The sequence below is a fragment of the Panthera uncia genome, assembly GCF_023721935.1.
Source record: "Panthera uncia isolate 11264 chromosome C1 unlocalized genomic scaffold, Puncia_PCG_1.0 HiC_scaffold_4, whole genome shotgun sequence".
In the NCBI taxonomy this organism is placed as follows: domain Eukaryota; kingdom Metazoa; phylum Chordata; class Mammalia; order Carnivora; family Felidae; genus Panthera; species Panthera uncia.
In genome coordinates this window covers 13,605,857-13,666,804 of record NW_026057585.1, presented here as the reverse complement: position 1 = coordinate 13,666,804, position 60,948 = coordinate 13,605,857, and the positions used below count along the sequence as shown (strand labels likewise).

General features: G+C 40.4%; 1 protein-coding gene across 4 annotated transcripts; it reads right to left on the bottom strand.

Moving 5' to 3' along the window:
• Nucleotides 1–1,163: 1,163 nt before the first annotated feature.
• AKNAD1 (AKNA domain containing 1) lies at nucleotides 1,164–42,625 on the bottom strand. Of its 4 annotated transcripts, none has more exons than XM_049616664.1 (14): nucleotides 42,471–42,624; nucleotides 38,074–39,171; nucleotides 35,909–35,948; nucleotides 35,141–35,289; nucleotides 34,985–35,047; nucleotides 29,933–30,063; nucleotides 22,281–22,437; nucleotides 16,247–16,332; nucleotides 12,785–12,882; nucleotides 9,107–9,229; nucleotides 8,908–9,015; nucleotides 4,890–4,971; nucleotides 2,305–2,359; nucleotides 1,164–1,549 (listed from the first exon to the last, which is right to left on the bottom strand). In XM_049616664.1, the coding sequence occupies exons 2-14, from the start codon at nucleotides 39,061–39,063 to the stop codon at nucleotides 1,418–1,420; spliced, it is 2,214 nt and encodes a 737-aa protein (XP_049472621.1). In that variant the 5' UTR covers nucleotides 39,064–39,171; nucleotides 42,471–42,624; the 3' UTR covers nucleotides 1,164–1,417. The 4 variants fall into 4 exon arrangements, with proteins under 4 accessions (XP_049472621.1, XP_049472622.1, XP_049472624.1 ...); XM_049616665.1 differs by having other exon boundaries at nucleotides 38,074–39,166; XM_049616666.1 differs by lacking the exon at nucleotides 2,305–2,359 and having other exon boundaries at nucleotides 1,461–1,549; nucleotides 42,471–42,625.
• Nucleotides 42,626–60,948: the final 18,323 nt, after the last annotated feature.

The window sequence follows — 60,948 nt, the reverse complement described above, 5'->3', positions numbered from 1 at the left end:
TTGGCCACCGCAAAGATCTTCAAAGTGGGAATGGATTCAACTCTCTTTACCACTAAGCAAAGCTCTGGGGGTTAGGAAACCATTTGTTGACTGTTTTGAGTGAATACAGGCCTCAGGAAAGAGGGAAAGAGCTAATGATGTGCTCTGTCATTAAAGAGGTTCTAAATCAGCCTTAAAGAAGCAAATCAGGATCTTGTTCTGGCATTCTACATGAAATGTAGTTAATACCTAGTACATAGTCGTAATGAATTGTCTTTACTTTTGTCCCAAATTCATTAATACAGGACTAACGTGTTTGCGTATTTCTGACTTTAAGAGATCTTCACATAACTTATGATACAAACATAAGAATTTCGTATTATACAGAAAGTAAACGAAAAGTATACAGAAAGTATACAGAAAGATTCTTCCTTCCCTGGATGACTCCCATCTCCATTTCTTAGAGGTCCACAGAATATTTCTGTGTGTGTTTCCGGAAAATATGTATGCCCTTTGAAAAACATACACAAACGAAGTCACACTGCATGTATTATTACGTGTTTGCCTTTTTTCACTGTCTTCCCTACCCCCCCCCCCCCCCCACCCCCCCCCCCCCCCCCCCCCCCCGCCCAGTGGCTACATTTTTTTCAGTGGCCGCAGAGTACTGACTGATTGCAGGACTGTTGTTATTTATGATTCCTCATTTGGGTGTTTAGATTAGCTCTACTTGGGGGCTCTTCCCATCAGTGCTTCGGTGGCCATCCCATGTGTAATACCATGGCCTATTGTGGGAGTTACCTGTAAAGTCATTGCTAATAGTGGAATTGCTGCTCAGAATTTAAGTGCTTTGACATTTGTAGAATTTGGTACCAAGTTGCCTTCTTTCCACCAGGTTGCACCAATTTATACTTCCACCCTCAGTGTATGAGAGCACCTGTCATCCCCAGCCTCGCTGATGCTGGGTCTCCTAAACTTTACTTTTTGCCATACTAAAAGGCAAAAGTATAGTCTGTTTTGTTCTGTCCTTTTTTTAAGTGTTTGTTTTTGTTTTTTGTTTTGTTTTGTTTTTTAGTAATCTGTATACCTAACATGAGGCCTGAACTCATGACCCTGAGATCAAGAGTTAGATACTCTTCCAATTAAGCCAGCCAGGTACCCCTAGTTTATTGTTTTAATTTCTTCCATTATGAGTTAGGAATAACAGATTTATTTGAAAATAAATACTTGTTGATTTCAATTTAAGAATCAGGGTCCATTGTGTTTTTTTCCTTTTAAGCACTTGGTGCCCCCCATATTCTATGGTTTTGGTATTGTCTCTAGAAAGTCACCATCCTAAATTGTGTAATAAGATACTTTTTGAGGGAAGATAAAGTTTTCTTTGCATTTTTCTTTTCTTTTTCTTTTTTTTTTTTTAAGTCTTTGGTTGCCTTGGGTCAAACTAGTATTTCAGCCGATTCCTCCATCTCTGTACTTTGGCAAGATCTTCTGCAATAGTTCTAATCATTCGATCAGTAGTTTCTTTCAAAATGGTTGCTGTCCTTAGGGCATGATCCAAAGACGAGTTTAAAATCTACAGAGGAAAAATTCACATATTTAAAGTTACTGTTTCTGTTAATTGGGTTATCTCATTATTAAACATTGCAAGGTGGAATTTTTGGAGCATTCTTTTCCCACCCGGTCTATTCCTGTTTTTAACGGTTGGTTTCCTAGGAAACCAGTCTGAGATGGAATATATTTTTTAGAGAAAGGGACAGAAAAGAGACCCAACACGTGACTGATGAGTGTGAATCAGAGGGTGAGGTCAGCAACCTGCTGGGCTGTTGCCCTGGTGCAGAGGAACAAATCTGTGAGAAAGAAGGAAAGCTATTGGGGCTGATTGAAGAGGATTTAGGGGTCATAACCCCTGAGAGGGCACCCAGGGGCATTAGTGCTTGCATTCTAAAGCATTTGAAGGTGGCCTGGAATTTGATTTGAAAACAGGGAAGTGCTGGCAGCTCTAACCCCAGTGTCACTGGAACAGACTTGTGAGCAGCTGGAAACAGTCCACTACCTTCACTCCTGGGCCAGGGGGATCCTGTAGTGGAGGCACCACCCACAAAACACTTTCTCCAGGAAATTTCCCTTGGAACCAGTTTAGGAATAATACAAACCATGTGGCTGCTCAGGCTGTGTGTCTTTATGTTAGTGCTGAGCACAAAGTGTTTTTATTAGCAGAGCATTTCCTGGTGCCACCATACTGTAATAATTTAAAAGCCATCAGTTTTGTGACCAAGACCATACTTACAAGCTGCAAGGATTCTGGTATGGATTTTTCTAAGTCCTCACCTCAGATTCCGTTTCCATACTGCGCAAGTTGCTTAAGGATTTGCTTCCAGAAATCCTGCAGAAGTGGAAATGGGGTGTGGGTGTAGCAAGGTCTGAACTGTAGGTCATGAAAATCTTATTTTTTCTGGAAGGCAAAAGCACACTGATACTTGTGTAAAGCTCCCCTCTCTTCCCTAACTCTGTGGTTCAGTAATGGCTGTGTGCGTGTTGGGTGTTAGGACTTTGTGCACTCTCCGCTTTTTGTAGCTCTTATAGTCCCCGTGTGGCTGACCACAGATGAGCTTCAGAAAAAGATGGTTCCATGACCATGATCTGGGAAGTGTTTCCTCCCAGAATCTTTCCATTGTCACAGAAAGAGGCAACACTCCAGTTTATTCAGTTTTCATTCTTTAGGGGCCAACCTTCTACCTTGGCATATTTATAAAACAAATGCACACAAATCTGCCAATTGTAGGCACTTTGAGTTCGCTTCAGCACCAGGGAGCTTACATAGCAATTAGGCAGCAGCAATAGAAAAATAAAAGCTGGGGTGCCAGGGTGGCTCAGTCGGTTAGGTGTCCAACACTTGATTTCAGCTCAAGTCATGATCTCACGGTTCATGAGATCAAGCCCCACGTTGGGCTCTGCACCAGCTCTCCTTGGGATTTCTCCTTCTCTCCCTCTCTCTGCCCCTCCCCCACATGTGTGCACTCTGTGTCTCTCAAAATAAATTAAAAGAAGAAAAGCAGCACCTCTTTAAATAGGCACCTCTGGACTACTACACTAAGTATGACTGTCTCTGATGATGGTCTGGGTGAATAAGGAGAGCCAGGGTCACTATGTACAGTTGTTCGGTTGTGCACTGCATAGCTCTGGGAGGTTTCATTCACACATTCTCTGTGAAGTGCACTGCCTGGAGTTATGCCATGAATAGTGGCTGTAGGGGATGCCACAAGTCTTGCCTGTTGACAGGTGGGCCATGGAGCCATCTTCATATCTCCCCGACTTGAGAGTCCTTCTGTTAAGCATTACTTCTTTGGTACTTACAGCACTTGTAAGCAGTCATCTCCAGGAAGTCTGATTTCAAATGTTTGTGACTCTAAGCCTCCTTTCGTGTCTCTCCTCTACCACATTAACAGGAGTTGGTTCTTCAGGTCACTTTAACACTTTGGATCTATTATCCGGTTGAGAACATCAAAGACCATCAGCGGCCACTAGCTAATAAAAAAACTTCAGGCAAGGCAGGGCAGTGTGGTGCAGTGGGAAGGATATGGGCTTGAGAGTCCTCTCTCTCTTCACATCCAGTCTGTCATGATGATCAACAATAATCGCCATCACTTGCTGAGTGCCATGTACCTTTCCACGTGCTTTATATGTATTGACCCAATTCTTAGTTTGGTACTACTATTATTCCCATTTGGAGAATAATGAAGACGCACAGTGGGGAAAGGGAGGCACAAAGAGGTCAAGCAACCAGCCCAAGGACACGGAACCAAGATGCAAACCCAAGACCTGCCCAGAGGCCACATTCTTAAACACTGCACTGCATATGGTAGTAGCTAGTGAGTTCAGACTGAGTGCAGAACCTGAACTTTTAACCACTCTGCTACACTATTGATTTTGCCTCCTAAATAGCTCTTGAATACTAGACCTCTGTCTCTCCTTCTCTTTCACCCTTGGCCAAGCTACCATCACCTCACTTGGATTATTGCACTGGGCTCTTACTTGGCCTCCGTGCTCCAATTCTTGACATCTTTAATCCATTCCCATTCCTTTAGTAGTTAGAGTGATCTTTTAAAAACACTGGGAAACTTTTTAAGTTTATTTATTTTTAGAGAACACAAGCAGGGAAGGGCAGAGAGAAAGGGAGAGAGAAACCCAAGCAGGCTCTGCTCTGTCAGCGCAGAGCCTGATGGGGGCTCAATCTCACGAACCTTGAGATCATGACCTGAGCCAAAATCAAGAGTTGGATGCTTAACCAACTGAGTCACCCAGGTGCCCCAACACTAGGAAACTTTAAAAACAGCCTCGTTAAAAAACTTCATTGGCTTATTATACCCTTGAGTCTGAAATACTTCCTGTAGCTGACAAGCCCCTGCATGGTCTAGCCCTACCCATCCCTTCAGCTTCCCCTTGCCAGCCCCATCTTGCCCCACAGCCCCTCGCACTACACTGTTCCTGAACTTGCCAAGGGGCCTTTCGGCTCCAGGAAGCCTTCATAGACTAGATGCCCTCTTACCTCCACATCCCTTTGCTAGTTGATTCACACTTATCCTTTGGTGTTCAGCTTCCCTGAACCCCCAAATTAGGTAATAGCACTCTGTACACCCCCTTTGTGGCACTTAAAAGACTGGCTCTTCTACCAGAAAGGTAACTTCCATGAGGGTAGGGACAGTGGTTTAATTTTTCACTGTGTCCTCAGGACCTAGACCAAGACCCTGCTATTGACACTCAAAATACTTGTTGAATAAATAAATGAATGAAGTATTAGCCATACTTTGGTTTGAATCTTGGCTCTACGATTTATGATCTCAGTGACCTTGAGCCAGTAATTTAATGCACTAAGCACATTGCATGGTTATTATCATTAATAAAACCATACTTACTTTTCTGGTATGGGCTCATGTTCGTGTTGAGAGGATTTTGGATTCGATGTCTGGGAACAGATCCATTCTGGTTTTGAACAAGCTGAAAAATGTTAACTATGATTAAATTCAGAGTATCAAAAATGACCCCCAAATGGTGGACATATGGGTAGCATTTCCCAAACTTTTCTGTATGAATGTAATATTTCATGAAATCTTAATAAGAAAACTAGGGAACATAGAAAACAAAGAACTTTCTTTCTGAATTCAGGAAAAGAAATTCAGCTTATTTATTTATTTTAAGAAATTCAGCAATCCCTATCAAAATAACACCAGCATTCTTCACAAAGCTAAAACAGACAATCCTAAAATTTGTATAGAACCAGAAAAGACCTCAAATAGCCAAAGCAATCTTGAAAAAAAAAAAAAAAGCTGGAGGAATCACACTCCTGATATTCAAGATGTATTACAAAGTTGTAATCATCAAGACAGTATAGTACTGGCACAAAAACAGACACTCAGGTCAATGGAACAAAATAGAGAACCCAGAAATGGACCCACAAACATATGGTCAACTAATCTTTGACAAAGCAGGAAAGAATATCGAATGGAATAAAGACACTCTTCAGCAAATGGTGCTGGGAAAACTGGACAGCAACATGCAGAAAAATGATCCTGGACCACTTTCTTACACCATCCACACAAATAAACTCAAAATGGATGAAAGACCTAAATGTAAGACAGGAAGCCATCAAAATCCTCAAGGAGAAAGCAGGCAAAAACCACTTTTGACTTTGGCTGCAGCAACTTCTTAACTCAACACGTCTCCAGGGGCAAAGGAAACAAAAGCAAAAATGAACTATTGGGACCTCATCAAAATAAAAATTTCTGCACAGCAAAGGAAACACTCAGCAAAACTAAAAGGCAACTGACAGAATGCGAGAAGATATTTGCAAACAACATATCAGATAAAGGGTTAGTATCCAAACTTTATAAAGAACTTATCAAAGTCAACACCCAAAAAACAACCCAGTGAAGAAATGGGCAAAAGATATGAATAGACACTTTTCCAAAGAAGACTTCCAGATGGCCAACCAACACATGAAAAAATGCTCAACATCACTCATCATCAGGGAAATCCAAAACCACAAGATACCACCTCACACCTGTCAGAATGGCTAACATTAACAACTCAGGCAACAACAGATGTTGGTGAGGATGCGGAGAAAGAGGATCTCTTTTGCACTGCTGATGGGAATGCAAACTGGTGCAGCCACTCTGGAAAACAGTATGGAGGTTCCTCAGAAAATTAAAAATAGAACTACTCTACAACCCAGCAATTGCACTACTAGGTATTTGCCCAAGGGATACATGTGTATTGTTTCGAAGGGGCACATGCACCCCAATGTTTATAGCAGTGCTATCGACAATTGCCAAACTATGAAAGGAGCCCTAGTGTCCATTGATGGATGAATGGATAAAGAAGATGTGGTATATATCTACAAAGGAGTATTACTTGGCAATCAAAAAGAATGAAACCTTGCCATTTGCAACTATGTGGATGGAGCTGGAGGGTATTATGCTAAGCAAAATTAGAGAAAGACAAATATCATATGACTTCACTCATATGAGGAATTTTAAGATACTAAACAGATGAACATAAGGGAAGGGAAGCAAAAATAAAAACATGGAGACAAAACATAAGAGACTCTTAAATATAGAGAACAAACAGGGTTGCTGGAGGGGTTGTGGGAGGGGAGATGGGCTAAATGGGTAAGGGGCTTAAGGAATCTACTCCTGAAATTGTTGCACTATATGCTAACTAACTTGGATGTAAATTAAACAATATATAAATTTTAAAAAATAGATAAATATACTGAATTCTTTCTGCACTGAAAAAATAAAAACTAAAACTCTCAGAATTCTTACCTGCGGAGAGCAAAATGGTTATTGGGGGTAGTCTTTGCACTCCTTGATCATCTCTAAAATTCTGTGATTATGTTGAATCTATTAATTTATTTGGAAATAATTGACATCTTAGAATAGTCATTAAATTCTAAAAAAGAAAAAAAAATCGACTTTTTTTTTTTAAGTAGGCTCCACACCCAGCATGGTGCCCTATGTGGAGCCCGAGCTCACAACCCTGAGATCAAGAGTCAGACACTTAATTGACTGAACCACCCAGATGCCCCTTTAAAAGGAGTTTTTTCAGTAGACAAGAGACCAGGAGTCTGGATTTAGGTTCCCTGGGTGCTAACTCTGTGACACCTGGGCATGCTGTCCAACTTCTGTGGACTCAGCTACTTCATCTGACAAGTGAAGGGATAATCCCTTTCAAGAGCATAGACCAAATGGATTCCTGGAAGTCTTCAAATTCAGGTGCAAGGATTCTGGGGAGTCAAAAACTAAATTATGTTAGTAAGACAACTCCAGAAAATAGAGACTAAACAGAGAAGATCAATGTAAGAAAGTCACCATGGAAGACAATAATAAAGCCAGGGAAAGGAAAGGAGAAGAGTCAATGCCCAACAGCCAATAAATCTGCCTTCTCTGTTGCTGGGTCTCCTCCCACGTCTTCTATCTTATTCATCAGTCTCTGGTAGCTAGGTTTCACTCCCCCTCAGGAGGGTCCCATTTGACAAGCGATCTGGGAAATACTGTCCCTAAGACATGGAAGGTAGAAGATAGAAAGCCCAAATTAATCATGCTGACCACCCAAACGTAAGTCCTGATGAGCAGAGGCACAAATGAGTTCAGTCTTAATCCTTTGCTAGTCTCCAAATATAATTTTGGATTTTATTTGAAACATAGAAACTCAGAGTTGGGAAGGACCATAGTGTCATCAGTTCTGATTCTAGTCCAGTCCACAGATTTGCAACATCCTGACAAAGTACATTGGCTCTGGATGGGATCTGTAGAGACATCTCTACAGATGGGGCTCACGTCCTCCTACAACAGCTGAAAGGTTCTTTTCAACATTGAGCAGATATGCCTCCCTATGAATCTACCCTCTTAGCCACTATACATTTACTAATGTAGTTCAAGGTCACACTTCAGATGACATAGTTGATTCCCTCATGCCCTCATATATCAGAATAACAAGTCCCATGGGCTGTAGACTCAAAGGCCAGGGAGATGATAAAGAAATTAGCCCTGTTGCTTCTGCAGTTTTAGTGGCTGTCGTCTTGAGAGAATACATCCAGTTGGAGGATTTAGCAGCTGGGGGATGGCGGTGTAGGGGACTCACCAGCTGAGTTCAATCAGGTAAATGTCATTCTTTCGTCTTGGAAATTGGCAATTGTGAAAGATAAGAAACATTCTCCCTGACGCCTTGTCACTCAGGAGAGAAAGAGCTCTGGAGGTATGAATTTTCCCACAAGGAGAGGATGTCGAAGAACCAGATATGACTGTCATTCAGAAGTACAACAAGGAACAGGTCCTTCCCTCCTTTTTTGTACCCTTAGCACACTCTGACTTTGTTAATTCTAGCACCACGTTTTGCCATGAACTTTCCTTATTTGGGTATGAGTTCCTCTTAAGAGATTGTGAACTCCTTGGGTGGGGGGCATGTTTTATTCATCTTTATAAATAAACGTGGGATTTTAGTTTTTTCCAAATTGCTAATTGAAATTAGCAATATGATGTTTAAGGAGTGTAAAAATAGTCTATCATTTTACATGCTGACTTTCAGTAGGGATATATTTAAGGTTTTGACCACTCCTGAATAGCAATAATAGTGGCAATTATTTAGTTGGTCATTTGTTTAGCAAATATTTGCAATTTGTTACCAACTTACACTGAGTTAGCCCTTAAAAACTTTTAGAGTCCTTTATTGCTAGGATTTCTTATCTCCCAGCCCTGGCCCAGCCTTTTGCCATCCAGGATGTGGGAGCGTCAGATGAGTACTAGAGATCCAGACAGCACACTGGAGAGGGCAGGGCCTCCCCAAACAGAAGCAGTGGCTGGTGTGATGTGGGTCCCCCACGCCTGGGAGACCAGGTTGTTTACAAAGATGAGATCATGCAGCAGATGTACTTACAAGATGAAGAATTTTTATTTTCATTTAAAAAGCAGAGCTGGACAAAGTTGCTTCTTTCACTATGATATAAGTAATTCTCTCCTGGGGTGTTGTATCTATAATGAAATTCTAAAAAGAAAAGAGAAATACAGCTCAGTGCCTGGGAACAACAGCTGTCCCCACTTATGCCTTCCTTCTAAGGCCCCTAAGTCTCACTCACCTTCAGGTGGTTTTTTGCGACAGGTTCTTCCAGAATTATGACTCTTAGTGCCGCAGTTCTGACATTTATCACTCAGCAGTCCGGTCCCAGGAGCAGAATAGCAGCTGTGGCCTGTATCAGAACCTGAAAAATCCCAAGTTACACAAAGGACAGGTGAGTTTCTTCATTATAGTCATAGAGTGTGTGGAAAGTAGAGCTCTAACCACGGGAGGTATGCATTAGGTGCAGAAGTGTTCAACTTCCCCAGCTGCATTACCAAGGGGAGTCACCAGCCTCAGGATGGAATTTGGAATCCCCTTATGACAACTGAGAGATGTTTTCAGAAGTAGCAAATCTGATAGGAAAGTCTCAAGGTTTTCCTAGCACATGTAGGTGTTTAGTGAAGGCCTGCTGAACTGATGGGTCTGTGAGAATTTGACCCCCTGAATTAACTACAAACGCAAGATTGGTATTTTTCCAGATTTGCCCTGACACACCCACATTCTCTTCTCAGACCCTGTTTTGGCCAAGAACTTGTGTTTTGTCATCCAGACAATTGAAAAGATGGTTTTACTCTACATCAAATTCATGAGCTGATATGGGAAACTGAATTATAGCTTTGCCCTCATCTCTGCCAAAGAGGGGCTAGTAATAGAGAGTGTGTGTGTGTGGTACCGGTCTAGAACCTGGCAGGCTGTGGGCAGTGGAGACTTCCAGATAAGACCAGAACATGAGATCCTGGGCCGGATAGGTAAGCACACAGGCTTGGGTGTTCAAACAACATCTCAGTTCCAGGAGAGATGAGGCCGAGTGACAAAGCATCTGTCAGGGCTACCTGCCTTACTTCTCTCGTGATTACGCTCCTTTGTAACATTATCTTTCAAAGAGTAAGTCATAAATGGAATGAGCTCTAGGGATGGTTTTCCCACCCCACCCCCCCAAATCTCAGTCAGTCAATAGTCATTGAATTCCTTCTCAATCCAGAGCTCAAGGAAATTACAATAGCATGAGGTTCAGACAGACCTGAGTTTGCAGTCTGGGTCTACCGCTAGTTAGCTGTGATGGTTGAAAATATGTCCACAAATTCTTTTATATGTTCTTCAAAAGGTATAGCGTAATTCCACTCTCCTTGAGTGTGGACTGGACTTAGTGACTTGCTTCTCACAGATAAAGTGGTAGTGATGGTGTATAACTTCCAAAACTAGGTCATAAAAGACCTAGATCACTTGGCTGCCATGTCATAATGACACTCAAGCAACCTACTGGAAATGCCCACATGATGAGGAACTAAGACCTCCTGCCAATGGCCACGTGAGTGAACCATCTTAGAAGCAGATTCTCCAGTCCAGTCAAGCCTTCATATGATGGCAGTATTGGCCAACATCTTGACCATAGCCTCATGAGAGAACCTGAGCCTGATTCACCCAGCTAAGCTGCCCCCAAATTCCTGACCCATAGGAATTATGAGATAGAAAATGTTTTTTGTTTTGAACCATTAAGTTTTGGGATACTGCATTACACAGCAGTAGATAATACAACTGCTCTTTGACTGGCAAGTCATTAAATTTCTTTGAGTCTCCATTTCCTTATCTGTAAAATAAAAATCATAATTCCTACTTACAGGGGTATAAGGATAGCTAAATGTTATACACTATGTCAGCAGTTCTCAATTTTTTTTTCTTTCAGAACCCTTTTACACTCTTAAAATTGAGGACCTTAAAGAGCTTCTGCTTATTACAGTTTTTATCTATCATATATCATAATATGCACCCTTTTTTACACCTGTGGTGAAAAATCTCCCCCTGTATTGGAGAAGAGCTATTATACAACAGTCAGTTGATGATGGACTGGTATAGAGGTACCTATTTATAAATTTCAAGTCATTTTTGCTTGTGCAGAATCATTCAAATTTTCCCAAGACTGAATGGACAGTCCTAGGGCTTTAAGTTTTTTTTCTTTATTTATTTTTATTATTATTATTTTTTAAGTACGCTCCATGCTGGGTGTGAAGCTCAACACAGGGCTTGAACTCATGACCCTTAGATGAAGACCTGAACGGAGATAAAGAGTCAGATGCTTAACTGACTGAGCCACCCAGCCACCCCAAGGCTTTTTTTTTTTAATAGAATTTTAAACTGAGGCATTTAAAAATATTTTATTTATTATGTCATTTAAAACCAACAGTAATTCATTTTATGCTCACCAAATAACAGGTTTTTAATGCAAAGAGGTTATTTTTTTTTTTTTTTTTAATGAAGAGTATTAGAAGAGGCAGTATTTTATGTTTGGGCAAGTGTCTTGAATATCTGGCTTAATAGAAGGCGGCTGGATTACATAGCTGCACCTCCATTCAATCTCCTTCAGTATTGGCTTTGCACAGATATGTAGCTGGGAAAGAGAGGACCTTGTGGTCCCCTGAAAGGGTCTCAGGGACCCCCAAGGGCCTTCTGATCACATTCTGAAAGCTCTGTGACAGCATCTGATATAGTAGGTGTTCAGTCAATGAAACATTACTATTACCATCAGAAAATGAATCATCTGGGCGCCTTGGTGGCTCAGTCGGTTAAGTGGCCAACTTTGGCTCAGGTCATGATCTCTCGATTCATGATTTTGAGCCCGGGTGTCGAGCTCTGTGTTGACAGCTCAGAACATGGAGCCTGCTTCATATTCCATGTCTCCCTCTCTCTCTCTGCCCATCCCCCACTCATGCTCTCGCTCTCTCTCTCTCTCTCAAAAATAAGTAAACATTTAAAAAATTTTAAAAAGGGAGGTGGGAGCCTGGGTGGCTCAGTCAGTTAAGCGTCTGACTTTGGCTCAGGTCATCTCATGGTTCATGGGTTCAGGCCCAGCATCGGCTCTGTGCTAACAGCTTAGAGCCTAAAGCCTGCTTTGGATTCTGTGTCTCCCTCTCTCTCCGCCCCTCTCCTGCTCACTCTCTGTCTCTCTGTCTCTCAAAAATAAACATTTAAAAAGTAAAAAAAAATGAGTCGTCTGCAGAGAAGAAGTAGAACTCCATGTGACATAGCAAAAAAATACTGACTTGAAGGAAAGGCTCTTGACTAACAGCTTGTATGAATGTAAACAAGCCTCCTTAGCTCTCCGGACCTGGTTTCTCACGTAGAAACAGGGTAGACTAGGCTCAGGTGGTGATTTTCATGCTCAGGAGCTGCCTGAACAGGCAGGCCTTGGCCTCACCTCTTCCTCACCCAGGGCGGTTCTGCCAGGGATGTTTTTCTGCTTAAACTACCTTTGGAGGAAGGCTCCTATGACTAAAAATCATTGAATTCCATAACCTGGTGCTCTCCAGGTCCCCTCCCAGCTCTCATTTTCTTTGCTTCTGGGAAATGTTATGGACAAGTCGGCAGCAACTCTCCCACGTCCTGTGAGCTCACCAGGTGCAGATTATGGGTCGTGCTGCAAGGATGACACATAGAACTAAGGCCACTGCACGACTGAGTGCATGGAGTCCTGTGGCTCCCACACAAACAGAGGTGGGCACTTTCGCACTCTCTGACCACACTTGATCTGTTTGAATCTATTTAATTATTAATTTTTTACGGTTTGCAAAAAAACACAATATGTAACACCCTAGTCTGGGTAATGCTATTTGGTGTGGCAGATGGTCTGCCTAAAGTGGGCAGACCCCTGGAGAGGGACCTTGAAGACAGAGTACCCACAGCACCAGGCCCCTTAACTTACCGAGAATTGAGTCTGCGTGCAGTGCCTTTTCTTGAAGGGCAGTGGGACACCTTCCACAGCTGGGCCTTCTGTGCCCTTTTTTCTCCATATTTTCCTTCCTAAAAAAAGATGCATAAGATCCAATAAACATTTAACATACTTCTTCTTTTTAATTTTTTTTATTTATTTTTTATTTATTTTTTTTATTAACATACTTCTAATAGAAATCGTGAGAGTATCGGTAAAACTGAAATGTTAAATTTCTTGTATCAGAGACTGGGATGATACGGGCGTGGCATGTTGTCCTCCACACAGAGATCCCTTCTGCCTGCCTTTCTTAGAGCTTCCCTATAAGAAACTGCACCCAGCGACAACTTGGCCTGGTAAGAACAGGTCTACCAGATGTTGAAAGTAAATCTGGTTTGTTCCCCAGAGGATAATATCTAATTATCATGCACACATATGCAATATAGAAATTTGAAGTATGGAATTATATTTGGAGTTTTCTTCATACTCATGTCTCAAATTCAATTCTTTTTAAATGATTTTTTTTTAATTTTAGTGAGAGTGTGTGCATATGAGTAGGGGTGAAGGAAAGAGAGAGAGAGAGAGAGAGAGAGAGAATCTTAAGCAGGCTCTACGCTCAGTGCAGTGCCCAACATGGGGCTCGATCTCACAAACTGTGAGATCATGACCAGAGCCAAATCAAGAGTTAGACACTGAACTGACTGAGCTACCCAGGCACTCCTCAAATTCACTTCTTATCAGGGGAAGAAGATGTGCCACATGGCAGTACTAGGTCCCGTGGCTTTGGCTCCGTAAATATAAGCTGAATGTGTCTAAAAAGCCCAGCAAGGTGGATTTTGTCCTGTGTGTATGGGGCTAAAAGCTAAGGGAGCATGTAGGGTTAACTTTAGCTGTACAAGGCCACCAGGGGGCATCAGAAAGATGCCTTACAATTTCAGTTACCAGGACACCCTCTGACTTGGCTGTAGCTTCTGCCTGGCTTCTTCACAGAAATCCTAACCCCTTCAAAGGAATTCTAGTTAATCACAATTCTTAACAAAGCCCTTGCTCAGCCCCAGCGATATGGTAATAGCCCCTCCGGGAAAGTGGCTCATTCTTAGTGTGGAAGGCACTGTGCCCAAGATCTGCTGCACGTGGCTGGTGAGAAATGAGGCTGATCCCCTCGAGGATGGGGTGAGAGCCCTAGGAGTTGCTTGGCAAATGCAGCACACCCAGCTATGCCTAGGCCTATGCCCAGGCCGGCCTTCTGTGGAGAGAGCCACTGTGCTCTGGAGTTGGTGGGGTTGGGGGCTGATGAGCTGGGCCCTTCCCCTCTCCTTGGAAAAACATGCTCTCCTCCTGAGTCACATATTTTCTCACACCTCATTTTCTGTCTCCACCCTCCCCCTTCGGGGCATTTGAACATCTGCTCTCCAAAGTGGAAAACTTGGATCTCTTTCAAGTGAGTTCAGTCTAACACATGACTTTCTTTTTCTGCCTCTTTTAAACTTCTTTGTGCGCTTAAAATCTTCTTGCCAACCATAAGAGCTAAGGGCAATTCTACTTGAGAAGACAGTTTTCCAAGAAGACTGAGTAGCTAAAGTGGACTCTTAAATCCCAAATCCTGCATCAGACATAACACAAAGGGATTTGCATTTTATATGTAGCATATAGACCATTGATCTGCATATATATAAAAATATCCCTCAAAGGCCAGCTAGCTTCATAAAGCACATGTCTTGTCTGAGAGATATCAAATCTTTTAGAAGAGCAAAGAGTATGTATAGCCCTTTGTTCAATTAATTCCTCGGAGTATTAGGTAGTTTACCAAGATTTCAATTTATAAATCATGTGTATCTCCACTTCACACCCCAGTGTTAGATGCATTGTTAGATCTGATTTCGCACTTGGTTGTGTTTTTCCTTCCCTCTTGTCCATGATAAAACAGAAAATTTAGTCTGGGACATTGGTCCTTGACTTGGTATGTAAAGAGTATCTGAAGTTCTAGACTAGGAATCTGAAAGACAAACATTTAGTACCTTGAATCCTTCATCAGAATGGTTTTGAAATGTCAAACTATCTTTATTATACTTAATAAAATCTAAAAAAAATCCCAAAACCTAGGTTTAACTCAATAAATAAAAATAGTGGGCCTGTGGTGACTCAGGGAGTAGGCATCACTATTGCCTCCTATATTTAAAAGGAGGGTCAAAGCTGATGACTGGCATGTCAGTTAAAATAATGGTCCACACCAGATGACGCATGGTCATATTTAGCACAAACAGCATGCTGTTTCCTTTTTCAGGGGGCGGAAACTCAGTGGAACACTTATGACAAGTGCCCATTCCCGTGGCGGAATGCTTTCTAACTTCAGACCTTGTCATCTGCTTCTATTAGAGCTTATTATGTGCATGTAATAGTGGTTGCTAAACCACAAGGAATGGTTGCTCCTCCCTCCTTGACTCTTGACCTTTGGAAGGTAAATTAGCCAAGCTTTGGCAGAAGTCCACAGTGCCTCCTGAGCTTGGAGTTCGTGCCTCTCACTAACTGATAGAAGCTTCAAATAAAGGATTTTGAATCCATATGGCCTAACAGTTGAGCCAAAGAAAGTTGTTTTTTTTTTTAATTTTTTTTAACGTTTATTTATTTTTGAGACAGAGAGAGACAGAGCATGAACAGGGGAGGGGCAGAGAGAGAGGGAGACACAGAATCGGAAGCAGGCTCCAGGCTCTGAGCTGTCAGCACAGAGCCCGACGCGGGGCTTGAACTCACAGACGGTGAGATCATGACCTGAGCCGAAGTCGGACGCTTAACCGACCAAGCCACCCAGGCGCCCCGAGCCAAAGAAAGTTTTAAGAACACGAAGGATTTCTCCTTAGGATTTTACATCTATAGCTTTTTTTTTGCACAATTACAGCTTGTAACCTCCAGATTTCTCGCTGAAGAATGGGGAGAAGTAAACCCCTATACATGGGATTAGGCTTATTTCCAGTGGGACTGGGGACAGAGGGAAGGACAGGGAAGATTTTCACTCATCATGAGAAGTTGCTATATAATGGTGCCCAATAATCTCCCGTGTGGATAATGTTCAAATGCAGCCTACAGGACAAACCACCCTTCGTGTTCCGCAGCCCTGATTCTTAACCAAGGGAATTAGGAGAATCTTGAGCAGATTTAAAAGTATTCCTACTAGGGCTCCAGCCCTGGTGAGTCTGATATACTAGGTGAGGTTGAGGCATGTGCATGATCAAAAAATCTCCCCAATGACTCTGATGCTCTCCTCACTCGAGCCACTGCTAGAAGGGTTTGTGAAACAGGAGGGAGGCTGGGCATGCCCAGCCCTGAGATCTGTGATTCTGTGACTTGGCCAGTGGCTTCTGGCACCTGTTCCAGTAGTTGACGCCCACTCTCACTGGAGCTATTATACCAGAACCGGCTTCCACCCACCCTGGGAATTTAGCAGCGAGAAGCCCTCACCATTCAAAGACCAGGTGGCTACAGGCACAGCTTGGACTGGCTGTCTCTGCACGACTGGGCCTTCCTGAGGTGTTGTTGGGGTTCTCCTGCACCACAAAGCACAGACAGATGTGGATGTGATTGAGGAAGTGACTCATCCCTCTGCTGCTCACACACAGAGGCAGCCAAACTCACCACTCCAGGACTCCTTCAGTCCTGATTTCTCACTCCCTCGATGGGGTCTGTGTTGTAATGGCCTGGGGCTCAGAGAAAGAAGGCCGCAACACTGGCTTGGTTTCTTTCCTTCTCCAAACATTTGAAAATCTAGTTTACAGATGAGAGAATACTTCCCTGCACCCCCTTTTTTTCTTTCCTTAGTTTCAAATGACCCCAAGCTCCACCAGGGGATGAACAGATTTAAGAAGATACTTAAATCCATCAATCTGACCACTGTTAGTAGAGGTCTAAAAGCTTTTCCAAAGAAATGCATTAAACTGAATTAAAATGAGATTTAGAAATCATTTAGAGGCTTAAGGTGTCTATATGTCCCTTTTTAACACAGAGAAATTACACTACTTCACCGAAAAGGCCTGACGCCGCCCCCACCCCCGCGCCCCATGTATATTTTTTTACTATGGTTTTACCCTTTATGTAAACAGAAACCGTGCTCTTCTCGCCATTATAAACAATGCTGGCATAAGCATCATTGTACAGATAGCTTTTTCCATATTTTGAATTACTTCCTTAGGAAATGTCTAGGTCAAAGGTTGTGAACATGTTTGCATGATGATACATATTGCCAAATTGCTTTCCACAAACGTGGTAAGAATTACACAACCGCCAAAATGTGGGCAGCTCAGTTTGACCACACCTTCCTCTGCATCAGGAATTATCCTTGAAAATGTTTTTGGTAATTTCAAGAAGGGGAAGGTGGCACCTTGTGTTAATTAGCATTTCCTCTATTATTAAAGGAGATAAACATTTTCCCATGTGCTTATTTATTGGCTGTGTTTCCTACTTGTGACTTTTAGTTCATATCCTTTGTCCATTAATTTTTTGGAGGGTTTCAACCATTTGTTGATCACTCATTGGGTCACGTGCTTCTCATACAGCCTCCTTTGTTCCTTCCCACCATCCTGAAACGTTGTGCCCATTTTAATGCCCATTTTTAATCATCTGAGGCTCAGAGGATTTAAACAACCTGGCAAGGTCACACAGGGTGTAAGTGGCAGAGCTGGGATTTGAACCTTTACCCATATGTTTGTGTTATTAACCATAATTTTACTACTCCTTTGTGCATTTGTCAGAGCACTTTATGTAATAAAAACCTCAATATTGAACATTATTGGTTCTTAATATTTTTCAATATGTCTGCCTTAAAAAAGTGGCTGCAGTTTCAGTTTTGCAAATATTAGTTAAAATGTTGATGTTGTCAAATGGCCAAGAAACGTGAAAATGAGTTAAATTTCATAAATAGTCAAAGAAATAGAGATGAAAACAATGAGAAACTGGTTTCACTTATCACTTTAGCAAAGGTTGGAAAAAAATACCCAGGGTGCACTCAGGTGAACACATCTCCTTTCCCGTGCACAGCTGGGACAGATACCACCTTGCTAAGGGCCAGCTTATCAGAATTTGCACTCTGTGCCTCTTGAACCATTAACTGCACTCCTAGGTTTTTATTTTAAGGAAATATCAAGTATGGCCAAAAGCTTGCATATAAAATGATGTTACTGAAGCAGTGTTTATCGTATCAAAGAACTGGAAAAAACCTGAATGTCCATCAACAAGGGACTGGTTAAATGAATTGGTATAATGAAATACAATGGAATCCTTAAAAATGAAGCTATAGATCTATTCTAAGTGATTGTTGAGATGCCCACAATAGAATGTTAAATGAAAAAAAGCATCATAAAACAATACGTATGGGGCAACTATATGTATAGCCTGACTGGGTGGCTCAGTCAGTTAAGCATTTGACTCTCAATGACCTGAGATCAGGTCAGGATCTCACGGTTCATAGGATCAAACCCTGCATCGGACTCTGTGCTGCCAGTGTGGAGCCTGCTTGGGATTCTCTCTCTCCTCTCTCTCTCTGCCCCTCCCCTACCCCACCCCCCTCAAAATAAATAAATAAACATTAAAAAACATCTATAAAACACCAATACATACAGTATGATCTCATTTTTGCAAAAATGTATATGTATGCAGAGAAGAAAAAAAGACTGGGCAGACACACACTAATATATTAGCTATGCTTTTTCTTTCCGTGAAATGTTCTTTATACTTTTTTTCTACCTTCTAATTTTTTTTTTTTTTTTTTTGCAGTAAGCATGAATCATTTTTATAGTTAAAAAATAAAGGGTTTTCCCTGTGTTTTCTTTCATCAGTTCTCACTTTTAGGCCTACAGGGGTTGCCCTGCACTTCACATTTAAGGCAGATTTACATGAGCAGAATGTAGGCAGGTGCCCCCCTCCTGAACTGGGGGATCCAGTGTCCCGTGATATTTGTCCTGGGCAAATCTTACCTTCTTAAGTTTCCAACTCTTCTTCTGCCTAGTCTTCACAAACTGTGGAGCTTTGAACCACCAGAACTATTACTGTTTACTGCTTATTATAGTTTTGTCATTATCATTTTAGACCCAGGGGGGGTATTTAATCCCAGTACTCCCAATTCATTCATAATGAAATACTCTCAGGGTGCCTGGGTGGCTCAGTTGGTTAAGCATCAGACTTTGGCTCAGGTCATGATCTCATGGTTCATGGGCTCCGTGCTGACAGCTCAGACCCTGGAGCCTGCTTTGGATTCTGTCTCTCTCTCTCTCTCTCTCTCTCTCTCTGCCCCACCCTCACTCACACTCTATTCTCTCTCTCTCTCTCAAAAATAAATAACATTAAAAAATTTTTTTAAAAAAGAAAAGAAATACTCTCAAGGTGTGGTCCCCAGACCAGAAGTATTGGCATCACCTGGGAGCTTGTTAGAACTATAGAATTGCAGGCTCACCCCAGACCCACTGAATCAAGCCTGCATCCAGTAAGATTTGCAGACAATTCCTAGATGCACTGCAGTTGGAGAAGCCCTGATCTAGAACAGGTGCCTCAGACTGGTGTTTCCTGAGTGCTGAGAGAGTGGGAAACATTAGCAATACCAGCAGCTGTCTCCAGCACTAACACCCAAGGTGTTAGTATAAGAGCCAGGTGATCTCAACAATGCCAGTTTCAGAGCCACATTCAGTAAGTAACACTGGTTATGGTCAGAGATTCAGCCGAATGAACTGAACTAAGCAGGACTGGGCTGCTGGACATGACCCTGGAATCAGAGGACAACCTTATGGCCATTTGATCTAGTTACTCCGTGTTGTTGTTGTCGTTTGGGTTTTGGTATTTTTGTTTTTTAAGGAAGTTTTTAGAATCAGTTCTTAGGCTACGTGAGAGTCTCACTTTGGGGGATTATTTGCCTAACAGTCAGTGGGAATTTAATTTCAGCATTCCTGGGATAATGGGAAGGAGCAACCTAAGGTAGGGTGTGATGGAGACATCATGTGGCCACTCTCCCTCTTTCCTCTGGGAACTTGTCTGAGAAGGAAGGGGCCTGTCGCTGTGTTGAGGGAACTGGTAGGGGGGCCTGCAGGGCTGAGGACTCAGGGCTGTGGGGCCAGGCCACCAAGCCCCTCGGAGGAGGGGGTCCTCCTGCCGGGGTGCCCTTTGTCCCCTCACGCCCACATGGGCTCCAAAGGATGGCCCCAGTGTTCCTTGGGAATCCACGGAGCCACACAGAGGGACTGCCTTTAAGGTTGCAGTCCCAGGGGAAAGGGCTCCAATCAGTTCCCATGGGAAAGGGCACCAAGGGCTCCAGCATCACCACCCCACCCCTAAGGCACCATCACATCCTACCTGGAGTCCTTGTCCCCAGACTCCTCACCTACCTACTGCCTTCTCATCCCTCCCTCCCAACCAACTCAATTCAAATCTTACCTTCCCTGACCATGTCTTCCGAGTGACTTTGCCCTCCCACAGTGAGTGACTTTTGGTCACATTCCATTACTTAATAGTCACGAAAGCTAACACCCAGGTAGTATGCTTTCTATGAGCCAGGCTCTGTTTCACATATTTTACTTATATTAACTTGACACTGTAGCATCATGCCAATTTCTAACAAGCTGCCAGGTGATGTTAATGCTCTTGGTCTGGGGACCACACTTGAGGTTATTTCATTATAAATTAATTGGAAGTGCTGGGATTAAAACTCTGTGGGCCTAAAATGATAACAAAATTATAATGAGAAGTAAACAATAATTCTGTTGGTTCAGAGCTTTACAGTTTGCAGAGACTTTTTGCAGAAGAGGACTTGGAAGCTTGGGCAGATCTTATTATCTTTATTTTACAGAGGAGGAAACTGAGGCACAGAGAGGGTTACGTAACTTTCCCGAGGTCACAAAGCTGATGAGTGACAGAGCCAGTACTCAGACCCAGGCAGTTCGGCTTCAGAGTCACAGGAATGTATAATGTTAAATGCATCTCACTTTTAACATTCTGTAACCACACATTAATTTTGTTTATTGTATGTGTCCCTCACAGAAATGTAAGCATCTTGAGGGCAAGTAATTTGTCTGCTTTTTTTTTTTTTTTTTTTTAGTGTTTATTTATTTTTGAGAGAGACAGAGTGTGAGCAGGGGTGGGGCCGGGGCAGAGAGAGAGGGAGACACCAAATCTGAAGCAGGCTCCAGGCTCAATGCTGTCAGCACAGGGCTTGATCCCAGTCTCAAACTCACGAACTGTGAGATCATGACCCGAGCCAAAGTCAGACGCTTAACAAACTAAGCCATCCAGGTGCCCCTGCTTTGTTTATGTTATACCCCAATACCTGAAAAGTACCTGAATGAATGAAGGAATGAATGATCCTAGCAGTACTCTCTTTTCAGGGCTATTTATCACAAAGTTACAGAGTTCTCATTATTTCACAGCAAGTGCTGTAAACTTGGGACCAAATAAAGGAGAGCAAACCCAGACCTGAGGGAGCTGCTGGGCGGAAGGCTAAGCTGACTCCTGGGCTCCCTCGCACCACCTGGAAGCTAGTTCAGGTTCAGAACTGGAGGCATAAAGTGCTGTGAACCTTGGAGACAGTTGTGAGGTGTTGAAACTCTTAAATCCACAAGGGCCCAGAGGTTACTATACAGAGCATTCATGCTACACCAGGCGTTTAGTCAGATGTTTGGGATAAAAAGATAGGTACAAAGGCACAGGGACAAATGAGACACAGTGCTGTGGGGCACAGAGGTCTGAACAAAGAATTCTGCCTGGGATGGGGAGGCATTGTGTCAAGGTTACATAAATGGATGAAATTTTGCTGGGCAGGTTGTTTTGAAGGGGCAACTGCACTTCTCTGGCAAGGCTGATATTTATATAATCTTCAGCATTTTGTTCTTAACTCTAACAAAAACCTATTCAGATTTTGAATGTCAGCCACAGGCAAATTCTGTCTGAAACAAAAGAGTCAATTTAAGGCAATTATCCAGATGATTCAGTTTCTCAGAATTTTAATTTAGTCTGAATGTTCTGATAGTTGAGGCCACAAAGACAAAAAGTGTAGAAATACTGGGTGGTGATTGATTTGAATTCCTAATCTTGCATATGTAAACAATCCAAAAGAATTGAACTTGAGAGAAGGAAAATGCAGAAGTGGACTCGTGGAAAATAGTTCTTCCTGCTGAGTATGTTATTCTTTATGTAGAAGAGGGAATATAAAACTATTAAGAAGAAAAATTATTTCTTCCAGGCACGATCCACAAAAATGTTGCTATTCATCCAGAAGAAATAGCTTTTCAGTGGTTCATCAGTTTAAACTGAGTTGTTACATCTTAAACTATTAAGATATTTCAAAAACCAACACTTAAAATAGCTTCTAATTTTTAAAAGCTGGTTCCATGGGACTTTGGAAAGTTAAATTTCCATGAGATATTAAAATAGAATTCATGAGTTCATGAATTAGGATTCTATAAATGCATAAAAAACATCTTTTCCTGGCATAAAATTAGGCTGTAGGTTGCTGTATTACCTCATTTGAGGGTGGAGAGGATGTGGATGCCAACTCATCAGGGATGATTGGAGAACTCCCGGGAAGACAGACGGCTGACGTATATTTGCCCTTATTAATTTTCTCCTTAACATCTTCAAGTAGCATCTCTAACTTGAAGATTTCACCTTCCACTTCTCTAATAAACATAAACAAGCATCTTATTGGATATGCAGTCAACATTCTAATTAGTAACAACAGTTCTTGAATATAGCATTGGTCTATATTATTAAGGTGGTTTGGCTTCAGACAGGAAGGATAATGGACACCCGCCCTGACATGCATCCTGTTTAGAGTTTCATTCCAAAGGCCTGGGCTCTAATCCTCTATTTGTTATTCATTAGCTGTGTATCCTTGGGAAAATCACTTAATCTTCCTGTGCCTCCAATGTCTCAACTATAACATGGGAAAACAATACTCTGCTTATCTGGATCTCTGGATCTAATTATTTTGAGATCCCTTACTGTTCTTCTTTTTTTTTTTTTACATTTATTTATTTTTGAGAGACAGAGAGAGAGAGAGAGAGAGAACAAGTGGGAGAGGCGCAGAGAGAGAGGGAGACGCAGAATTGGAAGCAGGCTCCAGGCTCTGAGCCGTCAGCACAGAGCCCGACATGGAGCTCAAATCCACAAACCACAGAGATCATGACCTGAGCTGAAGTCAGATGCTTAACCGACGAAGCCACCCAGGCACCCTGAGATCCTTTACAGTTCTAAGAGCTATGATTCCATGGAAATAATGATTTATATCAATTGAAAAGAGGAAGGAAATGAACTATCTGAAGAATTTGATTAACAAGCTGCATCTATATGCATCTGTACACATATATATATACATGTATACATATATGTATATGTGTAAATGTATCTATAAATATAAATACCTATTTTACCCAGGAAGAACCCATTTTCCTCAAATCCATTACATTTATAAAAATTTACCTTATATTAATCCACAAAGAAGAATCTCAACAAATTCCAAATCATTAATAATTATATCACTGTTTTCTAACTAAGATCAGGAAAAAAGCAAGGAAGTCCCTTCTCACCACTCCTTTTCAACATTGCACTGGAAGTCCTACTTAATGCAATAAGACAAGAAAAGAAAATATAAGGTATACAGATTGGAAAGGAAGAAATAAAAGTGTCTTTGTTCACAGATGACATGATTGTCTGTGTAGAAAATCCAAAAGAATCAACAGAAAAACAGGAACTAATAAGCAATTATAGAGAAGTTACAGGGTACAAGTTTAATATACAAAAGTGAATCACTTTGCTATATACTATCAATGAACGAGTAGAATTTGAAATTAAAGACAGTACTATTTACATTAAGATCCAAAAAATGAAATACTTAGGTATAAATCTAACAAAATATATACAAGATCTGTATAAGGAAAACATAAAATTCTGATGAATGAAATCAAAGAGCTCAATAAATGGAGAGATATTCCATGTTTATGAACAAGAAGACTCAATATTGTCATGATGGCCATTCTTCCCAACTCAATCTATAGATTCAATGCAACCCCTGTCAAAATCCCCGCAAGTTCCTTTGTGGCTATTGACAAAATGATTCTAAGTTTATATGAAGAGACAAAAGACTCAAAATAGCCAACATAATATTGAAGGACAAGAACAAAGTTGGAGGACTGACACTACCCAACTTCAAGACTTACTATAAAGCTACAGCAATCAAAGCAGTGTGGTATTGGTGAAAGACTATACAAACAGATCAGTGGAACAGAATAGACAACCCAGAAATAGACCCACATAACTATAGTCACCTGATCTTTGAGAAAAGAGAAAAGGCAATTCAATGGAGCAAAGAAAGATAGTCTTTTCAACAATTGCTGCTGGAACATATGGACATCCATGTGGAAAAAAGAATTTGAATCTGGACACAGATGTTATATCCTTCATAAAAATTAACTCAAAATGGATCACAGGCCTAATGTAAAATGCAAAAGTATAAAACTCCAAGATAACATGGTAGAGTACCTAGATAATCTTGGGTATGGTGATGACTTCTGAGATACAACACCAAAGGCATTATCCCTGAAAGAAATAATTGATCAGTTTGACTTCATTAAAATTAAAACTTATGTTCTGAGAAAGACAATGTCAAGAAAATGAGAAGATAAGCCACAGACCAGGAAAAAATATTGGCAAAAGACATTTCTGATAAATGACTAGTACCCAAAATATACAAAGAACTCTTAAAACTCAACAATAAAAAAACACACACAACCCAATTTTAAAATGTGCTACAGACCTTAATAGATATCTCACCAACGAAGATATAAAGATGGGAAATAAGCATATGAAAAGATGCTCCATATTATAGTTCATCAGAGAAATGCACATTTAAACAATGAGATACCACTATACATTATTAGAATGGTCAGAATATGGAATGCTAGCAATACCAATTGCTGGCAAGGATGTGGAGCAATAGGAACTCTTATTCACTGCTGGTGGGAATGCAAAATGGTACAGCCACTTTGGAAGACAGTTTGACAGTTTTTTTTTAAAAATTAAACATATTCTGGGGCGCCTGGGTGGCGCAGTCGGTTAAGCGTCCGACTTCAGCCAGGTCACGATCTCGCGGTCCGTGAGTTCGAGCCCCGCGTCAGGCTCTGGGCTGATGGCTCGGAGCCTGGAGCCTGTTTCCGATGATTCTGTGTCTCCCTCTCTCTCTGCCCCTCGCCCGTTCATGCTCTGTCTCTCTCTGTCCCAAAAATAAATAAAAAACGTTGAAAAAAAAAAATTTAACAAAAAAAAATTAAACATATTCTCACCATACAATCCAATGTACTCAGTATTTACCCAAAGGGGTTGAAAACTTATGTCAACACAAAAACGTGAACACAGATGTTTATGGCAACTATATTCATACTTGTCAAACTTGATAGCAACCAAGATGTCCTTCAGGAGGTGAATGGATAAATAAACTATGGTACATCTAGACAATGGAATATTACTCATCACTTAAAAAAAATGAGTTATCAAGTTGTGAAAAGACATGTAGGAACCTTAAATGCATATTACTAAGTGGAAGAAGCCCAATCTGAAAAGTCTACACATTGCATGATTCCAACTATGTGACATTCTGGAAATAGTAAAAAGCAATAAATAGTAATAGTAAAAAGATCAGTGGTTGCCAAGGGTTGGGGTGGGGACAGAGAGATGAATAGGTGGAGTACAGATGATTTTGGGGGCAGTGAAAATTCTCTGATGCTATAAAGATGGATACAAGTCATTATACATTTGTCCAAAACCATAGAATGTACAGTACCAACAGTAAACCATTAATGCAGAAAATGGGCTTTGAACAGTTAGGATCTGTGTAGGTTCATCAGTTGTAACAAATGTACCACTCTGGTGAGGGGTGATAATGGTGATAATGCATGTGTGCAGGCAGAGGTATGTGGGAAATCTCTGTATCTTCCTCTCAATTTTCCTATGAAAAATGCTCTTAAAAATTAAAGTCTTAAAAAATTAAAGTCTTAAAAATTTGATCACTGGAAATTAATAACAAAAAGATAGCAACAACAAGAACAAACAACTAATTGGAAATTTTAACACTCATCTTACTAACTCTTGGGTTAATAGACATTAAGGATACTCTATAAGTGAATAATAAATGTGAAAAAAACATATAAAACCAATGTAATGTAGCTAGCGCAGTACTCTGAGAAAAATTTATAGCTTTAGCATGCATTTACAAGGGAGCAAAGTTCAAAATCAATAAACCAAGTATCCAAAACAGGAAAATAGAAAAAAGAACTACCAAATGAACCCCCCAAAAGGAGAAATAAATATAATTTAAAAGAATTTGATTAATAAAATAAAACATTGTCTTTGAAAATATCTATAAAAGAAACCACAGGAAAGTCTGACTGAAAAGCATAAGTAACATTAAGAATGAGAAAGGAAATATACCAGAAGAAAAATTTTAAATCAAATGGGATTGAACAACTTGATGCCAATACAGTTCAGAATCTAGATGAAATGGACAAGTCTCTATAAAAACATAAATTATTAAAATCTACTCAAAAAGAGGTAGGAAATCTGGAAAAAAACTAATAACCAGAGAAAAATAGAAAAAATAATCAAAAATCCACCAGCCCAAAAGGCACCAAATCCAAGTGGGATTATGGGTGAGTTCTAGTAAGACTTTAACCCTTTTGAAACATAAAAAGAAAAGGGAAAAATTTCCCAATCATTCTATAACTAAACATTAAGATATTTATTAATACATTTTATTATTATATTAATAGAGTTAGGAAATAAACTAAATAGATTTCTAAATCCCATTTGAGTAAACATTAAAACATTAAAAAAACAAATCTAATCCTAGTAAATCAAGAATAGAAGAAAACTTTCTTGATAAACTTATCTTCTTGAAACTACAGCAAGAATCATACTTGAAAAAAATCCCATTACTGTTTGGAATATGAAAAGAATGGTTGCTTTTGCTAGTATTATTTAACATTGTTTTGGAAAACCTAGCAAATAAAATAAATTGATTAAAAAATATGATATATAAGAATCATGGAAGAAAAGATAAAGTATAAATATTTAGGGGGAAATGGGAGTTGGGGGAACCTGTCATTATTTTCAAATGCTATGATTGTCATACCTAAAAACTAAGACAATCAACAGCTAATCAAAAAACACTATGAACAGAAATACATAAGATAGCCCAGCAGAAGTTAAATATATTGTTTTTCTTTATTTCCTGTATATCAATTACAGAAAACATCTGTTAATAATGCTGAGAAAACCTACAAAATAGGTAGGAATAAATCTAACAAAACATGCATGAAATCTGCATGAAGGAAACATGCTCCTGGATGGGACTACTCATTGCAAAGATTTCAACTCTTCTCTAATCTGTAAATTCAACACAATTCTGAACAAAATTCGAGTGGCATGTCCCTAAGGAGGTTTGGTGAGCTATTTATCAAGTTTATTAGTAAGAAGGGTGTTCAAGAACAGCTAAAGAAAATTTAAAGAAGAAATATGTCAAAATATACACTAGACTATAGTAATTTATTTATTTATTTATTTATTTATTTAATGTTTACTTTTGAGAGAGAAAGAGACAGAGCATGAGTGGAGGAGGGGCAGAGAGAGAGGAGCGAGGGAGACAGAATCTGAAGCAAGCTCCAGGCTCTGAGCTGTCAGCCCAGAGCCCAACACAGGGCTCAAACTCACAAACCATGAGACCATGACCTGAGCCAAAGTGGGGCATTTAACCGACAGAGCCACCCAGGCAACCCTAGACTATAGTAATTTAAAACTGTGTGGTTAAGGTAGAAATAGAAACGCAGATCAATGGGATGGAAGAGAACCAGTCCTATCTATATGTGGAGGGTTTTTTATATGATAAAAGTGGCCTTTTCATCCTGTGGGAAAGGCTGCTGTACTCAGCAAGCGGTGGGACAAAGATCTATGCATGGAAAACTGTTGATAATCAAGTAAAATATAGGAAAATATGCTCTAATCTAGCAGGCAAATGAGAATTAAGCAGAGGACAAGGAGAGGCTGAAAATTTGAAGGAAGTTCTGAAATGGTGGAGATAGACCTGAAGGTAGTGGGAAGAAATGGGCCCAAGGTCCAGGGCCAGATGGGTTGGAGGTGAGTGAAGGAAGAAAGAGGAGGTGAAAACATGCAGATCTGGAGATGGAGAAAAGACATTTTTGAGGGATTCTGTGATCTTTTCCGTAAAGCAGAAGATTGTATGTTGATAATATCAGAGAGAGGGATTGGTGGAGGCAGAACCCCATTTCTTGACTCCTTGACTTCTGGGGTCAGCGTGTGAAATGACTATCAGACTACATTCTGACAAACAAGATGCATGAAATAAAAGAATTATTTTTGCATATTACCTTTTAAAGGCAATAATACATCTGTTGTTTTTTTTTAACGTTTATTTATTTTGAGAGAAAGAGTGCATGGGAGAGTCAGAGAGAGAGAATCCCAAGCAGGGTCCACACTGTCAGCACAGGTCTCAAACTCATGAACCACGAGGTCATGACCTGAGCAGAAATCAAGAGTCGGATGCTTAATTACTTGAGCCACCCAGGTGCCCCAATAAGGTTTTAATAAGAGCACATAGCAGACTTAAACAAGTAATTAGTCAATGAACTTGCAGAATTCTTTCCCTTGCAGAAAGCCATCTACAGTGGCCTTTAGATTCAACACTTAGAAGGTTCTGGACAATTAATTGTATGGGGTTCTGCTCACTGCCACATTATGCCCATGAGAGAACAAGAGGACCAGTGTCAAACCGAGCAGCCTTGCTTGCTCTGAGGTGGTTTTAACCGAGTTTCGGAGACTGGGTCTTCCCTTGCCCCAGTGTTGAAAGCTTTTCCTGTATATGGGACATAATTATAGCTGAAACTTTTTTGATTTATACTGGGTCCAGCACACTGTGGGTGTAACTAGGATATAAATAAGGTGTTGCATAACTTTGGTCTTAATGTGCACAGAGGCCCAACTTTAAAATGACTGCCTAGACAAGTGGGATTCCTCAGAAAATAAATATCCTTACTCTATTAGTTTTTAAATAAATAGTGAAAGTATGTAGAGATCTTTCTTTTCCCAGAAAACAAAATAAACCTTTGGGCAAAAAAAAATCAATATTAAAACCTCATCCTTGCTGTCTAATTACTCAGTATTGAAATAACAGTAGACAGAGATTTCATTCATTTTGAAAAGGTGAAATTGTACTTTGGAAAAAATACCTCAGGACACTAGTGCTGAAATATAAACCATTAAAGTAATCTGGCATCAAGAAAGATTCCATGTTAAAATGCAATGAATAGAAAGAGTTGAATTTACAGAGATTAAGTCTCCTAAATGGATTCTTTTAATTCATACCAGGAAATTAAATGGAAACAATCCTAGCCTTGAGTCCTGGAATACATCTTAAAATTGTTTGGATTGGAGAGAGAGGAGCACAGGGCCATAAAAATGGCCAGTTGGAAACTTCAGTGAGTTTGCATCCAAGTTTCTAATGTGAATTAACTCAGAAGTCATTTTGACTTTAAGCTTTAATATTTTCCCTAAATTTATCAGGCTTTGTGGGTTCTTCACCCCCACATTAACCAACCTAGCAATGGTCCTCTCATACCCACTGCCCCTTTGGAATTGTCTGCGGATAGGAAAGAAAAGGGGGAAAAAGGGAAGGACAGAAGAACCAGGCAGGGGAGACAGAGGAAGGAGTGGGATGAAGGCCAGGACACAAGGAGCTTAGAGAGAAGGCCCTCTGGGGTTAGCGTGTGAGCCTTTCCAGGATTTTCTTACACTGTTCTGGGTCTCAGAACCAGTTATGACACACAACAAAGGGCAGGATTGTAGTACAAAATCGCTCCTCTGGGGGACAATTGTTCATGTGGAGGACTCCACCTGGGTGCCCAGGACACCCTGGGCCCAGGACAGGACCTTATACGTAGCGGGAGTTCCACACTGTTTGTCTCATGCGCTAACACTTGTTCACTGATGGCACAGTTTTTGCTGACCCTAGGCCAGGGGCTGTACAAGCATTAAGCCAGCAGCCACATCGGAATCCCACCTGAAGGAGGTTGCCTCTGACCCCTCCACCTCACACAGTTTAAGCCTGACCTTTCTGGATCAAAGTCACCGACAGCTGGGGATTCATGCCTGTGAATTTGCTTCAAAGTCAGATGCTTCTCCCTGTTGTCCCTAAACTCCTGCTCCAGTAGTTCAAGATGTCCCTGCAGTTTCTCCAGGACCTGCAGCAGTAAAGTCACCAGGATCACGCATGAGTGGTTGTTTCCCCCCAAAATACAAGGAGGGTGTACACTATAGTAGTTTCAAAATGAAGCCACCATCTTTCTCCTGGCAATTGTTTTGTTTCAGAGACTGACATCTAAAACAGAGGCAACCCAGGCATCTCCACATTCACAATGCCCTTCTAGCACACAGCTTTTTCAAAACGGCGACTTCTGATTTCTTCCCCAGAGCCCACTCAGAGGCCTCTGAACTCCTTAATAGGATATCAATAGTCCTGTGCTATTGCAGAATGGCTTTTAGCTTATAGAGCACTTTCCTGAGCATTATCTTACTTAATCCACACATCAATGTTGTAAATGTTGCAAAGTAGATTTTATTATCTCGATTGTATATGGGAGGAAATTGGAGCTCTAGGAGGTATGTCTGAAGCCACAAGGACCTTAAAAGGGACTGAAGTTAGAGGATCTGAGTTTGAGTCTATGGCACTTGGAGGGATGGGGCATTAGGAAGTTTAGCCAGAGCTTCAAATGGGTCTTCTAGACGTCAACACATGCAGCCTCGTGCAGATTAACACTTACATGGTGCAGGTTAAGGTCTGGTCTTGATGTATAGAGGCTTCAACACTGCAGCCCCAATAGCTAAATATTCCCTGAGCACTGCCTATACGTGGCCCTGGGCTAAATGTGTGAGAGATACAAAAGTTACATCAGTCTCAGGGATTTTATTCCAGTTGGGAAAAGAAACTGGATTCAAGGACTTTGCCATGGCACTTTGCCATGGCTCAGTGGAAGAAGTGAGACCTACATCAGGCTTGAAGGATGCTCAGGAAGGCCTGGACCAGGCAGTGTCCATGAACATGGAGAGGAAAGGATGGTTGGAGGGACACAACAATAGGGTTACAGGATCAGACACCCCAGGGTTCAAGTTCAGACTCTTTCACCTAATAATTATTATGATTTTAGTCAATTTGAACTCTAAACTTTAGTTTTCTCATCTGAGACAATAATAGCCCTCACCTCATACTGTGAAAATTAAATGAGTTAATGCTTAGTGCCAGGATCATCACCATCATCATTATTAAATCTGATTATTATTCCAAGTTTGGAAACATATTGACCATAGGGCATAAAAAATGGCAAGTGTGGTAGATGTCTTCCATGTTCCCCCCACCCAGATTTGTCCTCCATCTTTCTCCGTGCCCCAGCCAGGAAGCTGACCTTCAGTGGACTGCACCAATAGGCTCCCCTACCCTGGCATTGGTTTCAGTCAATGGAAAGCAATGGCAGAAGAGAGGAAATGAAGAAAGATGAGGTAGGGGTCTTTATTTCCCTGATGTCCTCCTGCCTGTATCCCAGTGGATTGGTTGTGTCTCTCTACCAAAAGCAGAGCTTGTCAGCTACTCCTACCATTATAGCTACTCTCCCTAGGCTCCAATATCTGCTCTTCCTCCTTCCTTTCTGCCCCACTGTTCCTTCTATGAGATGCTTTCTGTCCCTTATTGGTTTCCCTTAACCTTACCCACGCTGTTGTAAAATGATGCCTTATTAAATCCCCTCAGTTGTTCCATCGGAATAAACCATCTAGTTCCTGCCAGGACCCTGCCTGGTACTACTGTAAATCTCACTGACAATGCTCAGGTTTCTAGCTTGGGAGGTGGAAAGAATGTGAACCCCTGACTAAACTGAGGAATTTGGAAAGGCTAACAGATTTGAATGGAGCTGTCAATGTTGGACATGTAGAATTTTCAGCAAGAGTGGGAGAGCCAAGTAAAGATACACACAAACATTTGGAGCTGTAGATGAGAAAGTAGGACCAGGAATTTAGGAATTGGTAGCATGCAGATAGTGAAAACGTAAGAAGGAATTAGGTGTTCAAAGGAAAGAGAAAAGAAAGTCAATTACAAATTATAATTTAAGATCTTGGGATTTAAATTGTGTTATATCTCAGAAGAAGATCGGGCACAGTTTTCTAGCTGTAAATGTACCTCATGTAATCCTCATGGCAACTCTGAGATGGGAAGTGCCTAAGATCATACAGCCAGTATATAGAACTACATTGTCTGTTCCAACATCCAGATGCTTTCCATTCTGTTGTGTTGTTCATGCTGAGAAGGTTAGTGTCGCCCTCTCTGGCCTTCTTCCAATGCTGAATCAAATGGGCCTGGAAATCTCAGGCCAAGGCTGACACTGTCAGGAATCACCTTGACTCTCATCTCTGCCCTAATACGAATCCCCTCATATCCTCTAGCATCAAGGGGAAACTTCCTGGATTGGGCCTCAGAAGGCTAGTGCCTTGAACCAGTTCCCTCTGCTTTGCTCAGCCCTTTAAAAATCTGTGTTCTCCCAGTTCCTGAAAACCAGACTTTTTAAAAAAATTTTTTTAAAATATTTATTTATTATTTTTGGCAGAGTGTGAGCAGGGTAGGGGCAGAGAGAGAGGGAGAGACAGAATCTGAAGCAGCCTCCAGTCTCTCAGCTGTCAGCACAGAGCCCGATGCAGGACTCAAACCCACGAACTGTGAGATCATGACCTGAGTTGAAGTCGGATGCTTAACCAACTGAGCCACCCAGGCACCCCAAAACCAGACTTTTTTGATATCTCTTTTATCATTCACTGCTTCACTCCGGCAATCTGGCTTTTACAGAATCACTTCATTAAATAAAACTGGGCTTGTCAAGGTCCCTCATGATCTCTTGGTTGCCAAATCCAATTCACTTCTTGATTTTTTTTTTCCTGTTATTTGAACATGTGTTGTTGTGGCCCATACCCCCTTCTTTTCTTTTGGCTTTACAGCTCTTCCCCTTGCAGGTCTGCCTTGAGCTTTGAGGTCACTGCTTGTCAGTCTCCTTTGAGGAACCCTCTTTTACCTGCCCCTGTTTGCTGATTCTTTCCTTGGGCTTCTTTACTGCTTACTCTGCAGGTTTGCCTGGGAGTAAACTTCATATACTTCATAGCTTCAACCCACAACTATATCCAGATTTACATTTCTGGCCCAAGCAACTCCTCTGAGGTCCAAATCCATTGCTCTAATTGCCTACTGGATCTTTCCAATTGGATGTCCTACAGGGACCTCAAAATGAACTTGGCACCTTGCCTCCTGCCTGCCTCCCACACCCATTAGGAACTGGATCTTCCATTTTTAGTCCTGGCCTTGGTTGCCCACGCTAGAAATCTGAAACTCATCCAAGCCTCCTCCCTTCCTTTCTTCTCCCCTCTTAATGTGCAACCACTTTGTTAAACTCTTAGATTTGTCCCCCTCTCCATCCTCATTGCTAGTTTTGGTTCAGGCGCTCATAACTTGTTACCTGGAGTATGGCTTCCTAGCCAGGCTTTGTCCCTAAGTCTTGCCCCCATGGTGCTCACCATTTCTTGGCTTTCAGTCCTCCAGTGTTGCCTCCTCACTCAACTCAGGGTGAAATATAATCTTCTTAGCATGGTTTAGAGGTCTTTCATGAATAGTCCTTGTCTTGTCCCTTCCTCTTCACCACATGAACCCTGGATTCCATCTGGCTAATTACAGTACCACACGATTCCTCATCCCATCAGGGTTTTCTGTCCCCTGTGCCATTGTGACTGGTGATTCTTTTTCTTGGACCACTGTTTTGTAACTACCCTGTCAATCTCATACATATTCATCCTACAATGCCAAACTCCGAGGTCAGTCACTTCCAGGGAGCCTTGCAAAGTACCCTCTAACTGTCAAGGGTGAGCCGCTTCTAAGCTGCCATTAGCATTATTTCTCAAGCTTCGTGTTGCTTGTCTATTTACCTATCTGTTCCCAGGAGACTGTAAGCCACTTGAAAAAGAAATTGTTTCTTTGTCTCCAAATCTCTAGTGCCTGGTACAGAGTCTTGGACATAGGAAGTACCTGATAAGTATATGTTGAATTAATTAATTACTTAATAAGTTATTTAATTAATACAATAGATGAATGAGAGTGATCAACTGTGTCTCTTAACATTTGAGTCCTCCTTTCCTCTGTCTATACTGTCTGGTTTCTACTGCACAGCCTGCCATTGCTTTGTTCGTGCTCCTTCACATCAGGACTTCTGACCACCTGCCTTGTTGCTGACCCAGTGGCCTGAATGACATCTTTGACTTTGCACATTTCTGGCTCTAACAATCTCAGCTTTTTGCCCCATTACCATGTTCCACCCCAACTTCCCACAACTCTGGCACTGATGAACTGTGGTTACAATATAAATTAGTGATTTGATTAAATGCAACAACAAGCAAGGATGTGAAAATCACAGATTTTCATCTGAAAAGCATAGTTTTAAGATCAGGTTTGAGTTTTCAAAGTTTTATATGTTGAGTTGTCAGATATTGGCAAATTTTATAATCTGTATCCCCCAGGACCCATCAACTCTGGATGGACTTGCCCTGTATAACAGCTGGCATGTTATTCTCTTAAGCCTACCATTGTCTCAGATTTATTGTTGGGTGGCCACTGAGGAATAATAGCCATAAGTAATAGACTCCTCTGAGAATGAACGAGGGATAAATACACATAGAAATAGAACTCTAAGCTCTTTTAGCTCCTATAACACAAACCCCTGAGCCAGATAATCAAGGAGATCCTGAACCTCAGCATGTTGAGAGGTTGGGTAGAGGGAAAGGGGAAATAGTATAAATTAAACATTGACAAAATTTTGTACTAGTTACCAAATATATCAAGCTTGAAATAGATTATTAAAGGTCTTAATTCAATTCATTAATCATTAATAATTAAGGGTACAACATATGTGAAACACAAAGCTAGACCTCTGGAGGTCACAGCCCTTAATCTTCAGCAAAACATTTCCACCAGAACATTTCTATGCCCCCCAGTGTAGAGGAAACATGGTGCTATAAAGTCATTCATACTTATGCACATCAAATTCCCTAACAAAGATGTTTAAAACTTGATAAAATTTTTACCAGCTTCTTGTCTTGCAAATGACAAGGAGACTCCTGTGCTATGCTTTTGGAAAATTCTTGTACCTGTAGTGAAAAAATGCAATATTTCATTAATTGCATGATGTCTTATGTCTGAATTTGGTCACTTCTATTGGTCATAATCTTTAAAAATATTACTTTAGTCTTCAGTTGATCAGTCTGTTCTTTTAACTTCTGGCACATCTGTTTCCCTTCAGTTATCTTTTGAAATATGTAAGAAGACCTTGGGCAAGGGTCTTTCTGAGAGGTTGATGACACCTTAAAGAGACTTGTCTCGGATTCTATTCCTGTATAAGAGAGAATAAGTTTTGGCTTCTGTTCATCTCAACTTCACTGCAGATTTATGAAGTACTAAAAACAGAAGTCTGTGGCAACCATCACCATTTGCTATTAAAAAAAAAGTTTTCAGGGCGCCTGGCTCAGCCAGTTAAGCGTCCAACTTCAGCTCAGGTCATGATCTCACTGTCTGTGAGTTCGAGCCCTGCATTGGGCTCTGTGCTGTCAGTTCAGAGCCTGGAGTCTGCTTCAGATTCTGTGTCTCCCTCTCTCTCTCTGCCTCTCCCCACTCATGCTCTGTCTCTCAAAATATGAATAAACGTTAAAAAAAAGTTTAAAAAAAGTTTTCAAAATGTATATCTAAATCAGAAGTTTAAAAATGCTAGTGGGGCACCTGGGTAGCTCAGCCAGTTGAGCATCCAACTTTGGCTTAGGTCATGATCTCACAGTTCATGAATTTGAGCCCCACATTGGGCTTGCTGTTGTCAGCGTGTCCACACAGAGCCTGATTCTGATTTTCTGTTCTCCTCTCTTTTCCCACCCCCTTGAATTTGCGTTCTCCCAAAAATAAATAAATAGTAAAAATAAAATAAAATAAAATAAAATAAAATAAAATAAAAATGCTGGTACCTGTGAGATGTTCTTGGTGAATATGTATTGTGGGCTCCATCTGCACAATTAAAGGATAAGAAAACATTATTGTTGACACAGATCGGTGACGCCATTATTCAAAATGATCCAAAATGTTGTGGTCATCATGGAGGCAGCCCAGAGTTGTGTCAAGAGCTGGGCTCCCAAAGCCAAGGTTGAATTCCACTCTGACACTTACCTCCCAGGTGACCCAAGGCAATGACTCCATCGCTGTAAACCTCAAATTCCTCAGCAATAAAATAAGGGTACAAATAGAACCTACCTCCTAGGGTTGTTACAAGGATTAAGTGTTAGATATTACCATATCTGTTACTACTACCATGTTTGATACTATTGTGGGGAACACTGAAACGTTTCTCCTAAAACTGGACCATGAGGTCCATGAGGGCAGGGGCCATTGTTGGTCTTGTCGCCAGCTCTGTCACTGGTACTCTCACTAACACCATGCACACAGTAGCCACATTCTGGAGAATAATATAAAATAGTATGCATTAAGTTCCAAAATGTATGTCATGATAGTGCTTGTTTACTTGCCATAAGCTAACAGGACAGGAGCTTAAATTCCAGATGACTCACCTTGAGAGTCTACACATAAAGCTCAGAAACATGCTAGTGCCAGACAGCTAAATGGTGGTGGTCAAATTAGACTTTGGTTATTATGAATATCTCAACTGTATGACAGATAGAGAACTGATAGAGTCTAGTTCTCCAACCTCCATTAGCAGGACAAGAGAAAATAAGACACCTGACTTTAGACTTCCATTGCCAGAGAGAGGTGAGCCTAATATCCATTTCTGTTCCTGCTAACCTCAGGGCACTGAGGACTGTGCACCCCTGTGCACCCAGGGGTGGGTGCAAGCAGGATGAAGACCCCTGAGACTTGCCAATGTCAGACATAGAGAAGCATTCCAGTCAAGGCCAAGTGGAGCTGCTAGATTCAGGTATGAGGGGGGGGAGGGGGGAGGGGTAGGGTGGGGGTGGGGGAGGGGTTCTGTTCAAGCTTCCCAGAGCATTCAGTTGCTAGAGAAGGGAGTTGAAGCATGAAGGAGTAGAAATGGAAACAGGCATAGAGTGTTCAGTCCAGAGTGCCCTTCATACAAAGCTTCAGGGAAAGATCATACTGTCCTGACAAAGTGCCAGAGAACTGAAATGTTTACTTTGATCATTAATGTGAATTTACCTCACCACGGAATCTTAAATAATCGAGGCCCTGAGCCTCAACGTGTTGGGAGAGATGGGGGGACGGGGAGATGAGGAAAGGGGAAATAGTATAAATTAAACATTAACAAAATTTGGTCTTTGAGAGTTCCTGGCTGCCTCCATCAGTAGAGCCTGTGACTCTTGATCTCAGGGTTGTGAGTTCGAGCCCCATGTTGGGTGCAGAGATTACTTAAAAAAAAAAAATCCCAATATAAGCATTTAAAAAATGGTACTAACTAGTTACCAATGTAGCAAGCTTGGATTATGTTATTAAAGATCTTAATTTGATCTGATTTAGTGTTAATAACTAAGGGTGTAATATATAGAAGACACAAGGCCAAGCCCCTAGGGGAATTAGGCAATGGAAAGATGAAGACAAGGTTACTGCCCTCCACAGTACTCAAATCTAGTGGAAGAAACAGATATTTCCAAATTATTATGATCCAAAGCAGGCTGAGATAAATGCTCTGAAAGAAAACTAAACAAAAGAGGATGTGAAGGACTGAATGGGAGTGGGAGTGAGGGTCTGAAAAGTCCTGTGGCCAACAGGGAATTGAAAGAGGCCATGAAAATGACCAGATTTTGAATAGGCATAGGTGGGATGTTCCATGGAGGGCAGGAGCTCAGTGGGTGAGCGGCCAGAGAGCTTGGGGACCAGCCAGGTCACTGAAGATGACTCCTGAGGGATGGGAGCTAAGTTTATAAGGGTAGGATGAAGCAAAAAAAAGCAGGGCAGCGGGGGGACTCAAATTCCAGGTCAAAGAGTTTGGAATTTATACTATTGTGTGTTGTTTGTCCAGCCCCTGATTCTTCTCAGGAAGACACCCACTGAGCTTCTGAGGGGTCAAAGACTAGAAGTCAGTTCCATGCACCTTGCAAAGGCCCACTGATATGGATGGGAAGTTGCCCAGATTATGCATTTCCTGGAGACTACTTTTACTCACCTCTGTCTGTTGTGAAGAATCAGTAGTTTTCCTTTTCTGCTTTTGTTTTTCAATACAATTTGACCTAGATATGCTTTCTAAAATATCTTGCATCATAACTGACTTATCTCTCAGTTTAGGAGAAAGGCTGGCTTCTGTATCTATTATAAGTGGCTTATTAATTATGTTATTTTTAGGGATTTTCACTTTGGGAGCAACCTTAAAGAAATCAGAGAACTGGTAATGAACCTGGTCATGGCCATATTTGAACCAATTGCCTGAAATTGCTTTTTCAGTCTGTTGTTTCTGGGGTGGCTGCCCTTGGAAACTTTTTGGTTTATCACATAGACTCTTGATCTTAGTTAGAAAATTTGAAGTTTCTTGATAGCTGCTCTCTCCAGCAACCACTGGCTCTTCTAAATTAGAGGTGTTTTCTTCTCTCATAGTTCGAGAACAATAGGGCTTATTGCTGCTTTCATCATCCCTTTTGGGGCTGAGAGGGCCCGTGATTTCCGGGGTTTGTTCTTTTGGCCAAGAATTCTTAGCATAGTGCAAAATAATATTTTTAATAATGGCTTCATCAGAACAGTCAGCATTAGAAATCTCAGGGAAAGTTTCACAATTAATGCCTTGACCTTTTAAGAATTCCTCTTTGGAAAGATGATGGAGTAAAATATCAGAAAGGTTTGACTTTGAAGGGTCTCTTTCATTAGCTGGAATGTCAAGATTTATGGTGGATTGTTTCTCTTTATCATAGTTTTTGTTAACAACAGTTTCAGTCATTTTATCCCAAGTCTTGGTTATGTCTGCATTTCCACAAATCTCTTTGTATGTGGCCTTTTTTTGAGGATCATCTACTGTTGACATAATTTGATATGAGACATCAAGGATGTCATTTTTTGAGGTAAAATTGTAATCGTTGTATATCTTAATTTGGGAGAAATCCCTACCAAAAAGCAAATGTTCCTGTGGCTTAGGAGTTGTGTCTTCTGAGAAAGTGGCTTCCTCCATGTATGTGCAGCCTGACTTCCTTTGTCCTTTGCTGCCTCTTTTTGATGTTCTTAATTGTAACTGTAGATCTTTTGGTTTTCATTGGTTGTCTTCATTGTGTCTCCTAGTCTGTGCAAAACAAGAAGAACGTCATTGTTAAATATATTGGAATAATGTATGACACTATGTTTATATTGCTGTCTATGCCAGAACAAAATGAATGCTTTTCATTTAGGGAAATTCAGTTATAAATATGAAGGCAGAATGCTCAGCCAAGTGGTATATAAGCAAGGAATTTAAAAAAAAAAAAAAGGTTGGGAGGAGGTTTTACATGTTTCATTCATTAAATTTTGAGGGAGAATTTGATCTCCAGTTGATGAGCATGTATTTTTCAATCTCTCTTAGGAAATGCTATTTGGAATATATATTCCACAAAATAAGAACTTAGGGTGAAAGTGAAAGATTACTATTTTAAAGTAGCAGGGCTAGGGGTGCCTGGATGGCTCAGTCAGTTAAGTGACCAACTTCAGCTCAGGTCATGATCTCATGATCATGGATTCGGGAATTCGAGCCCCACAGCTGGCTCTGTGCTAACAGCTCGGAGCCTGGAGCCTGCTTCTGATTCTGTGTCTCCCTCTCTCTCTGCCCTTCCCCGCTCATGCTCTGTCTCTCTCTGTCTCAGAAATAAATAAACATATAAAAAAGAAAAAGAAAAAAAAGAGTCTCTTATGGTTTGCCTCCCTCCCTCTCTGTAAAAAAAACCATCCATTTAGATACCTCTTCTCAACTTGCGAACTCGTGGAACAACTCCTTAGAAGCAGTAAGATTTCCTCCAGTTTTAGGTGGAGTAACTGAGGCTCTGACTCAACCAGGGGGCCTGCAGCCACCAGCTACCTCCCTTGACCATATAATGACAGGGTTGGATGAGTGGATCTCTGCGGTTCTCTCCCCTTCTAAATTTTTCTGAGTCTGTGAACTTGTGGTTTATTAGATAACCTGAAAATCTAAAATAATATGTTTGACCAAAAAAAAAAAAATGAGCTAAATTGTCCAAGAAAAAAGGAGTACAAACTAAATGTGGTAAAGACATCTACAGAACATTGTTCAAAATCTTAATTTATAGATATATGCCAATGTTAGAGAACTCAAATCAAAAAAATATTTTGTTTAAAGTGAGGGGAGAGGGGAGAGAGAGAGAGGGAAGGAGGGGGAAAGAGAGGGAGGGGGAAGAGGGAAGGAGGGAGGGAGAAGAGAAGAAGAAGAGGAGGAAGAAGAGGAAGAGGGGGAGGAGGGAATAGGGAGAGGAGGAGGAGGATGGGAGAAAGAGGAGAAGAATCACTGAAGGATTACTGTGAATTATTTTGTGCCTAATATTTACTGTGAAGTGAGGCATATCTTCATGAACAGAATTAAAGATTACTCCAACACAAATTGAAGAACAAGGAAAAATGCTTCCCAGGAAAGTCAAGAGCACAGTGGGAAAGCAAGAGTTGAGAGACTTAGATGTGAGTTCCAGCTTCTCTACTCATTAGCTATATGCCTTCAGGCAAGTTACTTAATTTTTCTGAGTCTTAGTTTCCTCTTCTGAAAAATAGGAATAATAATACCTAGTTCACAGGATTGCTAGGAGAACATGAGATAATGCATGTAAATCTCTTGGCATAGTGTTTGGCACAGAATGAGCATTCAGTAATTTGTAGTTTAAAAATGAAAAAGAAGGAGTTCCTGGGTGGTTCAGTTAGTTAAACATCTGACTCTTGATCTCAGCTCAGGTCTTGATCTCAGGGTCGTGAGTTCAAGCCCCATGTTGGGCTCCACACCGGGCATGAAGCCTACTAAGAAAGAAAGAAAGAAAGAAAGAAAGAAAGAAAGAAAGAAAGAAAGAAAGAAAGAAAAAACAATACTGAAGAATGCCCAGATATAGAAGGCTAGGTACTCTATTTGTGGGAATATTTAAAGGATCAAGGAAGAAACAGCATATATGAGACATGATCTCTATAAAAGCTTTAAAACTATTTTAAAAATCTACCTATAAATGAATATATTGTTTGGCAGTGAAAACTATCACTAAATAAATGTAAACAGAATGTGTCTAAGACATCCAAATGGTCAATAGGTACATGAAAAGATGCTCAACATCATTCATCATCAAGGAAATGCAAATCAAAACCACAATGAGATATCACCTCAAACTAGTTATAATAGCTATCATCAAGAAGACAAGAGATAACAAATATTGGCAAGGATGTGGAGAAGAGAGAACTCTTGTAACACTGTTGGTGGGAATGTAAATCAGCTCATCTACTCTGGAAAACAATACGGTGTTTCTTCAAAAAATTTAAAGTAGATCAACTATATGATCCAACAATCCTACTTCTGGGTACATACCTAAAGAAAATGGAAACAGGATACCAGAGAGATATAGGCCCTTCCATGTTTATTGCAGCATTATTCATAGCAGCCAAGACATGGAAACAACCTAAGTGCCCATCAGTGGATGAGTAGATGAAGAAGATAAGAAAGAAGGATGTCCTTCCATTTGCAACAACATGAATGGACCTTGAGCACATTATGCTAAGTGAAATAAGTCAATCAGAAGGACAAGTACTGAATAATACTCCTTGTAGGTGGAATCTGAAAGAGCCAAACTTGTAAAAACAGAAAGTAAAATGGGTGATGGGGGTTGGGGGTTAGGACAGATGTTGTTTTCTGGTGTAAACTTGAAATGAGTGGCAAATAGGCCCTACAGCTCTAATGCACAGCACAGTGAATATAGACAACAGTATAGTATTATAATCATAAAACTTGCTAAGAGACTAGAACTTAATTATTCCAACCACTAAAAAGAAATGATAATTATGTAATGTGATAGAGATGCTAATTATCACTACAATGGCAGTATATATATATAAATGTATCAAATTAAATGTGTACACTTTAAAATTACACAATATGAAAAGTCAAATATACTTCAATAAAAAAGTCTGATTTCTGAGGGTAAAAAGAGTATCTTTAAATGCCTACAGAGAAAAGAAAGATGAATTCTAGTTTTGCAAGACTTGTAGTGACCTAGGCTATAGCCCCAAACTCCTCCTCATGCCTTCTTTGTATCTTGAGATGCTCCTTGCTGACCTCTAAGTCTTTCTTGCTAAGGAAGGAAAGATCCTTTGTTAACCAGATCCTACTTTCTAAAATATCATCCCACTTAAACTGATAAAATTTAATTTATGCTAAGAAAAATAGAAAGAGACCACCAAGATAAGCCAGAAGTTTAAAGAACTTTCTCATTAGACATGGGAAAACAACTTCTGTTACTATTATTGTTATTGTTGTGTGTGTGTGTGTGTGTGTGTGTGTGTAAAATATCAAAATGATTTAGTCTAATTAAAGGACAATCTACATCCTTGGCATTATAATGGGCCCCTTACAGGTAGCTGGAGGGAACTGGAACATCTTCTCACGTCAAACCCAGCTCAGTCTTGGAATTCAAAGGCGCATCCAAAGAGTTTCCAGTCAGAACCCAACAGAACCTCTCTATAGACCCAATTTGACTTACTAAGTTCAAGTGAATACATTTGGGGCCAAGACTGCTTATGTAGCTGTACTGACCATTATGTGCTCAGCAATAGCTCATAAATCACCCTGAGCATGAACACTTTGAGCAAATGGCTAGCACATCCCAGGAGCCCAGCCCTGTGAAAACACTTTTAGTCTGGGCCCTGAGCAGGGATGAACAACAAGGTGCTCACCATGCTACACATCTATTCCCTGTGTAGTTTACTTTTTTTATAAAGTCTGAATTTGGTGTTGAAGTGCTGACTTACGCTCAGTAATTTGACTAGTTCAAGAGAAAAAGGTAACTATGGCTGGGATGACTAGGAATCTGATAGAATCAATTAAGAATGTCTATACAAGGGGGGCACCTGGGTGGCTCAGTTGGTTAAGTGTCTGACTTCAGCTCAGGTCATTATCTCATGGTTCATGAGTTTGAGCCCTGCATTGGGCTCTCTGCTATCAGCACAGAGCCTGCCTTGGATCCTCTGTCCCCCCTCTCTCTCTGCCCTTCCCTTGCATGCATGTGCACATATGCAGTGTCTCTCTCTTTCTCTCTCAAAAGTAAATAAACATTAAAAAAAAAAAAAAAAGAGGGGCGCCTGGGTGGCGCAGTCGGTTGGGCGTCCAACTTCGGCCAGGTCACGATCTCGCGGTCCGTGGGTTCGAGCCCCACGTCAGGCTCTGGGCTGATGGCTCAGAGCCTGGAGCCTGTTTCCGATTCTGTGTCTCCCTCTCTCTCTGCCCCTCCCCCGTTCATGCTCTGTCTCTCTCTGTCCCAAAAATAAATAAATGTTGAAAAAAAAAATTAAAAAAAAAAAAAAAAAAGAATGTCTATACAAGGGAAAACCAAAACTTCTTAGTGGTTAGAGGTCAAAGATGGTCAGAAAATCATTGTTTCTGGCTAGTGGATGATGTTTGTTTTATTCAATGTTGTGTATCATGTTCTATATGGGAAGATAATTTCCGTCTTCAAAAGAAAACTGTGGGACCATGTGCCTGTGACAATCTCTTAACCTCATCCCCAATACCTTCTGTTCTGTGTTTAGACCTTTGTTAGCCTCCAGACATGGTGCATATGACTCAAAGATGGAGGAGAAAGCAAACATTGTTTCTACCTACCCTTCTAAGACTCCCTGCACTAAAGTATGAACCACTTAACACTCAGGTGTTAAGGTGTCTTGAACGCCACTCTTCTAAGACCAACCCTAGTAACTAATAAAAAATAGTTGACTATTGGACCCAAATTCTCCTTCCTCCATTATATGTGTGTGATGAAGAATATGAATAGATTACAGTTAGGAGCTCTAAGTTCATGATCCAATGACATATATAGTTTTAAAGATTTTATATATTTTTTAAACATTTTTTTAATGTTTATTTTTATTTTTGAGACAGAGGGAGAGAGCATGAGTGGGGGGGGGTGCAGAGAGAGAGGGAGACACAGAATCTGAAACAGGCTCCAGGCTTTAAGCTGTCAGCACAGAGCCCAATGTGGGGCTCGAACCCACGAACCGTGAGATCATGACCCGAGCCAAAGTTGGACGCTTAACCGACTGAGCCACCCAGGCACCCCTAAAGATTTTCTATTTTTAAGTAATCTCTACACCCATGTGGGGCTCAAACTCACAACCCTGAGATCAAGAACCCCATGCTCTACTTTCTGAGCCAGCCAGGAGCCCCTGCAACAATATTTTGTACCACCTAAGGCAATATGCTGTTCTATAAGACTTCAACCAACACATGCCACAGTCAACACGAAGAAGTAAAACAATAGCAGTAGCAATAGAAACTCACCTCCATCTTGGGGTCTCTGGGCATCGATGGAATGAACCAGTGAACCTTTTAATACAGATAAGCAATCCTTTAACTCTAAATCATCTTTCTTTTTTTCAATAGTAGGAAGTTGGCTGCAATTAATTAATAGAACAAAAACTGAGCTTCCAAATCATGGTGTGCCTGCTTCTTCCATGTTCCTTCCATTGCAAGAAATGACTATAAGACTATATATGGCTATATAAGGAACTTCTGATGTGATCAAAACGTGTGTGCGTGTGTGTGTGGTCTTTTAAGAGCATTCAAAAATACTTAGTTTGACTCTGTTTTAATTTTCAAGCTCTCTCTCTCTATTTCTAGCTCAAGATTTCTGTTTACCCATGAAGGCATATAGGAGATCGTTCAGAATAATATGTCCTAGGCCACGCCCAGAGGCCAGGTATTCATGGATTTTGTATCCAGTGTATGGTGTTTCTAGATTCAAATATTTTCAAAGGTAACGTGATACAGGTTCCCTCTGCAATGACTGCATTTGGTTACATGCTGGTAATGCTATCAGCTAACTTCATCTCAGAAATGTGGGTGCCCACAAATGCAGTGTCTATAGCTGTAACCATATACCTTTCAGCGTGGCGTCTGGTTCCCTCCTGTTGTTGAGCGGTAGAATGGAGACACTGTGTTGGAACAACAAATCAACCCAGTGCTCCCTCGAGAGCCATATGGGTATATTATTACAGCCCATCTTAGGTGAGTGTGCATGAATCTGATGACCAGCTGTTACAAATTATTTATTCTGAAACTATTTGAAAAATCTGATCAAAAAACCCTTTTGAAACTATGTGTGAACCAGTATTTGGAAAAGCTTCCTCCCTGTGTTTTACCAGCAGACTTTTCTTGGTTTTCTTATGCTTTGGGAGATCAGTGCTATCTCTTTATCCAATTTTCCCGTTGACATAACCATATAGTCATAGATTGTCTAATTTGTGCTGTAAACCATGAACCTTTGCTGTGCTTTGGAAACATTTAGAAAACTCTTGCCAATTGATTTTCTGAAAATAATTCTAATAATAATTTTTTTAAGTTTTATTTGTTTTGAGAGGGTGGGGAGGGGCAGAGAGCAAGAGAGAGAGAGAGAGAATTCCAAGCAGGCTCCTCACTCTCAGCCCAGATCCCATATGGGACTTGAACTCACGAACTGTGCAATGATGACCTGAGCAAGGATCAAGAGTCCAATGCTTAACTGACTGAGCCTACCCAGGCACCCCTCTAATAACAAATTTTAAAGCACACTGATTTAAAGAAGTATAATTAAAAACAAACAAACAAAAAACATCCACCTTGTCCTTTCCCTAAACTTTCTAGCTTAAGTTTGGCAACCCCTGGAGATAAGGGCCAGAATATAAATTATGCCCTTATAGAAGAATACTAGTACTACTTCCTTAACCCCTTTCTTATTAAAAAACAAACAAACAAAAAACACCGAGAGCATTTTACATAGTAATCAGTTAGACTCCCCCCAGCATCACTATGAAGTAAATATTAATCAGATGCTGAAATACCAATTTTTTTATTTTTTTTTAACGTTTTATTTATTTTTGAGACAGAGAGAGACAGAGCATGAACGGGGGAGGGGCAGAGAGAGAGGGAGACACAGAATCGGAAGCAGGCTCCAGGCTCTGAGCCATCAGCCCAGAGCCCGACGTGGGGCTCGAACTCACGGACCGCGAGATCATGACCTGAGCTGAAGTCGGACGTTTAACCAACTGAGCCACCCAGGCGCCCCTGAAATACCAATTTTTATTGGACAATTTTGCTTGCTATATTAAGATCCTAGAAATGACAACGATACAAAAGGAAAAATAATGCTCAACATTAAGCCAATTATGATTGGCTTGTGTAGGCTTAATAAACACTAATTAATTCAGACACACAATACCCAGATGAGGTATTTCTTCATCCACTCAAGCAATATCATCATCTCAGAAATGGAAACTCAGTACAGTGCTAAACAATTTAGGACAGGAAATAATTACCTGTTCAAAAGATAACAGTACTTTGCATCTAAACATTGCTTTTTAACCAAGCGTATCCAGCCACATTACAAACGCTAAGTAAACACTCTCAGAGACTTAATAAGTATTTCTCTTTAACCTCAACAGATTGAAGGAAAAAAAACAATTTAGCCAAAATTACACAGAAGGTCACTAGCAGCGAGGGTTTGGTTCCTGAGATTCTAGTATTAGGTGGAAAGTAAAGAAAGCATGTGTTTATAGACGGCCAACTATGTGCTGAGCCCTTTGTGTATTTCATCTCATCAGTCCTCTCTGTGGCCCTTAAGATAAATACTCTATGATCCCTACTGTGCGCTGAGAACAGGTCAGTCTGATTCCAAAGCCAACTTGCTTCTGTTCCTATTAGACCACGTGGCACAAAGTGGGAGGAAATAGAAAGTTCAGACTCACCAGAACTTTAAAAAAAAAAAAGAAAGATTGGTAATTAGTTTTCTATTCCTGCTGTAGCAAATTATCCCAAACTCAGTGGCTTAAAACAACACAGATTTATTATCTTCTAGTTTTGGAGGTCGGAAGTCCAAAAATGGGTCTCCCTGGGCTGAAATCAAGGTGTCAGCAGTTTGCATTCCTCCTGGAGGCTTGAGGGGAGAATCCATTCCTTTGCTTTTTTTAGCTTCTAAACACAATGTGCATTCCTTGGCCAATGGTCCCTTTCTCCATCTTCAAAGCCAACATCATAGCATCTTCAATCTCTTTTTGACTCCGACCCTGGTACCTCCTCTTTCACTTAACAGGACCCCTGTGATTACAAAAATGGGCCCACCCAGATAATCTACAATAACTTCCTCACCTTAAAATCCCTAACTTATCACCCGCAAAGTCTCTTCTGACAGGTACAGGAGCATATTCACAGGTTCTAGGGCTTAAGACATAGGCATCTTTGGGACCATTATTTTGCTTATCACAGTACTTTATATTTTGGAAAAAACTTTTTTTAATATTTATTTATTTTGGGGAAAGCACAAGCAGGGGAGGGGCAGAGAGGGGGACAGTGGGTCTGAAGTGTGCTCTGCACTAATAGGCTGACAGCGGAGAGCCCAATGTGGGGCTCAGACTCACGAACCTCAAGATCATGACCTGAACTGAAGTCTGAAGCTTAACCAACTGACCACCCAGGTGCCCCTATTTTGGAGAATTCTTAGAAAACTAGGATCTGGGGCACCTGGGTGGCTCAGTCGGTTGGGTGTCCGACTTCAGCTCAGGTCATGATCTCACAGTCTGTGAGTTCGAGCCCCGCGTCAGGCTCTGTGCTGACAGCTCAGAGCCTGGCGCCTACTTTGGATTCTGTGTCTTCCTCTCTCTCTGCCCCTCCCCCACTCATGCTCTGTCTCTCTCTGTCTCAGAAATAAATAAACATTAAAAAAAATTTAAAAAAAAACTAGGATCTGTGCCTCATCATTTCTTACCCAACTAGTATCTCTTATATCTGTTACCCCCAAAGCCCCTCCTAAAATGGAACTCTGTCATCTCATGGAGCAAACTGAACACTATAGGAGGGCGTACCTCGAACATGGAAGGTTTAAAAAACAGAAAATGATAGCTGTTGATATATGCAACTACTTGGATGTATCTCAAAATAATTATGCTATTTGAAATAAGCCAGAAAAGAGTACATGTTTATATCAAATTCTACAATACGCAGACTAATATATAGTGACAGAAAGCAAATCACTGGTTGCCTTGGGTTGAGGGGCAGGCTGGGGGAAGGATTACCAAGGGACATGAGAACATTTTTAGGATTGATGGATATATTGATTGTGGTGATGGTTTCACAAATGTATAAATATGTCATACAAGTGTCAAACTTAACAAATTGTGTACTTTAATTATGTACTGTTTCTTATATGTTACAGCTCAATAAAGCTGTTTAAAAACACATGAGGGGCCCCTGGATGGCTCAGTCAGTTGGGCATCTGGCTCTTGGTTTTGGCTCAGGTCATGATCTGAGGGTTCATGGGATCAAGCCTGGTGTTGAGTTCCATGCTGTCAGCATAATCTTCTTGGAATTCCCTCTCCCTCTCTTTCTTCCCCTCCCCCATCTCTTTTTTTTTTTTTTTACTCTCTCTCTCTCTCTGTTATCTCTCTCTGTTTTTTGCTCACGCACACACACGCACTCATGCCTGTGTGTATCTGTGCTCTCTCTCCCAAAATACATAAATAAACTTAAAAAAAAAAAAAAGATTCTCTTTCTCTCTCTGCCCCTCTCCCCTGGTCTCACTCTCTCTCTAAGATAAAAATAACAAATAAATAAACAACAGTATTAAAACACACATGAAAAGAAACTTCAAAATCCTCCAAGGCACCCAAGAACTGCATAATGAGGTTCAAGAGCCACAGAGAAACTTGTGTCATGCTTCACTAACCTTATCTATATAGCTCTTCAGAAAATTCCTAAACACCTCATTCAGATGTTATCATTTCAGGATGATTGAAAATTTGCAAGTATAACACATTTGGGAGCTTATTTTGCATATTATCTCGGTTCCTTAGCTTGGCATAGGAGATCCTTTGTGAACTGTGTGGGCCGCCTACCTCTCCAACCTGTCTTCCTACCACACCTGGACTTGAAATTCATGCTTCAACAATGCCAAGCTATTTATAGCTGTGCAAGCTCACCTGGTGTTTTATGTCTCCATAAAATGTGCTGCTGTCCTCTCTGCCTCCTTGGCCAAGAGAAGCCACCACTTCCTCTTCCACCACCTCCATTTCTTGGACAAGCATCTTTGGTTGCACTTTCCTCACCGTATTGTAACTAATCGTTTCACATCTGTCTCTGTCACTAGCCTATCTGTACTCCCAACCTTGGCATATAGCAGAGACTCAACAGCTATTTCATGGAATTAGAAGTGCTCCCAGTATGTCATAGAGACAAACATCAGAGCCATTAGGGTATCTGTAGGGAAGGACATCCACCAGAAGAGGAAATTGGATGCTAGTGGATGAAGAGATAAAGCATGGTCATGAAGTTGGTGATGGTGACACTACTGTGGCCCCAACTCGAGCGATGGCTGTCAGTAGGAGGCAGGACCACTCCAGAGGATTTCAGAAACTGTGGGGTGCTTTTGGTTATCACAGTGCTGTCTGACCAGGAAGGTGCTACCAGCACGTTGTACCTGGAGACCGGGTGGAAGCTATGTACAGAGCAGCCCTGTAAAAAGAAGAATTATCACATGCAAGATGCCAATAAGGCCTTCATTTCAAAATAAAACACACTACTCTAAAGATAAAGGGTGTTTTCTTTATAGAGACTGAAAATATTCCTCATCCTCAGTGCTTCAGGGAAAGGACCAGAATCCTCTCCCCCAGCTGCAAGCACTCACTCTCCCTGCCCCTGTCTGCTTCACCAGCCAAGTGTCACTTTTCCCTCTTACTGTCTGCACTTCATCCTTTCCTTCCCACCCTGGGGTCTTCACTTCACGCTGTTCACTCAGCCTGAAGTGGCTGCTCCCCCTCCCTCCCTTCTACCTGGTCACTCCTTACTCATCCTTAGCATGTCATTTCCTCTAGAAGCTTCCCTCATCTCCTATACTAGGTCTGTTTCCCCTGATATAAGCTTTCAGAGCATTCTGCGTATCTCTCTAATAGCCTTTATTACAAGGATAAAACCTTGGTGGAAGGAAGAAGGGGAAAGAGGGAGGAGGGAAGCAGAGAAGAAGACTCATTTGGCTGTTTGAGGAGGATGGAAAGAGCACACATTTTATTTATTTTTTTTTAATGTTTATTTTTGAGAGAGAGAGAGAAAGAGAGAGAGACAGAGCACGTGTGTGAGCAGGGGAGGCACAGAGAGAAAGGGGGACAGAGGATCCAAAGCGGGCTCTATGCTGACAGCAGAGAGCCCAATGCGGGGCTCCATTAGAGGCTTGATCTCACAAACCGTGAGATCATGACTGGAGCTAAGTCCAAAGCTTAACGGACCAAGCCACCCAGGTGCCCCGGAAAGAACACGCATTTGAAAAAAACCAGACTCTTAGCTCTGCTCCTTATTAATTGAGGAACTTGAATAAGTTACCTAACTGATTTGAACCTTGGTTTCCTCATCCACAAAATGGGGCTAAAGGTGTTAGTGACAATTAAAGGACAGAAGTATACAGAGTATCTTGTTTAGCATCTGACACATGGAGGGTACTCGGTAAATGCCAAATCTTCTTTCTCTCTCTCCCTCCTCTTCCCCTGAGGGAAGGGCATGTAAATGCTGGACTGAAAAAACCTTGATGCCTACTTGACGGAGAGCAGTTCTATAAGCCTTCTAAATGGACTTAAGTGACTCTGAGAACTCACAAACGTCTTAAAGAAAGCCCATGGTCAGGGGGTAGACGGTTGTAATAGATTGTGAGTAGAAGCAATGAGGGGAATTCATAGACACTGAAGTGGAGTGTTGCTCAATATTTTTGTAAGACCTTCTCTTCATAATTCCTCCAGCATGCAACAAGTATATGTTGGATGGCTATACCTGGTTTCTTGGAAGCAATATGAGCTAACTGGGAAGTGAGGCACCTCTAAAAAGTTACTTGGTCCTTTATGTCTCTGAGATCAGGGTCCTACTGAAGTCCCACTGATGCCAAAGGGGCCGGGGGCGGGGTTCGGGGGTGGGTAGGCTTGGAAGGGTCAGTAAAAATTATATGAGGTGTCTTTTCTAGCCACTAAAGTAGAAAGAGTTCTAAATGACCACAATTTAGATTCATATGATTTGCCATCAAGGGAACCTCTGGGCACATCTGCAATCCCATAATTAAGACTGATAATAGCATCATAAAATAATGGGTATAATCTTTAGAGGGAAACATCTGAGTATGCATACTATCCTAAAGGCAAACAGACTCTTAGAAGTTGGACACATGGGAGACTGCAACAGGTAAGAAAGTCCCGCCTCCTTTCTAAGCAATCCACCCTAAGTGATCTTTAGAATAACAGAGTAGTAAGTTAGGTTCATTGTGCAACTTCTTTCTGCCTGACATCACTGGAATTAAAAGCATTTGATTGCTTTGCTAACAAGAGCCTCCAAATCCGTTGTTAAGCAGTGATATTGACCACTTGAACTTTATTTAGAGAACCCCAAAAGTTAACCCTATAAAGCAACACAGGGCTGTTTCCTGATCAGAGCCCTGAACTACTTACTTGCTTTTCTTTCTCAGACAGGCTTCTTAAAAGGATCTTCTTTTTTCCACAAGTCTTAAAGGGTTGCCTTGCTCACCTGCCTTTACCAACTCCTGTTCTGGATTTAAAGTAAAAATTTCTCATCCTGGGATGCCCTCAGTCCAAGAATGTAGTGTATGGCATTTACCCTCACCCCTGCCAAATTCCTAACCTGTTATCCTCTCACCTCTAAATATTTATCCCTGTTTCATATCTCTTTTTTAAATAGAAAGCATCAGAAGGAAGTAACAGAGAGCATCCTTATGGGCGAATATTCATCTCCATAGTATTTTGTCTTAGTTTTTAAACCTTTTTTATTGCTTTATGCTTTTAACTTAATGTATAAAATGGGAAAATACAGAAATGTCCAGCGTCAGAAAACTTCAACATAATTCTTTCTATTTATTAAACATGTTTTACATAGTTGGGGTCATAATAAATGAGCAGTTGTACAACCTGCTTTTTTTTCACCAGACATAAAGAACATTTCCCCATATTATACTTTGAAATAAATATCTTTTTAATAGTTATATCTACTACATGGCTATATTGCAATCATTTCTCTAACAATAGACATTTAGATTGTATCCAGTTTTCAATATTTTTAAATTTTTTTAATGGTTTTTTTTTAATTTATTTTTGAGACAGAGAGAGACAGAGCATGAATGGGGGAGGGGCAGAGAGAGAGGGAGACACAGAATCGGAAGCAGGCTCCAGGCTCTGAGCCATCAGCCCAGAGCCTGACCCGGGGCTCGAACTCACAAACCGTGAGATCGTGACCTGAGCTGAAGTCGGACGCTCAACCGACTGAGCCACCCAGGCTCCCCCAGTTTTCAATATTTTTAAGTGACATAACAGTAAACATCCTTACCTATATTTTAAATTATCTCCTCAGGATAAATTCTTATGTGGGAAAGTGTTAGGACACAGCATAAACATTTTAATGTTCCTAATACTGAATTCAAAAAGGCTGTACAAGCATATACTCTCACCAGCAACATGCCAGTGATACTTTGATATGCTCTGTAACACTGAACAGTAACATTAAAAAAAATCTTAGTCAATTAAAAAAAAAGTATTTCAACACTGTGTTAATTTGCAGTACTTTGATGACTGGTAAGGTTGGACATTTTTCATATGTTTATTGATCTTTTTTATTTTTTCGTTTGTGAATTACCTCAGTCCTTTGCTCATTTATCTACTATCTACAATATGACTAATTTTTTCTTATTACAAAAGTAATACATGTTCATTGTGAAATGTGTTAAAAAATGCTAGTATTGATAGTGTTTTATAACTGTTTATAGTGCCCCTTAAAGAACTCAATCCAATATATTGTATCTGTCAACCAGTGTATGTTTAAGCCATCTTTTTTTGAAATATAGTTGACACCCAATGTTACATTAGTTTCAAGTGTACAACGTAGTGATTCTGACAACTCTATACATTATGCTATTCTCACCACAAGTATAACTACCATATAATCCTATCGCAATACCATTAACTATATTCCCTACGCTGTACCTTTCATCCCCATAACTTATTCACTCCATAAAAGGAAGCCTGTGCCTTCCACTGCCCTTAACCACTTTTTGCTCAACAGCCCCCCTTCACTCTGGCAACCACCAGTTTGCTCTCTATATCATTGGTCTTTTTCTGCTTTGTTTATTCATTTGTTTTGTTTTTTAGATTCCACACATACGTGAAATCATATGGTATTTGTCTTTCCCTTTCTGACTTATTTCACTTAGCACAATACTCTCTAGGTCTATCCATGTTGTCACAAATTGCAAATTGCAAATATTGTATATGTATCTGATATATATATATATATATATATATATGATATCTTATCCATTCATCTCTTGATGGACAGTTGGGTTACTTCTATATTTTGGCTATTGTAAATAATGCTGCAATAAATACAGGGGGGTACATATATCTTTTCAAACTAGTGTTTTCATTTTCTTTGGGTAAATAAATACCCAGTAGTGGAATTACTGGATCATACGGTATTTCTATTTTTTTAATTTTTGAGGAATTGTTGTTCTGTTTTCAACAGTGACTGCACCAGTTTACATTCCCACCAACAGTGCATGAGTGTTCCTTTTTCTCTATATCCTTGCCAATACTTGCTATTTGAAAAAAATTTTTTAATGTTTATTTATTTTTGAAGGAGAACGAGACAGAGTGTGAGCATGGGAGGGGCAGAGAGAGAGGGAGACACAGAATCCAAAGTGGGCTCCAGGCTCTGAGCTGTCAGCACACGGCCCGACGTGGGGCTCGAACTCATAAACTGTGAGATCATGACTGGAGCTAAAGTCGGATGTTTAACCAACTGAGCCACCCAGGTGCCCCAACACTTGTTATTTCTTATCTTTTTGATAATAGCCATGCTGACTCATGTGAATTTATCTCATTGTGGTTTTGATTTGCATTTCCCTGATGATTAGTGATATTGAGCATCTGTTCGTGTGTCTGTTGGTCATTTGTGTGTCTTCCTTGGAAAACAAATGTCTATTCAGTTCCTCTGCCCATTTTGAATTAGGTAATTTTTTTAGGTTGAGTTGTATAAGTTCTTTATATATTTTAGATATTAACCCATTATTGGATATATCATTTGCAAATAATCTTTTCCCATTCAGTACATTGACTTTTGTTTTATTGGTGGTTTCCTTCTCTGTGCAAAAGCTTTTCATTTTGGTATAGTCCCAAAAGCTTATTTTTGGTTTTGTTTCCCTTGCTTAAGATGAAGTATCTAGAAAAATGTTTCTAAGATTGATGTCAAAGAGATCACTGCCTATATTTTCTTTTGGGAGTTTAATGGTTTGAGATCTCACATTTAGGTCTTTAATCCATTTTGAGTTTATTTTTATGTGTGGTATAAAAAAGTGCTCCAGTTTAATTCTTTTTATAAATTTTTTTATTTAAAAAGTTTTTTTTAATGTTTTTATTTATTTTTGAGACAGAGAGAGACAGAGCATGAGCAGGGGAGGGGCAGAGAGAGGGGGAGACACAGAATCTGAAGCAGGCTCCAGGCTCTGAGCTGTCAGCACAGAGCCCAACGCGGGGCTCAAACTCATGGAGTGTGAGATCATGACCTGAGCTGAAGGCAGATGCTCAACCGACTGAGCCACCCAGGCGCCCCATCCAGTTTTATTCTTTTGCATGTAGCTGTTCAGTTTTCCTGCCACCATTTATTGAAGAGACTGTCTTTTCCCCGTTGTACATTCTTGCCTCCTTTGTTGTAGATTAATTGTTGTAGATTTATTTCTGGGCTCTCTATTCTGTTCCATAGATATTTGTCTATTTTTGTGCTAGTACCATACCGGTTTATTATAGCTTTGTAGTATATCTTGAAATCTGGGATTGTGATACTTCCAGCTTTACTCTTCCTTCTCAAGATTGCTTTGGCTATTCAGAGTCTTTTGTGGTCCTGTGCATATTTTAGGATTATTTGTTCTAGTTCTGTGAAAAATGCTATTGGTATTTTGAAGGGGATTGCGTTGGATCTGTAGGTCACTGTGAGTAGTATGGACATTTTAACAGTATTAGTTCTTCTAATCCATGAGCATGGAATGTCTTTCCATTTCTTTGTGTCATCTTCAATTTCTTTCATTTGTGTTTTGTAGTTTTTAGCATACAGGTCTTTTACCTCTTTGGTTAACTTTATTCCTAGATATTTTATTCTTTTTGGTGCAATTGTAAATTGAATTGTTTTCTTAATTTCTATTTCTGCTATTTTGTTATTACTGTCTAGACATCCAACCAATTTCTGTATATTAATCTTGTACCCTGCAACCTTACTAAATTCATTTATTAAGTCTAACAGGTTTTTTTGGGTGGAGTCTTTAGGATTTTCTATGTATAGTATCATGTTATCTGCAAATAATGACAGTTTTACTTCTTCCTTACCAATTTGGATGCCTTTTATTCCTTTTTCTTGTCTGATTGCCATAGCTAGGACTTCTAATACTATGTTGAATGAAAGTGTCAAGAGTGGACATCCTTGTCTTACTCCCGATCTTAGAAGAAAAGCTCTCAGGTTTTTGGGTTTTTTTCTTTCTTTCTTTCTTTCTTTCTTTCTTTCTTTCTTTCTTTTACCAGTGAGTATATTAGCTGTGGGTTTGTCATATATGGCCTTTATTATGTTGACATATATTCTCACTATCATTCCAAATTTTAGTATATGTGCTGCTGAAGCAAGCATGAGGTATGTTCCTTCTAAACCCACTTTTTTGAGAGTTTCTATCATGAATGGATGTTGAATTTTATCAAATGCTTTTTCTGCATCTATTTTTTTAATGTTTGTTTATCTATTTTGAGAGACAGAGAGAGAGAGAGAGAACATGCTCGTGAGCAGGGAGAGGGGCAGAGAGAAAGAGGGAGAGAGAGAATCCCAAGCAGGCTCAATGTGCATCACAGGCCTGACATGGGGCTCAATCTCATGACCGTCAGATCATGAACTGAGTCTAAATCAAGAGTTGAATGCTTAACCAACTGAGCCACCCAGGTGCCCCTTCTTCTGTGTCTATTGAGGTTATTATGTGATTTTTATCTTTCATTTTGTTAATGTGTTTTGTTATACTGATTGATTTGCAGATGTTGAACCATTCTTGCATCCCTGAAATAAATCTTATTTGATCTTGGCATATGATCCTTTTAATATATTATTGAATGCAGTTTGCTGATATTTTGTTGCTTGATGTTTTGTGTTTGTTTCTATGAATTAGGCAGAATAGCTACTTTTTCTAAACTTGAGGGAATGGCTTTGTGTGTGGTCATTCCACTGTGTATTAACTGTGTATTAAGCCATCACTTTAAATGGTTGTATAATATTCCATTGTATGGATGAACAAATACTGTTTTTACCAATCTCTGGGCATATAAATTGTATATCATGTTTCCATATTACAAATGATTGTGTGATGAAAGTGATGAACATCTGGTACATTTATTTTTCACACTTGTCTGATCATTTACATAGGTAAAGTCCGTAAATAAAATTATTTGGTCAAGGGGTACTGAAGCTTTTGATATACCTTACAGAATCTCCCTTTAAAATGGTTATGCCAATTTCCAGCCCCAAAAGCAACATGTGAGAGGACTAATTTCATCATATCCTCACCAATATATTTTTTTTTTAATTTTTTTTTTTTCAACGTTTTTTATTTATTTTTGAGACAGAGAGAGACAGAGCATGAACGGGGGAGGGGCAGAGAGAGAGGGAGACACAGAATCGGAAACAGGCTCCAGGCTCCGAGCCATCAGCCCAGAACCTGACGCGGGGCTCGAACTCACGGACCGTGAGATCGTGACCTGGCTGAAGTCGGACGCTTAACCGACTGCGCCACCCAGGCGCCCCTCCTCACCAATATTGAGTATTATTCTTTTTCATCTGAAATCTGGTAGGAAAAAAAAAGTGTCCCATTGTTTTAATTTGAATTTATTTCAACACTAGTGAAGCTGGAATTAATATGTGGGCTCATTGCAGTCTCTTAAAATTCCACTAGAAAGTGCTAGTACTTGTCCTTTGCCTTTCTATTTGGATTGTTGTCATTTTTTTGTTAGGCTGTTTCATTGTGAGAGCTCTTTAAATATAAGTATTTCATAATTAACCCTTTGCCTATCACATGTCTCCATTTGTCATTTTCCTTTTAACTTTATAAGAAGCAATATAGGGAAAGGTTAAAAGCATGGCCCTGAAACAGACTGGCTCTGCCATTTACTAGCTGTGGTTTTGCTGCTTAGGTGCCCTGTTCAGATACCTTTTACTGACCAGTACCCACATCTCTCAGACCTGTGAGGCTGGCTACTAAGGATTACAGCTGTCCCTCTCTCTAGAGTTTGCACTACAGGGAGCTGGGGAAGTTACACCCCATCCCATCCCAATACAGGAATACAAAAAGCTGCCACTCTTCTATAAAGTGGGGGCTAATTTTATGGTTTATGCTCTACCGTCTAGAGACCTCCCTGTATAAATCAGACCAAGGCTTAGATTTTCTAAGATACAGTCTTGCTTGGCTGTTTTCTGTTCCCTATCTGGTTTTACTCTTTTCCTTACAGGTTCATTCTGAAAAGCCCTCCCTCAATAAATCATGCATATTTAATCCCTGTTTCAGAATCTGCTTCTAGGGAACCAACTTAAGATTCTGTAAAAGGGGATGCTCTTAGTACCTATGTCATAGAGTTGTGGTAAAGATTAAATATTAATTAATAGTATCTTGTACTTATTATGGGTAAGGCATTGTCAGACACATTTTACACATGTTAATTCATTTAGTCCTTAAATCAGTCAGGGTCCAGGTATAATCCTGAAACATGTAAAGTGCTTAGAACAGTGCTGGTGCATATTTAGCATCAATAAATCTTAATTATCATTATTTATTAAATCATTCTACATTTCAAATGGAAGATTAAGCCTACAAATAGACTGTTTCCCCTGGATTTTGATGTCTCTGTTCCATGCCCCTTTTCTTAGACATTCCTTTGGAAAACTCTTTCCCTCTCATTTCCCCCCTCTTTTATTCCAAAAGGTAGAGAGCTACCAAGTCCACATCTTTGTTGAGGAACCCCTATACCTAATATTCTGACTTGGTTTTAATTAAGGAAGCACTCTTACACTCTGATAGACTTTGTTGGAAAGGGAAGAAAAAGTGTTTTCTCCTTGATTATTCAAATTTGCCTTGACTTGGGTCTTTTATAACTCAGAGGAGAGTCCAGCCACCCTAGCTTTATCTTAAACCCAAAACAAAACAAAACAAAACAAAACAAAACAAAACAAAAAGAAGAAATTAAGCTTGGGCTATCCTAACAACCTTGCATGTTGTAAGGCTATGCACACTCTCATTGCTCTCTCTCTTCTCCAAGGCATTGGAAAATGGTCAAGAAGTGTCAATGTCAGCAGTGTCAACACCAGAGGGGTTTTCAAGAGATGTGGAAATGCAGTAAAAACCCCACTATGTCCCTAGCACCCAGAATAGTGTTTGGCACATAGTAGTTATTTAAACATAGGTGTTATTGAACAGATGAATGAGTGAATTTACAAAGAAAGAGCAATGACATTGGTTAATAGTGGTTTATATTTATTCACATATTTACCACTTACTGTGATTATCACTTCCTTCCTGCATCTTTATCTAAGATCATTTTCCTTCTTCTTGAAACAGAACCTTTATAAGTTCCATTAGTGAGGGCCTGTGATGGCAAAATAACTTTTTGTTCATCTAAAAATGCCTTTCTTTCACTCTCCTTTTTAGATGATATTTCCACTGGTTAAACAATTCTAGGTTGACAGTCATTTTCTCTCAGCACATTCTTTTGGCTTATATTTTTACAGTTGCAAACTCACCTATCAGCTAAGTGTTGTTTCATTGGAGGTAGTCAGCCCTTTCTCTTGTACAGCTTGTAAAGTTACTTGTTTTTGGTGCTCTGCATTTTCATTATCTTATGTGTAAATATCTTTTTTCTTTTTTTCTTTTTAAAATATTGCCTAAAGTATTGTCCATTTTTCTTATTTTAGAATTTCAATTAGACACATTAGAGCTCCCTCTATCCTCCATGTTTTTCTTTTACATGAAAAAATGAATTTGGTTCTAGCTTCCAATTTGCTAATTTTCTCTTCAGCATGTCTGATCGCTGTTAAACCTGCCCATTGACTTTTGAATTCTAATTATTATGTCTTTTTTTTGTTAAGTCTAGAAGGGTTTTTTTTTTAATTCTTTAAAAAAAATTTCTTTTAACATTTATTTATTTTTGAGAGACAGAGAGACAGAGCGTGAGTGGGGGGAGGGGCACAGAGAGAGGGAGACACAGAATCCGAAGCAGGCTCCAGGCTCTGAGCTGTCAGCAAAGATCCTGACACAGGACTCGAACTCACAAACCGTGAGATCATGCCCTGAGCCGAAGTCAGATGCTTAGACGACTGAGCCACCCAGGCACCCTTGAATAATTTTTTAAGTCTGCCTATTCATTTTTGGCAGAACTTTGCTCTTTATTTATATTTTCAATCTTTTATTGCTTTAAATATATTAAACATATTTATAATCTATGACTGGTAATTCCAATTTCAATGTCTTTAAGAGTTTGATTCCATTGTCTTTCCCTGCTAATTCTTGTTTAAGAATAATTCTTGGAACTTTCTCTGTGTAAATTTTTGGGGTCTGGGTTAAGTTGGTGTCTTAGTCCATTTGAACTGACAAAATACCATAAATTGGGTTGCTTAAACAAAACATTTATTCCTCACAGTTCTGGAAGCTGGGAGGTCTAAAGTCAAGGTGCCAGCGGATTGTGTCTGGTGAGGGCCCATTTCTTGGTTCTCAGAGCACTTTCATTTCACTGTGTCCCTGTGTAAGAGGCTGTTTTTAGGGTCCTTTTTTTTTTTTAATAAGGGCACTAATCTCATTCATGAGTGCTCCACCCTCATGACGTAATCAAAGACCCTATCTCCAAATACTGTTACGTTGGGAATTAAGTTTAAGCATAAAATTTGGGGGAGACACAAATATTCAGTCTATAGCAGTTGGTTTTCTCTAGAGGTGATTTGGTTTACCTTTGCCAGCTGGCTGGAGGCACCACCAACCTGAAACCACTTTAAATTATGTGCTTGAGTTTCAGACAAAGCCAGGTAGAGCAGATTATTGCCTTTGGTTTAAAAAAAAAAATCTTGGGGCACCTGGGCGGCTCAGTCGGTTGGGCGTCCGACTTCAGCTCAGGTCATGATCTCACTGTCCATGAGTTCGAGCCCCATGTCGGGCTCTGTGCTGACAGCTCAGAGCCTGGAGCCTGCTTCCGATTCTGTGTCTCCCTCTCTCTGGCCCTCCCCCACTCACACTCTGGCTCACTCTCTCTCAAAAATAAATAAACTTTTTAAAAAAATAAAAAAAAATCTCAGAGGCGATATCTCCTCTTTCATTCTATGCTGAGGATGATTACAGGTAATTTTCTTTTGTTGTCTTCTGGTAAAAGACAGTAAGAAAAGATCTAGGGGATCCTGACCTATGTGTGGAGTCTCTCATTGGATTCCTCATCTTGGTAGGATTTGGCCTTTGTCTCCTTTTTCCATGCTTCATGAGACCATGACAACTAAAACTCAAGTACCTCTGCTAATCTATTTTACTAGTTCCTAGCTTCTGAGTAATCCTAATCTGAATGCTGGTTCATTAATAAATTTTCTATTTTTTAAAAAATATTTAAAAGCATTTTAAGTTGTTTTAGTTGTTTTCAGTGGGAGAGTTGAACAGGGAATCTGGTTTACTACTGTCAGACATGGAAGTCTACAGATTGATTTTCTTTGCTACTTTTTATTCTGAAACATTCTAAATTTCTAGCAAATGTAAAAGAATAATACGTGAATAGTATAGTACAAGAATAA

Bases quoted from the DNA above. Each gene is read 5' to 3' on its own strand.
- AKNAD1 (XM_049616664.1), bottom strand. From the start codon at position 39,063: ATGGAGGAAGCCACTTTCTCAGAAGACACAACTCCTAAGCCACAGGAA. The intron at 35,048-35,140 runs GTAATATTTTTA...TTTTCACTACAG, and splicing joins CTGATCAACTGAAGACTAAA to GTACAAGAATTTTCCAAAAG. The intron at 1,550-2,304 runs GTGAGGACTTAG...TTTCCTCTGTAG, and splicing joins GTATGGAAACGGAATCTGAG to ATTTTAAACTCGTCTTTGGA.